Source organism: Chiloscyllium punctatum, chromosome 21 (genome assembly GCF_047496795.1).
Source record: "Chiloscyllium punctatum isolate Juve2018m chromosome 21, sChiPun1.3, whole genome shotgun sequence".
Lineage (NCBI taxonomy): Eukaryota > Metazoa > Chordata > Chondrichthyes > Orectolobiformes > Hemiscylliidae > Chiloscyllium > Chiloscyllium punctatum.
This window is the reverse complement of record NC_092759.1, coordinates 74263580-74335668: the sequence shown is the minus strand read 5'-3', so window position 1 is coordinate 74335668 and position 72089 is coordinate 74263580.

The window sequence follows — 72089 nt, the reverse complement described above, 5'->3', positions numbered from 1 at the left end:
AGCCAGACTACTACGACCACTAGGACTCATAACAGCACACAAACCAACAGCCACTCTCAGACAACAACTCACCAGGACAAAGGACCCGATACCCATCATGAACAAAACCAACGGAGTGTACAAACCCCATGCAAGGACTGCACAAGGAATGCAAGGAATGCCCTGCCAGTAGCAGTGGTGGACTCTCCCTCTTTATGGGCATTTAAGCGGGCATTGGATAGGTATATGGAGGATAGTGGGTTAGTGTAGGTTAGGTGGGCTTTGATCGGCGCAACATCGAGGGCCGAAGAGCCTGTACTGCGCTGTATACTTCTATGTTCTATGTTCTATGTAATACACTGCATAGAACAAACAGGAAGACAGCTAACAATCCATATCCATGAGCACCATCTAGCCACGAAACGACACGACCAGCTAACCTTAGTAGCCACACACACAGATGACTAAGAACATGAGTTCGACTGGGACAACACTGTTATAGGACAAGCCAAACAGACAACAGCCAGGGAATTCCTAGAGGCATGGCATTCATCCAAAGATTCTATCAACAAACACATCAACCTTGACCCTGCAGCGGACAGCTGGAACTGACAACCGGAAGTGGCAGAGACAAACTGCTATAAATGCAGGAGGAAACATCACAGAAGCGCTTCACAGGAGGCTCCCAAGCACTGAGGATGTCACCTAGACAGGGGACAAAACGTTTGCAACACAAATTCCCAGCTCGGTCATCAGAACCACAACTACCTCATTTATTTCTTGGATTGAAAGCAGTATAACTATCTTTGTTGTAGAATAATCTCCTTTCTGTGAATATTCTCAGCGGAAGCAAAGGCAACGAATGAAGTACATCATCTTGTCAATCAAATTGGCCCTTGACCACCTTCTGTAATAAACACTGAGTTGACAACTTTAGGTTATCTACTCTACATCCATCTTGTTCGCTGATTTGGTTGGTTTTGTTTAGTTATTTGTTTGCACTTTAATGCCTGAGATAAAAACACTTTCGCTAACGAAAGGTCCTGACAGATGTGAGCCACAGGCAGGTATATCGAATCAGGCAATAAATTGGCTACAAACTCCTGAAACTGTGAAACAGGCACAAGGAGTTCATCGACCTCGTCCTGTCCTGATGGGGTTGTGTTCCATATTGCAATGGCACGGTGACAATGCAGTCAATTCCAAACTCATTTCAACAGATAATTGTTTAATTAAATTACATGTATGTAAAAAAAGAGTCGTATTGCCAAACCACATATCTAGAACAGCTATGCTGACCATGCATATGGAAATGCACACTTGCAGTCCAGCTTGATTGCTATCACCTCACATCCATAAAATTCACTGAATCCACCATCAACTCTCAATGGAAGCAGTATGTTCGAGTTACAAAATACATTGTAGAAATTTACCAAACTTTCTTCGACAACATCTTCCAAGCCATGATCGTCTGGAATAGCAAGTTCAACATATCTATGGAAACACTATCCACTGAAAGTTACATATAAAGCTACTGACCATACCTGACTGCAAAATATACCTCTGTTCCACGGGAGGCACTTAATGAAAACCTTGTCTTTCATTCCCTAACATTATTGTGGGTGTCCCTGCACCAAACTGACTGCAACAGTTCAGGTAGGCAACAAACCACCCACCTTATAGAGAACAACAGTGTATGGGCAATAAATGTTGGCGCAGTCAGCAATATCTGGCATCTATCAATAAATAATGTTCCATTGTGTGGTGTCTGGGTTACTCTAGTTGAGTTTGTGATTTTTTTTTCTTGAGGTTCAGGAAATGAAGAAGTGATTTGATTGAAATGCAAAAGATTCTGAATGGCAAGAGCTGGATCGGCACGTGCTGATAAATTGTTTTTGTGGGTCAGGGAGTCCAAAACACGACGGCAGAATCTGAGCATAAGGGGCAACTTAGTTGGGACAGTGATGATGCGAAAACATTTCACTCAAAGAGTATGAGAGTGTTTAGTATTCGCCATCCCAAGGATTGTGGACGCACCATTAATGAATACAGTGAAAAGTTCACAGAGATATGGAGGAGCTTAGGGTTGGAGGAGGTTACAGTTGCAGGGAGGTATCGATTCAGGAGGATGTTCCAGATATGGGGAAGCTGAAATTGATACTGAGGATTACTTTGTTATGGACAGATGTATGGGCTGGAAGACTTTACGAAGTTACTGAAAGGTATCGGAGCTGGAAAGAATGTATAAAGATAAGGAGGTATGGAGGAGCTTGACGAGTTTGTAGCGATAGGGAGCTAAGTAATGCGAGTGAGAATTCCAGAGATTTGAAGGGATGTCGTGCTGGAGGAAGCAACAGTGATATGGAGCGGTGAAGTTATTGGTAGATTTGACAGAAATCGGTATGTTAGGAGGAATGGAACATGTTAAGATAGGTAGCAAATCAAGGTCTGGAAATTTTACAGCGATTAGACGTGTATAAGGGCTAAAGAAGGTTACAGAGATAGAGAGGGATGTAGGAATTGGCGAAGGTTGCAGAGATGGGAGGTGTAGGAGCTGTAGGGGGTTGCAGGGTTAGGGAGGGATGTTGGGGATGGAGGGGATTACAGAGAAACGAAGGGGTTTGCTGGTTAAAGAGATAGGCGTGAACGATGGACTAGAGGAGTTTACAGAGGTAAGGAGGGTGTGTAGGAGATAGAGAATGTTACAGAGATAGGGAGGAGTGCAGGGACTGGAGGATGTTGTAGAGATTAGCAGGATTGGACAAGATGGTGGAGGTTGCAGAGGAAAGGAGGTGCGTAGATGGTGGAAAAGAACACAGAAATAGGAAGGAGTTTATGGACTGGACGAGGTTACGACTCGACGGAGAAGTGTAGGTGCTGGAAGAGGTGTCAGAGAGAGAAATGAGTTATGTTACAGGAAGTTACAGAAATAGAGTCGGGTGTGGAGGGAATTACATCAACAACGAGGGCTGAATGACTGGTAGAGTTTATAGAAATAAGAAGGATTATTGGTGCTGGAAGAAGTTGTGGAGTTATAGACCTTAGAACAGCACAGTACAGGGCATTTGGTCCTTAATAATGCGCAGTCCTTTCATCTTAATCTCAGATCAAAACCGACATTTTACTGTCATCCACATGCATATGGAAGAGTCACGTTAATTTTCTTCATGTATCTGACTCAACGACGACTGCTGGCAGTGTATTCTACACACCCAGCACTCTGTGTGTAAATAAATTACCTCTGGTATCTCTCGTAAACCTTCCTCCAACCAGTTTAAAATTATACCACCATGTGATAACCTTTCCTGCCCTGGGAAGAAGTCTTTGACGATTCACTCTATCTTCGCTTCTCATTATCTTGTAAACCTCTATCAATACAACTCTCACCAATCTTTGCGTCACTGACAAAACACTCTAAATCCCTCAATCTATCTTTCAGGTGACATTCTTTTACATCTCCTCTGCACCCTCTGTAAGGCTTCCACATCTTTCTTGTAATGAAGCGAACAGAAGTGAACACAATATTGCAAGTGTCGCCTAACCAGGACCCGATAGAGCTGCAACATCACCTCGCATTTCTAAAAATCCATCCCCCGCTAATGAAAGCCAACATAACATATACCTTATTAAATACTCGAACTACTTTGAGGGATCTATGAACGTATACCCCAAGATTCCCCTGTTCCTTCACAATGCTCGGACACCTGCCTTTAACCCTGTAATCTGCATTCAAATTGAACATTCAAAATAAATTACTTCATGTTTTTTTTTCAGTTTGTAATCCATCTGCATCCTGTGAATGCCCCATTGCAACTTACAACAGCCTTCCACACTATCCACAACACCATTAAACTTCGTGTCATCAGCAAAATTAGTAACCCACTCTTTCACTTCCTCATCCAAGTCATCTATAAAAATGACAAAGAACAGAGATCCCAAAACTGATCCCCGTGGAACACCACACGTCACTGAGCTCCAGGCTGAATATTTTCCATCTCCTACCACTGTCTGCCTTCTATGGGCTAGCCAATTCTGTATCCAGACAGCCAGTTTTCACCGTATCCATGCTCCTTTACCTTCTGAATGAGCCTATCATAGCAAAACTTGTCAAACGCCTTGCTAAAATACATGCACAACGCATCGACAGCCCCACCTTCTTCAATGTGTTTTGTCACATCCTCAAAGAATTCACTAAGTTTTGTGAGGCATAACCTGTCCCTTACAAAGTCATGCTGGCTATCTCTAATCAAGCTATGGTTTTCCAAATAATCATAAATCCTGTCTCTCAGAATCCTCTCCAACAATTTTGCCCGTCATCTGCCGTAAGTCTGACTGCTCTATAGTTCCCAGAATTATCCCTACTCCCTGTGTTGAACAAGGGAATAACATTTACCACCCTTTAGTCATCTGGTACTACTCCAGTGTATAGTGAGCACAGAAAGTTCATCGCCAAAGGCACAGTAATCTCATCCCCTACTTTCCGTAGTCACCTTTGTTACATCCCCTCTGGCCCAGAAGAATTTTTATCCACGTGTGCTTCAAGATTTCCAGCACATTCTCCTTCCTAATATCAACCAGTTCGAGCATATCAGTCTGTTTTATGCAGTCCTCACAAACGTCAAAGTCTCTCTCAGTAGTGAATACTGAAGCAAAGTATCAATTAAGGACCTTCCCTATCTCCTCTGACTCCAGACAGATGTTCCATCTACTCTTCCTGATCGGCCCTAATCTTATTCTGGTCAGCCTCTTGTTCCGTACACAAGTGTAGAACATCTTACGGTTTTCTTTAATCCGACCCGTCGATGCTTTTCTTTCTTTCCCCCTTCTAAATCTCCTGAATCCATTCTTCAGTTCCTTCTTGGTTAACTGGTAACCCACTAAAGCCCTGTTTGATCCTTGCCTCCTCAAATATAAGTACGATTCTTTCTTCTTCTTGACTAGACGTTCAATATCTCATCATCCAAGGTCCTTCACTCTACCGTACTTCCTTGCCTCACTGGGACAAACCTATCGAGCGCTATCAGCATGTGATTCCTCAACAATCTTCACATTTCTGTTGTACATTTAACTGAGTATAGCTGTGCCAAATGCATGCTACATAGTTCATGCCTAATAGCATTGTATTTCCCCCTTCCCCAATTAAGTATGTTCCCACAAATTGTGCTCCTGTCCGTCTCCGTGACGATAGTAAAGGTCAGGGAGTTGTGATCACTGTCACTGAAATCTCCAACCAAGAGATCTGACACCTGACCTGGTTTGTTTCCAAGCACCAAATCTAATATGGACTTCCCTCTGGTTGGTCTAATTACATACTGAGTCAGGAAGCCTTACTGGATAAACCCGACAAAAACCGTTCCATCCAAACTATTTTCACGAAGGAAGTTCCAATCAATATTAGGGAAGATGAAGTCACACATGAAAACAATCTTAAAGCTTCAGCACCTTTCCAAGTCTGCCTTCAATTTGCTCCTCCGTGTCTCTGTTGCTATTGGGGGCGAGGGGGACGGTGATCTTTAGAAAACTCCCAAGAAAGTGATTGCTCCTATCCTTCTTCTGACTTGCAGACATACTGACTTTGTGCACAAACCTACCTCGATAACTTCCCCTTCTGCAGCGGTGATACTATATTTGATTAGCAATGCCAGTCACCCACCTATTTTACCTTCCTTCTATTCCTTTTCAAACATCCACACCCTGGAACATCCAACAGCTATTCCTGTCCCTGTGATATTCAAGTCTCCATAATGGCCACAACATCTTCATTGCAAATACTGATCCATGCTCTAGGTTCATCCCATTTACTCTTGAGATGTCTTGCGTTAAAATAGACACAGTGCATATCATCGCACTGATTGAAAATTTACCTATCAACTGTCTAACCTTTCTCACACACACTCTGCACGCCGTATTTGCCTGTCCACCAGATACCCCATCCTCTGATCCGTAGCCCTGGTTCCGATTGTCCTACTAATAGTGTTCAAACACTCCCGAAGAGCTTTAGCAAAGCTCTCTCCCAATATATTGGTACCCCTCCAGTTCAGGTGTAACCAGTCCTCCTTGTGCAGTTCTCACCTTGCCCAGAATCTGTGCCAACGATCCACATATATGAAGCCCTCCCGAATACACCAGACCTGTAGCCATGTGTTCAGCTGCACTCGATCTCTGCTCCTAGCCACTGTAACATATGACACCAGTAGTAATCCTGATATTACTACTCTGCTTATCCTGTCCTTTAGCTTCCAACCGAACTCCCTATATTCTCATTTCAGGTACTTATTAATTTCTGGGAAGGCGGGAACTATACAAGGAGGACGGGTTGCACCTGTACTGGAGGGGTTGCAATATCCTGGGAGGGTGATTGGTTAAAGCTCTTCGGGAGTGTTTAAATAGTGTTGCTAGGACCTGGAGTTGGTTAGAGAGATATGGAGGGGTGTCGGGTTTGGAGGAGGTTTCAGTTGTTAGGGTGGCTGTCGTGTTTGGAGAAGGTTAGGGAGACGGGGATTTGGGCTTGGATAAGGTTAAAAAGATATGGAGGGCTGTAACGTATCGACGAGTTGAGTGAGATAGGGCGGGGTGTCGGGTTTGAGGATGTTAGAGAGATAAGGAGGGGTCTAGGGTTTGGAGGATTTTAGGGATATAGGGATGTGAGTTGTGTTTGGACGAGTTTAGCGAGCTAGGGATGGGTGTAGGGTTTAGAGATGGTGAGAAGGATAGGGACGGGGTGTAGGGATTGGAGGAGTTGAGAGAGTTAGGCAGGGGTTTAGGATTTTATATAGTTTATTAAGATATGGAAAAATGTAGAAGCTGTAAGAAGTCACAGCGATGGGGATCTGTAGGCTTCGGAGGTGGTCACAGAGATTGGGAGGAGGTGGAGGGGCTGGAGGATGTCACAGATAGGGATGGTGTGCAATACCTGGAGAAGGTTATAGAGATAGGGAGTGGTATAGATTTTGCTGGAATGTAGGTAGGTTTAGGTAGGTTGTTGAAGGTTTTGGAGATATGGTGGGTAACTGAGATAGAAATGGGTGTTGTAGCTGGAGGAGATGATCGAAAGATGCAGAGGAACAGGTGGACAGTTTCAAACCAGAATTGTAGAACAACTTGTTGGAGAAAAGAGTGTAGATAATTTGGAATAGGCAAGTGACAGCGACAAACTGCAGGAGTGAGATCTTGTAGGACCCATAGAGTCAGTGCTAGACAGCTCAGGAGAGGCCCTTTGGTCAACACTGGCAAAAATGAAGATCCGTATAGACCCTGCAAACTCCTCGTTTCCAAGGTTTCGTGGCTAGAGCCAGAACTGGAAGAGCTGTCCCACAGACTGCTCAAAGCAACAGTGTGACGGAATGAAACTTCATGGTATGAGATCAAACCCTGACATGGAAAACGCCTGCTGACTCCCTGCCCTCAGCCTCATGGTGTAAGATCAAACACTGACTCGGAAACATCCTGCTGACTCTTCTTTCTCACCCTAACGGTGTCAGATCAAACAATGACACGGAAACCTCCTGCTGACTTCCCTCCCTCAGCCTCACGGTGTTCGCACAAACACTGACACGGAAACCTCCTGCTGACTCCCCTCCCTCAGCCTCACGGTGTTCGCTCAAACACTGACATGGAGACCTCCTGCTGACTCCCCTCCCTCAGCCTCACGGTGTCAGATCAAACATTGACACGGAAACCTCCTTCTGACTCTCCTCCCTCAGCCTCACGGTGTCAGATCAAACACTGACACGGAAACCTCCGGCTGACTTCCCTCCCTCAGCCTCATGGTGTCAGATCAAACACTGACACGGAAACCTCCTTCTGACTCTCCTCCCTCAGCCTCACGGTGTCAGATCAAACACTGACACGGAAACCTCCTACTGACTTCCCTCCCTCAGCCTCACGGTGTTCGCTCAAACACTGACATGGAAACCTCCTGCTGACTCCCTTCCCTCAGCCTCACGGTGTCAGATCAAACACTGACACAGAAACCTCCTACTGACTCTCCTCCCTCAGCCTCACGGTGTTCGCTCAAACACTGACACGGAAACATCCTGCTGACTCCCCTTCTAAACTAAAACTCCAGAAGATTCAATTGTAACACATCCTTTGTTTTTCCATTGTTTATATCTACGTGAGATATCTTTAAGCAAATAGTTTGTAAATTATAACTTCCCTTACTTAAATGCAGAAATATCCCCTTGAAGCTTTCTGTTTTTTTTTGTAAATGCCCAAAACCACATGCGTTATAATTGATTCTAACATTTTCCTAAATGTGGATGACAAGTTGAGTGGTCTGTTATTCACGACTCTTCATTTTCGTCCCAACTTGAATCATTGGAATTCATTGAAAAACTTTCCAAATTGAGTTTGAATAAAACCGCGATCTCCAATTCAATCAATGAGTGTATTGATGTTTCCTCTGAAATTTCAGGATGATGTCCATCTGCTCTGTCAGGCTTATCAACCCTCATGAAAGGCATTTGCCCGAAACGTCGATTTTCTTGCTCCTCGGATTCTGCCTGACCTACTGTGCTTTACCGGCAACACTCTAATGTAGACTCTGATCTTTAGCATCTGCAGCCCTCACTTTTCGAACACTTCCACTTGACTGATATGAACATTTTTCGACTTTAATTCCAAAAGTCCCTCGGTCACTTCCTATTTCTGGGAGGCGTTCAACACCTTCCTTCAGGAAGACAGACACAATATAACTGGTTTGTTTCCCTGTAATTTCTCCGTTCTGTGCAATAAATTAGCCTGTCCACATATTCGCGGTTCTACATTTGACCTTGCTTTCATTTCAATTTCAAATATTCATAGATATTTGTCGTCATTATTTATGTTTCTTGTAAGTTTGCCTTCTTGATTTCTTTTTGATTTCCTTCTCGATTTCTTAGTCATCCTTTGTTCCAATGAATCCGCAATATCTGGCATTTTCCTGAGCCACAATCCTTTATCTGATACAATTTTGAATTTGTTTTGTTAACCATGGTTGAATCACTTTTCCCTTTTGGTCTTTGCACTTTGGAGGATATAGGCATACTTTACAACTTATAATGTTCTATAAATAACAGATATTGGCTGTATTCCATTAAATCTTTTTATGTACATTTCAAATTCACTAAAGACACCTTGTTCCTCATACCTTCACGACTTGCATGACTAATTTTTAAAAAATGGTTCGTATTCAGACGTCATGTAAAATTCAATGTATTAAGGTCACTATTCCCAAAAGCTAATTTACCGCAAGGTTTTCTCTTAGCTCTTCTGATCACACAACACCAATTCCAAAACAGCGTCATCTCTAACTCCGTGTTCAACATATGATTGAAGGAAACCAGCTCATTCAAGCTGGTGAAATTCTTTTCCCCAGCATTAACATTAAATTGGATTAACACCGTTTAGATGCAAATTGCGTTTCTCCATCATTACTGTGGTAACAACAAACTTGCATTTCTAGTTTCCTGTTTTGTAGCATACCCAACATTTTTATCACAATTTTGACTTAGATGTTTACTCCCATAAATGTTTGGTTCCCCTTGCTGTTGCTAAGCTCCACCTTACCAGTTGCAGTGGAATCTGGGTTACTTGGGCTCAGGGGCGATTATTTGTACATTCAGGCGAGCTGTTTGTGGAGGCAAATTGACATTATTTCACCACAAATTATCCATTCATCTCAAGCGACATTGTGACATTTTCAGCAGATCTCCCGTTATGCTGGTAGAGTATAGAAGGACAATCAGCTTTCAACAATGCTGTGTTTTCACCCAGACAGCTGAGACTGCTCTAATCCTGGTGGAAACCCTACAGCAGGCTGAAGTGTTGCTGCTGCTTATAGGATCTTAGCGGGATCACACGTGCAGTAGTGTGTACAGATTTAATCTCCTTCCTGAGGAAAGGATATTGGAATTAACGAAGAGATTATTCTCTCAACTGATTTCTGCAACGAAGGTGTTAATAATAGAATCACTTCAACATGCAGGCTATTTGATCCATCGACTCCACACCAATCCTCCGAAGAATATCCCAAACAAGCAAACCTCTCTCCCCAACTTTGTAACCCTGCATGTTCCATGTCTAATGCACTCAGACTACAAATCTCCGAACAATATGGGTAGTTTAACATGACCACTTCATCTAAAAAGAAGTATTTAGAATACCTTAGCGACTGGAAAACAGTACCGAATAATAGTACCTTCTACTAATGAACTGTTCCAATATACTAACATCCCATAAACACAATCATTAACAAAAAGGCATATTCAACCACCCAATCTTGCACACAGTTCCCCAATCCGGGAGGAAACCACATCAAGAGAGATTTCAGAGAGAATAGCAGCGAGTATCACTTACTGAAGCATCCAACCCATCTCCGACCCCCTGCATCTGATGACTATTACAGCTCAGAAGAAAAGTGGAAAGCCTGGTCTGTGAGAGTTTGCCATTGTTACCACTATTTATATTTAGAAAAACCCAAAAGCCTCCGAAGTTATTTTCTTCTGCCATTTGCAGTAGATAGTTCGGCCTTTAAGATCCTTCTTTTTTTTAAGAAAAAGCACAAATAACCTGTTTTAATGTCATGATTCTGAGATGCCGGTGTTGGACTGGGGTTAAAAAGTTTTTAAAAAATCATACAACACCAGGTTATAGTCCAACAGGTTTACTCGGAAGCACACTAGCTTTCGGAGCGGTGCACCTTCATCATGTGATAGTGGAGGGCTCAATTCAACAAGGACTGAGCCCTCCCCTATCAACTGATGAAGGACCGACACTCCGAAAGCTAGTGTGCTTCCAATTAAACCTGTTGGACTATAACCTGGTGTTTTGTGATTCTTAACACTGCTTTAAAGTGACAGCAATGTCAGAGATGTTAGATGCCTGATCCTTTACAATAATACTTAAGAGGCTTCCTCGTGCAACTGACTGCATGCTCAGCTGAAATGGGCACACACAGGTGTTCAGTGGACAGACACCGACCAAGTTTCAAAGACACATGTCAACATGGACCATCATGCTCCTGTCCAACATGGACCATCAAATAGGACACGCCGGGAAGTGAACAACAGCCCAATACACAACATTTCATTCTTTCTGAGCTCCACAGTGCGAGCACTGCGAGACATTAGGGAGCCAAAAACCAAAGCCGTGGGAAGATCCAGAGGGACAGAAATATTCACAGTAAAGACAGCAACAGACAGTTAATTAACTGTGAACATATTGTGGAAATTTGAAGAAAAAGACTGGGTAGTGGGACTAACTGGAGGATTGAACTCTTAGAGAACAAAATTACATAAACGGGAACATTGAATAAAGGCACTGTCAGATCAGCGGAAATGGTTTGTTTCATCAAGTTCTAAACCTGCTTCACAGGACACCACAAACAACATAAACTGGGACAAGATGACAGACAGACATGGAAAGCTGTGCAGATTATGCTCGTGTATTGCTCGGTAAACTACACTATCTGCCCTCATGAGGAGTATTGCAAACATTTAATATCATTTGGGGACGGTACTCACATCAGATTACTGAAAATTTGCACGTCTTGCTGTAAGTAACACTAACTGGAGGTCCCAAAAATTTATGTCTCAATATCTCCATTTTACCAGTACAAGGGAAGGTGTGTGTGCGTGCACGTGCGTGTGTGTGCTTGCATGCGCGTGCGGGTGTGTGTGCCCCGCGTGCACGTGCATGTGTGTGTGTGGGGGGGTCGTGTGATTGGGGTGGTTCAGTGCAAAAATCATTGAGGGAGAAAATGCATAGAGGAAACAAATTCAAATATGATAAACTGGCAAGGTTTTTCGGAATAGACAGAAAGAACTGTGTTACGTTTCATGGACAGATGAGATAAGTGCTTGACAATATTAACATAAAGGCATTGTCTAACCCAATGACAATGCAGATAAGTGTGCACACAGGACGGACAGATGGATGGGATTTAGGTGTGAGTTCACTTCAGATTTGCTCCTGCTGCATTTAACCCAGGAGTGCCAGCAGCAGATTGTTGTTATAAATAAAACTGCATTTCATCGCTTGACGTTCAAATAGCAGATGCGATAAGCCAGTGAAGCATATTCTAGAGGAGGGAACAGTTAACGTTAATAATGGTCAGGACATGCTGTCAGGAATAATTTCATATCCAAAGCCATCACCAAGATAATGATTCGTCTGTTTCAACCCGCACCTGCAAGTTCCCCTCCAAGCCACTCACTACCCTGACTTGGAAATATATCCCTGTTCCTTCACAGTCATTGAATTAAAATCCTGGAATTCCCTCCCTCCGGGAATTGTGGACTAAACTACAGCAAGTGAACTGCAGCGATTCCAGAAGGCAGCTCACCACCATCTTCTCAATGGTAAATAGGGATGAGTTAACAATGCTGGCCTGCCAGCGATGACCAAGACGCAAAGATATTTCCCAGAAATGGGATGTAATCTGTGTAAGGAACAAAAGTTTGTAACCATAACAGAAAACAGTGACCTCCATGCTCCCATTATTTAAATAACAAGGGCAGTGAGATAATGGTGCACAGCTGAAACTGTGTTGTTCAACGTAGAGACCCATGAGTAACGCTGCCAGAGCAAGGAAGGAGACAGTACTCGATCAAGTTTCCCGATGCAGTTAATAGTTCTCTCTGAATCTGGATTCAGAGTCTCAAGAGGAACACTGTTGGTGGCAAGAATTGGAGACTATAGGAAAGAACACTAATGCAATCATAGCAGGTTTATATAAATAATATCTCGACACTAAGACTTACCAGGGACACCAACGATAGACAGGAGAGGATAATAGAAGTATTGAATAATATCAATAGCAAAAGAGATCCGCGCATATAATGGCAATCTGTCATAATATGTAGAAAGAATCCAAACATAAAGGGATAAACTCCTGTCTGTTATAACATTCCAGTCTAATGTTAACAGATTCTGATCCATTATTTGACCATTCCAGTCTAATACTCTCACTTTCTGATCCATTATTGGAATTTTCCAGTCTGATGTTCTCCGATTCTGATCCATATATGGAATATTCCAGTCTAATGTTCTCAGATTCGGATCTGTCCTCCCCTCTCTCTGGAGCTGCTGATCCCTGTTAGTGTTGTCGGTGATACTCCTTCTCATACTATGGGATAACACATTGAATGGAGCCCATTTATCATTAAAAGATTGGAACCCTCCACTGGGATAATTACAATCCATGGAGACTGACATTACTCACAATCACCGAACAAACAGGTTCAGTTAACCCCTTTCTTACATCTCTGTTCATATCACAATACAAGCAAACTTTTACAAGGTCTGGATGGAATCGATGAAGTTACTTACAGATGGACAGTATACCTTTCAATCTTTTGAATAACCTTCCCTTGTAATTGGGAGTATTGTTAGAACCCTGCAAGAATGTACATGTTCCGCCTGTTATAAAAATGTCAGGATAAAATAACAGACCAGCTGCAGAGAATGTGTGGTGGTGAAATGTCTAGATTCCTTAACCCAAGGGAGAAAGTGAGGATTGCAGATGCTGGAGGTCAGAGTTGAGAATGTGGTGCTGGAAAAGCACAGCAGGTCAGGTAGCATCTGAATAGGTTTCGAGCATAAGCCCTTCATCAGGAATGCAGCTTTTGGTCCAAAGGCGGAGAAAGATAAATGGGATGGGGTGAGCTATTGGGAAGGTAGCAGAGAATGCGATAGGTAGGTGAAGACGGGGGTGAAGGTAATAGGTCGGAGAGGAGGGTGGAGCAGATAGGTGAGAAGGAAGATGGACGGCTAGGGCACGTTAAGAGGGCGGTGCTAGGATTGAAGGTTGCATCCAAATAGGGTGATGGGAGGGGAAATGAGGAAACTGGTGAAATCCATTGATCCCGTTTGGTTGAAAGATCCCAAGACAGAAGGTGAGACACATGTTCTTACTCAATGTGTCGGGTGGTTAGGATTTAGTGGTGGAGGAGGCCCAGGACCTGTATGTACTCGGTGGAGTGGGTGTGGGAGTTAAAGATTCAGCCACAGGCTGGTGGGGTTGTTTCATGCATGTGTCCCGGACATGTTGTCTGAAGTATTCTGCGAGCAGCCGTCCTGTCTCCCGAATGGAGCGGATACCACATCAGGAGCAATAGATACAGTACATGACATGATTGGAAGTGCAGTTACATCTCTGACGGATGTGGAAGGATCCTTTTGCGTCTTGGATGGTGGTGAGGGGACGGTGTGGGTGCAGGTTATATATCTCTTACAGTGGCAGGTGAAGGTGTGGGAGTGGAGAATGAGTTGTTGGGCGGCATGGACCAGACAAAGAAGCTGAAGAGGAAATGTTCTTTACAGAACACAGGTTGGAATTGGGAGGTCAATATATCTCTGTTGGTAAGGTTTGTTTGTGGATGGTGGAAATGGCACAGGCTGATATGATATATCCAGAGGTTGGTGAGATGGAAGGTGAGGAACAGCGGGGTTAATTCATTGTTGGGGTTGGAGGGGTGGATTTCGAAGGCGGAGGAGCAGGAAGTGGATGACAGGCGCTGGAGAGCATTGTCGTCCACGTGGGAGGGGAAATAGAACATGGAACATAGACCATTACAGCGCAGTAGAGGCCCTTCGGCCCTCGATGTTGCGCCGTCCTGTCATACCAATCTGAAACCCATCTAACGTACACTATTCCATGTACGTCCATATGCTTGTCCAGTGACGACTTAAAAGTACTTAAAGTTGGCGAATCTTCTACCGTTACAGGCAAAGCATTCCATACCCTGACTTCAGTCTGAGTAAAGAAATTACCTCTGACATCTATCCTACATCCATCACCTCTCAATTTTAAACAAAGCCCCCTCGTGGTCGGCGTCAGCATACTTGAAAAAGGCTCTCCCTGTCTGTCCTATCTCACACTCTGATTATCTTATATGTATCTATTATGTCACCTCTCAACCTCTCAACCTTCTTCTCTCTAACGAAAACAGCCTCAATTCCCTCAGCCTTTCCTCCTAAGACCTTCCCTCCATACCAGGCAACATCCTAGTAAATGTCCTCTGCACCTTTTCTGAAGCTTCCAAATCCTTCTAATAATGTGGTAACCCGAACTGTACGCAGTACTCCAAGTGCGGCCACACCAGGGTTTTGTACAGCTGCAGCTTAAACTCATAGTTCTGGAACTCCATCGCTCTGCTGATAAAAGCTAAAACAATGTATGTCTTCTGAACAACACTGACAACCTGGGTGCAACTTTCAAGGATCCGTATACACGGACACCAAAACCTCTCTGCTCATCTACACTACCAAGAGTCTTACCATTAGCCCAGTACTTTGCATTATGGTGACTCCGACCAAAATGAATCACCTCAGACTTGTCCGCATTAATCCCCATTTGCCACCTCTCACCCCAGCTCTGCAGCTTATCTATGTCTCTCTGTAAGCTCCAACATCATTCGGCACTGTCCACAACTCCACCGACCTTAGTGTCCCTGACAGCAGCATTAAATTCTGGATGAACAACCCCGAGTGAGAGTAACAAGAGGCCTTTGCCTGGCCCACTGATTGCTCACCCATCCCTGATTACTGATACCAGTGCACCATGATTACAACCCCTTCTTCTTGACTATTGTTTGATCCTGATACCTTTCTGCACTCTGGTGATATCATTCAGCTTCTGTCCATGTGGTATCTGTCACTGTGAGGGTTTAATTGATGCCGGTGACTACACCATTTGCAGCCACTCCAAATCCTGAGCCAACAGAATTCTCCACTCCAGGGAGACGAGGCAACACAGGCCAGGGATGGAGACTGGGATTTTCCAGATCTCTGTGGGACTCAGTGCCATTTCCCATGTGTAACCCTCACTGCATCAGTCTCATTTCCCATTCTGTCTATTCCTCTGTCTCCTGCAGGTACTCAGAATGCTCCTGGCTCAGCGGAATTCCCGATTCCTGTTTCGTTCATCAGCTCATTGAAGACAGTTGGTCAGCCAGAGAGTTGGAGAGTGAGATCTGGAGCCTTCAGTAAATCCTGCAGATAGTTAAGATCGCTCACGGTGAACACAGAAGAGCGCATTTAAAGGAATCGAAATTTGGCCCAGAAGAAATGACATAGATACAGTGTTGAAGAACGAACACAGTGCATGATGGTTCCAGGCACAAACCCCACCCTCTTGTTTACTTTCATCTCTGCTTACTGAGCCTTCCTCTGACAATACAAGAAGTTGACAGTTATCAATCCAGTCTGTGCTGGCTTAGTGGGAATCAGTACAACAGAGGGGAAAGCAGGCCTTGCTCAAGGAGATAGCATTGTAGTCTGGGATCTTGTAGTGCTATATTTCCCCCTCACACTCTCCCTTGTCATGTGATAGAGTCATACAGCAAGGACACATGCCTTTTGGTCCAACTCATTTGCGCCATTGTCTTGAATGCTTGTAATTTCCAGAGCATTTCCTATTCCACACCTTCCATATTTCGCCTCTATATTTGAAACCTACTCAAATGCTGAGGGTTCTCCCGATTTGTAAATTTCTCCAGTGACGATTGCATTCCCAATCTCAATAATCTCATCCTGCACTCAGTACAATAATCCATATTTTTGTAGGCTTGCACATAACTGCTGTCCACTCTCTCTGTAAAATCCTCCAGCTTGGACCAAAATGCCCACCTGTGTACCTTCCTCAAGCACCAAGATATCACTGTAACTTTCTGCAGTTCCTATAACACTCTTGCTTCCTGGCCAATTGCACCATACGACCTCAAAAACCTTCTCCCATCCCTACCGACCTCCTTATCTATAAAAACACCTCCAGACCCTTTTCAAGCCACAAAAGCACTCCACATCGATGTTTGCTCCTCCACTCCCAACAGCCCTCCCAGCACCTCAAACACTGTCTCTTTGGGTAATTCTGCAGTGGCTCAGTGCTGAGCAATGGTGCCTCACAGCACCAGGGACCCAGGTTGGATTACACCGATGGGCGACTGTCTGTGTGGAGTTTGTGCATTCTCTTTGTGTCTGCGTGGGTTTCCTCCGGGTTCTCCGGTTTCCTCGCATGGTCCAAAAATGTGCAGGTCAGGTGAATTGGCAATTCTAAATGGTCCAAACTGTTAGGTGCATTATCAGAGAGAAGCAGTTCTGGTTGGGTTATTCTTTGGAGAGTTGTTGTGGGCTTGTTGGGCCGAAGTAACTGTTCCCATGATGTAGGAAATCTAATCTAAACTCTCCCTCCACGTTCCATATTATTGTCCCTAAATATATCCCACTATCCATGAACAGCCCCCAAATCCTTCAAACCTCCCAGTCCCTGTGAATTTCCACATGTGAGAGATGAACCCAGTTAATTAATAATTTTCGGTCCGAGTCAAAGAGTTCCGAAGCAGTACATTTATTTGAACATCTTTAAAGATAGGTAACTCTACGAGGAGTGGCACACCCGACAGTAAAATACAGAGTTTTTAAAATACTTTTCTGAGGGGTCTCTCGACACCCCTACACTAAGCAATAAACCTATCTATCGTAAGAGCCTATTTCGTTCTATCCCCTTATTTGGTTATTACTTGCGCCCTTTATTCCCTCATTTGGTAATTCCCAGCGTCTTCTTAGTCTAGCTTTGTCCTTTACAACACTTACGTTAAAATCAAATGAATTATGATCACTATTCCCTAAATACTATCCTTTTCTTTCCAGATGGCTCCAGATTTTGGAGCGTTGGTAGGTGAGTTACTCACTGCAGAATTCCTAACCTCTGATCTGCTCTTAATGGCAGTGTTATTTATATGGTTAGTCCAGGGCAATTCCTGGTCAATGATAGTACCCAGGATGCTGATAAACACCGTGTTGGGGACTTAGTGATGGGAACTCAGTAATGGGAATGCGATTGAAAATCAAAGTACGATGGTTTGATTCGTTGTTGTTACATTTGTCTGATAGAGAGTCGCGAACATTACTTGATGTTTGTCAGACAAAACCGGGATGTTTTCCAGGTCTTGTTGCATTTCAAATGGCCTATTTCAGGAATGGTACAATCAGTGACCATTCCCCTGTCTGACCTTATGATGGAGAGAGGGCATTGCAGCAGCTGGAAATGGTTGAGCTTCAGACACCCTCTTTCCAGAGGAATGGCTGCAAAGCTGTTCTGGAGTTCCAGTTACTCACACTGACAACAGGCATTATTGTTTTTGGGGACAATTGTTTGGGGTGCCATGGTGGCACAGTGGTTAGCACTGCTGCTTCACAGCACCAGTAGACCCAAGTTCAATTCCCACCTCAGGCGACTCTCCGTGTGGAGTTTGCACATTCTCCCGGTGTCTGCGTGGGTTTCATCCGGCTGCTCCGATTTCCTCCCACAATCCAAAAAATGTGCAGGTTAAGTGAATTGGCCACGCTAAATTGCCCGTTGTATTAGATGTAGGGGAGTGGGTTGCGGGTCGGTGTGGACTTGTTGGGCCGAAGGGCCTGTTTCCACACTGTAAGTAACCTACTCTAATGGATAATTGCTGCCAGCAGGCATCATTTTTGCAGGCGATAATTACTCACACTGACAACAGGCATTATTGTTACTGGGGATAATTACTCACACTGACAACAGGTATTATTTTTGCTGGGGATAATTACTCACACTGACAACAGGTATTATTTTTGCTGGTGAAAATTACTCACACTGACAAAAGGCATTATTGTTGCTGGGGATAATTACTCACACTGACAACAGGCATTATTGTTGCTGGGGATAATTCCAACCCGGAGAGTTCTTCACTCAGATTCCGATTAACTGTAGTTTTACTCGGGCTCCTATTGTCACACCCTGTTGAATATGGTACCTTGATGTGAAGAGTAATTACTCACACTGCCTCTTTGGAGTTCCCCTCTTTTGAATTGAGCTTGCAATGTATTCAGGATCTGAGTGACCCTGACAGGACACTAACTGAATGACACTGAGCAGGTTACTGCTGATTGAACCCATTATTGCTGACACCTTCCTTCACATTTTTATGGTAGACCCTACAACGATGGGTCAGTGACTGGCTGCAATGTAACGGCCCTGTGTATTGTCCACAGGACACACTCGGGCAGTTTATCACGTTGTTGGTAGGTGTCAGTGTTTTTGCTGGAATGGAACACCTTGGTTAGAGATGTGTCAATCTTTGGAGTTAACTCACAGTTTCCAGTATCTCCAGCCATTTCTTGACATTGTGTGGAGAAAATTGAATTGTCTGAAGATTGGGGTCTGTGATGCTGGGGCCTACTGAAGGGGGCTGAAATGGATCATCTGCTCAGCCCGCCTGGCTGAAAGTTGTTACAAATGCAGCAGCTTTATTTTATTCCTGATGTGCTGGGCTCCCCAATAATTGGGGATTTCATTGTTGGAGAGCAGCAGACTCCTCCCCCAGTAGTCTCTTTCATTGTCCACTATCTTTCATAAATATATGTAGCAGGACTGCAGGGATAGATCTGAACCATTGATAGTGGGATCACTGAGCTCTGTCCATCACTTGCTGCTTGTGCTGTCGGAATACAAGTCGTCCCGTTTTGCACCTGCAGGCAGTAAGAGTTTCTCCAGGTTGTCCCTCATCTCTAAGTCTGGCAGGTGCTGCTCCCAGCATGGTCTTCTGTACTCATCACTAACCCAGGGTTATTCACTGGCTTGATGGTTAGTGTACTGTGGGAGGTATGTTGGGCCGTGATGGTTATTGTACAGTGGGAGGCATGTTGGGGTGTGATGGTTACTGTACAATGTGATGTATGTTGGGGTGTGATGGTTACTGTACAGTGGGAGGTATGTCGTGCCGTGATGGTTACAGTATAGTGGGAGGTATGTCGGGCCGTAATGGTTACTGTACAGTGGGAGGTATGTCAGGCCGTGATGGTTACTGTACAGTGGGAGGTATGTCAGGCCGTGATGGTTACTGTACAGTGGTAGGTGTGTCGAGCCGTGATGGTTACTGTATAGAGGGTGGGATGTCGTGCCGTGATGGTTACTGTACAGTGGGAGGTATGTCGGGTCGTGATGGTTACTGTACAGTGGGAGGTATGTCGGGTCGTGATGGTTACTGTACAGTGGGAGGTATGTCGGGGTGTGATGGTTACTGTACAGTGGGAGGTATGTCAGGCCGTGATGGTTACTGTACAGTGGGAGGTATGTCGGGCCGTGATGGTTACTGTGCAGTGAGAGGTATGTCAGGCCGTGATGGTTACTGTGCAGTGGGAGGTACGTTGTGCCGTGATAGTTATTGTACAGTGGGAGGTATGTGAGGCCGTGATGGTTACTGTACAGTGGGAGGTATGTCAGGCCGTGATGGTTACTGTGCAGTGGGAGGTACGTTGTGCCGTGATGGTTATTGTACAGTGGGAGGTATGTCAGGCCGTGATGGTTACTGTACAGTCGGAGGTATGTCGTGCTGTGATGGTTACTCTACATTGGGAGGTATGTCGGTCCATGATGGTTACTGTACAGTGGGAGGTATGTCAGGTCGTGATGATTATTGTACAGTGGGCGGTATGTCGGGCCGTGATCGTTACTGTACAATGGGAGGTATGTCGGGCCGTGATGATTACTGTGCAGTGTGATGTATGTTGGGGTGTGACGGTTACTGTACAGTGGGGGTTATGTCGTGCCGTGATGGTTACTGTACAGTGGGAGGTATATCGGGCTGTACTGGTTACTGTACAGTGGGAGGTATGTCTAGCTGTGAGGTTGCAGACTGTATGAGTTGTCCAGAGTATAATTCTGCTCCTGCCGATGGCCCATTGCACCTTATGGATGCATCATTATTAGTTTCTCAATCTGTTTAAAATCTGTACCATTCACTGTCCAGGGGGCCACATATCATGGTGATGGGAGTCTGGAAAATGTGAGGGATCCCTTGTTCCCCGTAAGGACTGTGCAGTGACCATTCTTACCGTTGTATGAAATGGACAGGTCTCCCTGCAGTAGGCAGATCGGTGATAATGCGGTCAATTATATGTTTCCCTTTTATTGATTCCCTCATAACCTGCCGCAGAGCAGTCCAGCAGCCACAGGATCCAGCATCAATGCTGACCACGATACTGACTATATACCGCGTAGTTGTCCCCCTCTGCCTGGCTTGTCCTGTCAGTTGGACAGACCCTAATAGAGAGGGTGGTGATGTTGCCTGGTATTCGTCCTGTTCACAGAATCCTGCTTTACAGATAATATCTGACTTTGCTTGATTAGTCTGTGAGATATATACTACAGGTCACTTTTACATTTTGTATAATGAAGAGTTAATATCACTTTGTTTCTGCATATTTTAAAATAAACCAAGACATCATTATTTTTCAGTTGAAAACAATTGAAATGAACAATAATTCAATTACCAGAGCGCACAGCTAACTATTATACAATTCAGTGACTGTAGTAAACAGCTGATCCATGTTCAGATCAGTGAACATACCAACTTGCAGGCAGCATAGCTGTTGAAAATGACTTTGAGGAAAAGCCTGAATTCAGGCACAGTGCTTCTGAGCCTCACCATGACCTCCAAAACACTGGCCATCTCCAGAATCTGTCCAGTGAGTTTCCAAACTGGAGCTGGGCAGTTACTGATATAATTTCTCGCAATAGACTGGTTAGAGACATACCTGAACAACGGGGAGATGTGAGTGGGGAACACTGGTCAATGGATTAGCGCATGGTGCTGATCCAGACGCAGTTCAACATTTGTAACATTGAGCTGTAAACAACCATGTCTTGCAAGTATATCTCTTCTGGTATCGCACCTAAACTCTAATTCTGCACCTTGGATCCGATCCTGAATGAATTTGTTATTTAGGTGATGGGTTCATGCAGCACATGGCATTTTACATTGAATCCCTCATAAACCATATCCAGTATATGTTAGCCCCACAATATCAGTATCCAAACAGAATTGTACAGCTCCATTGATGGCCGGCATCATCCCAGCCCAACAACCTTGTGTGTGACTTGAGCTGGATATTTCTGTGTAAATGTTTGCAGCGATGTTCTAACCATGAACAGCAAAGTCTCTTTACTGAAGTTCCGATAGCCTATCATAATACCAACTTTTAGTTTGTCCAATAAGCATTGTATCCCCGCTTTATTCCGTTCACTTTTATAACAACATTATTATGAAAACAGTGCACAACTCACAGTAAGGAGAATTGAGATGATAAATCTCATTCCCACACCTAAGACCAAATTATTATTAAGTACAAGGACTTTGAAAATATACAATTATTTTCCCTTGTATTCATGTTGTGAACTAATAGTCGACTCTCTTGCTCCTCAGGTGATGCCTGAATGGCTGTGCTTTTTGCGAAACACACTTTTTGACTCTGATCTCCAGCATCTGCAGTCCTCACTTTCCCCCTGCTAATATCCACTCATAATCATTTTCGTGGCAAAAATATCACTGTGTGTTTAAACATGTTAGTCAGGTATGAGTATATTTTCAATTGCCTCTGTCTGTCTCAGAGCTCAGTAATGTGTGATGTGAATGCCAGTGTCTGTGTGATGTTTGGTATGCAGGCCATGCCTCTAAGAGACTGTCCGATTGTTTCAAACAGCATATTCCTTCAGCTGTTTGCAACAAATAGGTTACTGCCTGGACCCAACCAACCAGCGCTCACAAAACCCAAAGTACAGTGTCCAGAATTGGGCAGTTCTGGACAATATTTTTCATGCTAATTTATTCATGGAATATGATAAGGTCAGTATTTATTGACTGTCCCTTGTTGACCTTGAGAAGGTGGGGGTGAGCTGTCACATTGACCCGCAGCAGCCCATGTGCTGTAGGAAGACACATAATGCCGTTAGGGAGGGAACTTGAAACAGTGACAGTGTAGAACGGCAATATACTTCCCAATCAGCGCGGTAGATGGCTTGGATTGGAATTAGAACATGGTGGTCCCATGTATCTGCTTCCCTTGTCCTTATTGATGGTCGAGGGTTCAGAGGTACGTTGTAAGGAGCCTTGGCAAATTTCTGCAGAATACCGTGTAGATGGCAGACATTGCTGCTGCTCAGTGGCAGTGGAAGAGGGGTGAAGCTGCACTTACACAGGCAAATTGAGGCATTTCGTCACACACACACTCAACATGAGTCTTTTTGATGGGAGACAGGCTTTCCAAAATTTTGAGGTGAGTCATTCTTGAAGGATTTCTTGCCCCTGACATATTCTTTTAGCCAATGAATTAATATGTGTCAAAGTGTGGCGCTGGAATAGCACAACAGGTCAGGCAGCACCTAAGGTACAGGAGAATCAATGTTTTAGCATAAGCCCTTCACAGGACTGGGTCATGAAATCAAATGGTCAGTCCAGTTCTGGTTAACGGTAATCCCTGGGATATTGCTAGGTGGGTGTTCAGTGATGGTGGTGGCATTCAAAATTAAAGTATATGGTACACTTTTAAATTTTTAGAGGTAATTGTTGTCTGCCACGTGTGTAATGGGAATGGTACTTGTCACTGTTAAGCGCACACCGGCATAGTTCCAGGACCTGTTGCATTTGGATAAGGATTAGTTCAGTATCTGAATAACTCACGAGTGGTGTTGAACATTGTCCAATCATTGGCAAACATACTCACTTGTGACTTTACAGTGTCGGGATGGTGATTTATGAAGCAGCTGAAAATTATTGTGCCTAGGGCAGAGAGAACTCTTACAGCTCACTGATGCTGTCCCTCTCTCTGAGCGAGGAAGCTTGCTCCTAGTTCCACCTGCTCCAGAGATGTCTAACACCATATCTGAACAGAATAATTTGACAGTATCTTCCCCAAGGAGCTGAGCGTATACTTGGTTAGCTCAATAGGTTGGATGGCTAGTTTGTAATGCAGATTAATGCCAACAGTGTGGGTTTAGTTCCTACACTGAATGAGGTGTCTGAAAGTTGATGTCTTACTCAACCTCTTCCTTGCTTGAGGCATGATGACTGTCCAGTTAAAGTGCCACTAGTCGCATCTATCTTACAAGAAAATAAGCCTATCACCCTGTTGGCGTATGGCTCCCTGCCTTTCCATTTCTGGTCTACAGGTTTACTCAGAAACCCCTCCCCTGGGGAACTGCTGCGGAGATGGCTGCTCCCCACCAACCCCAGCCACCTTCCTTTGTACCAGGTATAACTTCAGCCAGTGCAGAAGATTCCTATTTGCTCCATTTTTGCTGTTGCTGTTATGACATTTGGTCAAATGCAGTAATGATGATGTTAAGTGAAGTCACTGTCATCTCACCTCTAGAATTCACCATGTTTTATATCGTTAAACGAAGGCTTCAATGTGCATAAAGGATGAGAGCTCAAACTGAACATCATTGAGCAGGTTGGAGCTGAGGCAGTGCTGCTTGACCCTACTGTAGATGACATCTTTCATCACTTCATTAATGTTGAGAATCAGAGCAATGTGGCAGTCATTGAGTGTCTGATGTTTTGTCTGTGTGTGTTCAGGACACACCCTGATAGTTTCCCACATTGTCAGGTAGGTGCCAGTGCTGTATCCCAACAGGAACAGCTTGAATGGAATGTTATCAGGGCCCACTTCCTTTGCATTCCACATCCCTCCAGCCGTTTGAGTTACCATACACCGTGAATCGAATTAGCTGATGACTGCCATCTGGAGAAAACTAAAATAGATCATCCCATCGACACTTTGGTCTGAACATTGTTTTTCTTAGCTTTTCTATTCTTGTGCTGGGCCCTTTCATCGTTGAGGAATACGATCTTTGTGGATTCTACTTCTCCAGTGAGTGGTTTAATTGACCACACAATTCATGCTGATTGCATGTGACAGGATTGCGGAGATTAGGTCCGATTTGTTAGTTAGATCTGTCTGTCACTGGCTGTTTACGCTGTTTGGTAAGTAAGTGGTCCTGTTTGGTAACGTCACCTCATTGTGAGGTCTCCCTTGTGCTGGTCTTGGCCAGCCCTCCTATGTTCCTCATTGAACAAGGGTTTATCCCCTGGCCTGATGGTCAGGATAAAGTGGAGCATATGCCAGGGGGTGACAGTGAAAATTGTGCTGGAATACAATTCTGATGCTGTTGATAATGACCCGAATCATCTCACACAGACCAGTGCTGAGCTCACGACCTCTTTGAAATTTGTTCCGTTGAGCATGGTGATAGAATCTCTCACATGTGTGCTTATGCGTATACTCACACTCTCACTCTATCACTTTCTCACTCTCCCTCATGCACTCACGTACTCACACAATTCACAGTGTAAAAGTGGGACTTTATCTATAGAAATACTTTGTGTGGTTGTCACCTTTCCCAATACGATCATCAATCAATGTGCCTGCAGTCGGTAGGTTGGTGAAGATAAGGTTAAGAATGTTTCTCCCTCTCGGTCGTTCCCTTCCCACTCACTGCAGACCCAATATTGCAGTTATGTCCTTTAGGACCCGATCATCTCGATGAGCAATGCTGCTGCTGAGCCCCTCTGGGTGGTGGTTTTGAAATGGCCCACCCAGAATACCTTCGCCAGCTTTGTAACTCTCTCAGGGCTTCCATCAGAGGGACACTGATCCATTAACTGAGGGAAGGGAGTCAGCAGGAGGTTTCCGTGTCAGTGTTTGATCTGACACAATGAGGTTTCGTTATGACACGTTGTTGCTTGAGGTGTCTGTTGGTGCCTCTCCCACATCTAACCCGAGCCCCCAGATGTTAAGAAAGAAGGATTTCCAGGGTCTGCAGGGCTTTTAATTTTTTTGTCACTATCAATCAAATGACCTCTTCTGTGCTGTATGACACTCACTCTATGACTCTTGTGATTGGACAGTCCAGGTCTCACTCCTTCAGTTCCTCCAAGTGCCTTGTCTATTCCACAGATTTCTACAATATTTTCTCCATTAAGACATTGCATAATTCCGTTTTTAAACTCTCTGCGTAAACTTCTGTATCTTTCCTTGTCATCTGCTCCAGCCGCAACATTCATTTGTATCTCAGTAACCCTCCGTATCACTACAATCTTTATCTAATACTCCAGTCACATCTAACGCTGTAAATTCGGCCAGCCCCTACACCCCTTCCTATCTCTCTAATCTTCAGCTGCTTCATCTTTCCCCATATTCTATAAATTAATTTAAAAATATCTCGCTAACCTATTAGACCATGGACAGGCCACACTATCTCTGTAACATCTCCAAACTTGCTTTCCTATCTCTGTAACATCTCCAGCCTTGCTTTCCTATCTCTGTAATATCTCCAGCCTTGCTTTCATCTCTAACTGTAACATCTCCAGCCTTACTTTCCTCTCTATCTGTAACATCTCTAGCCTTGCTTTCATCTCTAACTGTAACATCTCTAGCCTTGCTTTCCTCTCTCTGTAACATCTCCAACCTTGCTTTCATCTCTCACTGAAACATCTCCAGCCTTACTTTCCTCTCTATCTGTAACATCTCTAGCCTTGCTTTCATCTCTAACTGTAACATCTCTAGCCTTGCTTTCCTCTCTATCTGTAACATCTCCAGCCTTGCTTTCCTCTCTCTCTGTAGCATCTCCAGCCTTGCTTTCCTCTCTATCGGTAACATCTCCAGCCTTGCTTTCCTCTCTCTCTGTAACATCTCCAGCTTTGCTTTCCTATCTCTGTAACATCTCCAGCCTTGCTTTCCTCTCTCTGTCACATCTCCAGCCTTGCTCTCCTATCTCTGTAACATCTCCAACCTTGCTTTCCTCTCTCTGTAACATCTCCAGCCTTGCTTTCCTCTCTCGCTGTAACATCTCCAGCCTTGCTTTCCTATCTGTGTAACATCTCCAGCCTTGCTTTTCTCTCTCTCTAACATCTCCAGTCTTGCTTTCCTCTCTCTGTCACATCTCCAGCCTTGCTTTCCTGTCGCTCCATAACATCTCCAGCCTTGCTTTCCAATGTCTGTAACACATCCATCCTTGCTTTTCTATCTCTGTAACACCTCCAGCCTTGCTTTCCTCTCTCTCTGTAACATCTCCAACCTTGTTTTCCTCTCTGTGTGACATCTCCAGCCCTGCTTTCCTCTCTCTCTCACTAACATTTCCAGTCTTGCTTTTCTCTCTCTCTCTCTCTCTCTCTAACATCTCCAGCCTAGCTTTCCTCTCTATCTGTAACATCTCCAACCTTTCTTTCCTCTCTCTCTGTAACATCTCCCGCCTTGCTTTCCTACCTCTGTTACAGCTCCAGCCTTGCTTTCCTATCTCTGTAACATCTCCAGCCTTGCTTTCCTCTCTCTCTGTAACATCCACAGCCTTGCTTTCCTATCTCAGTAACATCTCCAGCCTGGCTTTCATATCTCTCTGTAACATCCCTAGCCTTGCTTTCCCATTTCTGTAATATCTCCAGCCTTCCCTTCTATCCCTGCTTTCCTTCACACCTCACTGAATTGGTTTATACGCTACTGGTTATATATCTGCTCCTTAATTTTCATCTTCCTGTATAAAATATCCCCAGCAGTGTGTCTGTCATCATTTGGACACTAACCTCGACCCATAATGCCTATTTGAAGACACGTCCAAGATATCGTCCCTCCTTACTGCAGTAACTGTTCCTTTATTAATAATGCAACAACACCTCCTCTTCAACACCCTCTCCTGTCCTGCCTGTAGTTCCACTACAACAGAATATTGAGTTGTTAGCCCTGACCCCTCTCAAACACGTCTCTGTCCTGTCAAAAACTTTTCACCTACACATGTCAAATCATGCCATTATCACAACAGTCTGTCTGATAATGCTCCCAGTATTTTTACGTAAGCTGGAATATAACACCTGGAATACTCTGTACCTTGGAGTTCCTCAATAATTCACTATATGTTATCAGGCCGCCCAAACCATGAACCAAAATTGTAACTCTGGGACTGAATGAATATTTGTGAATTGTAATTTCTTTTTAAAAATGTATTTATCAAGTGCAACTTTCCAGAACTGAGCAGTCAGCTCCACATACAATGAGTCCTGATGGTTAATTTCCCGCTCAGTGTGCAGAAGGGACAGCCCTCAGTAATGGAGAAAGTGAGGACTGCAGTTGATAGAGATCAGAGTCGAACAGTATGGTTCTGGAAAAGCACAACAGGTCAGGCAGCATCCCAGGAGCAGGAGAGTCGATGTTTCGGTCATAAGCTCTTTTTCAGGAAGGTATTGGTGCATTCCTTTTTTAAAATTCTCTGATCCACAGGACGTTGTGAACCATACTTGCTCAGGAAGGCAGCACTGTGTATTGCACTGAAATGGAAAGCAGTCAATCAGTTGGTTGAAGAGGGTGTAGACACGTTGAGCGGAAGTACAGACTGATTGAAGTACAACCATAAGGATAGATAAATCCCCTGGGCCAAATGGTGTATAAACGAGGTTTTCCAGGAAGTGATGGAAGAGATTGGTGTTCCTGTGGTGATGATCGTTGTGTCTTCACTGGCCACTAGAGTGGTGCCAGATGATTGGAGTGTGGCAAATGTTATTCCCTTGTTCAGGGAAGGGAATAGGGATAACCCTGGGAATGACTGAACAGACAGTGTTACATCAGTGGTGGGCAAAGTTTTGGAGACAATTCTGAGAGACAGGATTTACAATTACTTAGAAAACAATAATTTGATTAGAGGGAGTCAGCATGGTTTTGTCAGGAACAGGTCATGCCTCACAAACCTTACTGAATTATTTGAAGATGTGAAAATAACATATCGATGAAGGTAGACCGGTAGATGTGGTGAACACGAATCTTAGCAAGGCGTTTGACAAGGCTCCCCAATGTAGGCTCATTCAGAAGGTGAGTAGGCATGGGACGCAGGGAAATATGGCTGTCCGGATGCAGGTGTGGCTGGCCCATAGAAGACAGAAGATGGTAGCAGATGGAAAGTATTCAGCCTGGAGCTCAGTGAGCAGTGGTGTTCCCACAGGGATCGGCTCTGGGACCTGTGCTGTTTGTAATTTTTATAAACGACTTTGATGAGGAAGTGGCATGGTGAGTTAGTAAGTTTACCGAAGACGAGCAGGTTGATGGAGTTGTGGAAAGTGTGGAGGGCTGTTGTAGCTTGCAACAGAACATTGACAGGATGCAGAGCTGGGCTAATAATTGGCACATAAAGTTCAACTTAAAAAGCATGAAGCGATTTGTTTTGGAAGGTTGCATTTGAGGACAGAATACAGAGTTAAAGGCAGGATTTTTGGCAATGGGAAGGAACAGAGGGATCTTGGGGTCCATGTCCATAGATCCCACAAAATTGTCATCCAAGTTGATAAGTTTGTTAAGAAGGTGTATGGTGTGTTGGCTTTCATTATGGGGGATTCAGTTTAAGAGCGACGAGGTTAATACTAAGCTCAATAAAGTTGTGTTTCAACCACACTTGGAATATTGTGTTCAGATCTGGCTGCCTCAGTATAGGAAACATATGGAAGCCGCAGAGAGTATGCAAAGGATATTTACCAGGATGCTGCCTAGACTGGAGGGCATGTCTTAGGAAGAAAGTTTGAGGGAGCTAGGGCTTTTCTCCCTGGAGCAAAGAAGAATGACAGCTCACTTGATAGAGGTTTACAAAGGTTGAGAGACAAAGACTGGATATCCAGAGTCTTTTCCAATGGCAGAAATGGCAATGTACAAGGAGCGTAATTTTAAGGTGATTTGATGAAGATTTAGGGGTGATGTGAGAGGTAGATGCTTTATACAGAGTATGGTGGAGTTGGAATGCACCGCCAGTGACAGAAGTAGAGTCAGATACATTAGGGATAATTAAGAACAGTCTTGAATAGGCTCATGGAAGCCAGTGCATTGAAGGTTATGTAGGTTAATCTCATCTTAGAGTAGGATAAAATGTCGGCAAAGCATTGAGGGCTGAAGGGCTCTTATTGTGCTGTACTGTTCCATGTTCCACGTTTCTCTCAGCTGGTGGATTCTCATCAGTTGGTGAATGTGTGAGGGAGTGTGGTGTGTGAGGTCAGGTAGCTGGAAGGGGCGTGAGGCCAAGACTTCCAGTTATGTTGTGCATGGTTACACTCAGCTGAGTGCCAGCACAATATGTGTGGTTACCTAGACGAGACAAAATCCACCAAGTTTAGCTATTAAACTGATTTTTGGTTTGTTATTAGATCCTGGTTTCTTCAGATACATTCTGTTTGGTGACCAATGTATCAATATCTGATCATCCACAGGCAGGTACAATTTAATTTTGATACCAGTGAATTTGAAGGTGCATTTATTGGATATAATTTCAGAGGATTCACTGTGAGACACAAGATGTTGCAGAAAGCTGTCAATTGTGAACACTTTCACACAGCGTCTGGACCAGGGAGCCGATGTAGGAAGTATGGGGAACATACCAGATGTCAGCACCATAAGCAATACCATGTGATTCTGACACTCCATGTCCACACAATGTTCTCTGGGTCATGCTCTGACTGAAGATGAATTTGTAAGATCTGGTTCCTCATCAAACATTGCTATCTAATTTAGACAGTGTTTGTGACTATACTGAGAACATTGATAGGTAAAAACAAGGACTGCAGCTGCTGGAAGCCAGAGTCTAGATAAGAGCGGTACTGGAAGAGCAGAGCAGGTCAGGCAGTATTCGAGGTGCAGGAAATTCGACGTTTCGGGCAAAAACCTTTCATCAGGAATGACGACTGATCGCCTGTTGGCTAGTTTCCTCCTGCCCAAGGTGGAATCCAAATGATTTACTTTGAAGGAATGTTTGAATGATTGTCCTGAGGAGAAAGTGAGGACTGCAGCTGCTGGAGATCAGACCTGAAAAATGTGTTGCTGGAAAAGCGCAGCAGGTCAGGCAGCATCCAAGGAACAGGAGAATCAACGTTTCATGTGTCTCCTCCTCCACGCCGACCTCCTGATTGTCCTGACCCAGGTTGGAATTTTTCTGGTAAGATTCTGGAGCAGGCCAGTATCTCACTCAGTGTCACAGGCAGCTGTGGGGTCCAGTAGCACGTGCCTGAATTCAGGCCGTTTGGAATCCATTTTTAATGTCAGCCATGATTGCAACGTGGTGGGTTTACTGACCTGAACAATGATCAGGAGTTAGCCATATTTGTGAATTCAGCAATGATGAGATACGAACTACAGTTATTCAACTGAACAATAATTGCATCATCTCTGAAAACAATTAGGTTGGTTCTATATTGATGAAACTAAAATGTAAACAGGTAACAAACTTTTATGATACAAAAGTAAAGAGTGTGCGTTTTGTTTTATACCAAAAAGAAAATGTTATCTGATTATTCTGGTGATCACAATTACACACTAAATGCCAGTATTCAAATGCATACATTGTGGCTATATCATTTGCTTAGTGGTTGACCTCTGACTGATTGCATATTCAGAGTGAGCAGACGATTGAACAATCAGATAGAATTATCTTTCTGACACATTTAAATGTAATCAATCGATTTAATTCTGACTGAAGTGTGTGAGCTTCAGCTATCTGCCAACAATTCTATTAGTTTTAAAATAGTGATGGAAAATGATAGACCAGATGTAAAAGTTGAAGTTCTAAATTGGAGTAAGGCTAATTTTGATGAAATTAGGCAAGAACATTCAAAAGCTGACTGGAAGCAGACGTTCGCAGATAAAGGGGCAGCTGGAAAGTAAGAAGCATTCAGAAATCAGGTAACGGAGTCCACAGGCAGTATATTCCTGTTATGGTGAAAGGAAGGGATAATAGATATAGGTAATGCTGTTGACGAAAGAAATTGGGGGTCTGGTTAAGAAAAAGAAGGAAGCCAATGACAGGCACAGATAAGGTAGATCGAGTAAACCCTTAGAAGAGTACAAAAGACAATATGAATATACATAAGAGGTAAATCAGGAGGGCAAAAAAGGTGCCAGATGATTGGAGTGTGGCAAATGTTATTCCCTTGTTCAGGGAAGGGAATAGGGATAACCCTGGGAATGACCGAACAGACAGTGTTACATCAGTGGTGGGCAAATTTGGAGACAATTCTGAGAGACAGGATTTACAATTACTTAGAAAACAATAATTTGATTAGAGGGAGTCAGCATGGTTTTGTCAGGAGCAGGTCATGCCTCACAAACCTTACTGAATTATTTGAAGATGTGAAAATAACATATCGATGAAGGTAGACTGGTAGATGTGGTGAACACGAGTTTTAGCAAGGCGTTTGACAAGGCTCCCCAATGTAGGCTCTGACACCTGGCCAATGACTACCAGGTCCCCAGTGGAGGTCTCTGCTTGGCCTTGGAGGGTGTCTTTCTGAAGTCTGTCTTCTGGTACTGGTGGTTGTCAATGCAAATCCTCACCCCAACAGGCAATCGGTGTTGTCGCAGTCCTCTCGTACTTTCTGTCTATTAGCATTGCGTTTATGAATTCATTGAATCCTTCGATTGCATTCCAAACTATGTCTCACTCCATAGCGAGAGAGGTGATGTTCTTGTGAATACAGGGCTTTTGGAAAAGAAAACCATTAGACATAGGGACAACAATTTGTCTATCCTCTAACTGAGTGTGCTTCTCCTTCAATTAGGTTATTTTTATTTTGTTAATCTCCCATTCCACTTTTCTGCAATTTCCCATTACACTTGTATAAAAATCTGTCTGTCTCAGCATTGAAGGTATTTTAAGATCCAGCCTCAATAGCCCACCGAATTTTCTACAATTGTTTCCCTCTCACTGATGTGAGACTTGGTGGTCCTTAATCTGGTGATTTGCCCACTCTATTTTGCATAAACTTCCAATTCTTTCTCAGCTCCTGTGTCAATTTGCTCAAGGGTCAACGGTCACTCTCCCTGAATCCAGAAACTGCTTCTTCAAACTGAAGACCGATTCGTAGAATGTATTTAACATATTCTCTAGCTGTGTAAACAGGCTGTCCCCTTAGTCCCTAACACTCCCATTCTTTCCCGCGTTATCGTCTTCCCCTTAATACACAAAAAATATGACTATAGATTCCTGCTAATCTTATCCGCTAATGTTTTATCAACCCTCCTTCTGCTCTTCCACTGACTTTTTACGTTCAGCCCTCCACTTTCAATATTCTTTTAGGACCTTCGTTAACCTGCTCACTTGGTACCTGCTTTCAGCTTCTCTTACCTTTTTCATCCTGTTCGGGATTTGTGTCGAAATCTGAAGTTTTCAGGGCTTGTTTTCCTAAATCTTATCTTCGGTGTAACATGCTGGGCTGACACTGTCATCAATTCGATTTTAATCAAATGATCCCTAAACCCCGCCCCACCTTGTTCTGCTACGGTTTCACCCAGAAGCAACTGCACTTTGCCCAGATTCTGTCATTTTTTTTTCATAAAATCTATCTACCCATTCCAAAAAGCTTTTATGTTTCAGACATTTTTGGGGCCTTTTCCTTAGCAAAGTCAAAATGTGTGATATCACAGTCATTGGTCCTATAATGTTCTCGCACTTCTGTCTGGAATAGCGGACTGGCTTCGTTCCCGACAGTGAGGCCCAGCACTGCACTGCCCATTGTTGTATCTGCTCTATGTTGATATAAGAAGCTCACGGAAATAAATTTCAAAGCACCTGCCCCCCTTAAGAAGTAATCACTGCCATGATGAACTTTTGGAATTGAAATGCCTGAATATAATGTTCCTATTATTGATTTTACACATATCAATAACTTGGTTATATACCTGCTCCCGTACTTTCCTTTGTCTGGGATTCTACAATATATCCCAAGCAGTGTTTCTGTCATGGTTTTGAGACTGAGCTTTAACCACCAAACCTCATTAGAAGATCCTTTCAAGATATCGTCCCTTCTTAAGCCAGTAACTGACTCCATAATTTATAAGACAGCACTACCTCCTCTTTTACCCTATCGCCTGTCCTGACTATCGTTCTGGTACCATAGAATACTGAGTTGTCAGCCATGACCTCCCTCAAACACATCTCAATGGTAAAAATGACACACGTTCACATATCATCTCGTTTCCTTGTCATATCTGTCTGTCTGATAATATTCCCAGCATTAAGGTAAAGCACATCCAACCTGGAATATATCACCTGGAATACTCTGTACCTCGGAGTTCTTCAGTCATTCACTGCTCGTTATAAAGCTGTCCAATTCATAAACCAAAACTGTAACTCTGGGACTGAATGAACATTTGTTGAATTGCAATTTCGTTTTTAGTAAAAGTGTTCATCAAATGCAGTTTTCCAGAACTGAACAGTCAGCTCTAACTACAACGGGTTTCTGCTGATTAACCGCCTGCTCAGTGTGCGGAGGGGACAGCCCTCAGTAATGGGCAACGTGAGGACTGTATATCCTGGTGATCGGAGTCGAAAAGTGTGATACTGGCAAAGCACAACTATTCAGTCACCATCTAAGGAACAGCAGTGTCAAAGTTTTGGCATCTGCCCTTCATGAGAAAGGCATCCATGCCTTCCCATGTTTTCCATTGCATAATACACAGGATATTGGAACCATACTTGCTCAGGAAGGCAGCACTGTACAGAGCCCTGATATGGAAAGCAGTCAATCAGTACGTTGGACAGGGAGTAAACAAGTTGAGGTCAAATACAGACTGATTGAAGTACAAACATAAGGATATATAAATCCCTCAGCCAGACGGGAAACACCGTAGTTTACTACAGGAAGAGAGGAAAGAGATTTTTGTGCATTTGGCGATGGTCTTTGTTTCTTCACTCTCTATTTGAGAAGCATCGGTTGATTGGAGGGTGGCAAATGTTACTCCCTTGTTCAGGCAAGGGAACAGGGATTGTCCTGAGAACGACAGACCAGTTAGTCTTGCATCAGTACTGGCCAAAGTATTGGAGAGGATTCTGAAAAATCATAGTTTGATTAGAAATAGTAAGCATGGCTTTGTGAGGTGCAGGTCATACCTCACAACTCTTAATGGATTCTTTGAGGATGGGATTAAATACACTGAAGAAGGTAGAGCAGTGAATGTGGAATGCATGGATTCTAACAAGGTGTTTGATAAGCTTCCCCATGGTAGTTGCATTCAGAAAGCAAGGAGGCATGGAATACAGGGAGTCCTGTCTGTCTGCATACAGAATAGGATAGCCCAAAGAAGACAGAGGGTGGTGGTAAATGGGACGTATTCAGTGTGGAACGAGGTGAGCAGTGGTGTTCCGTAAGGATCGGTTCTGTGACCTCTGCTGTTTGTGATTTTGATAAATAACTTGGATGACGAAGTGGAAGGGTAGGTTCCTAAGTGTGATGATGTAACACTGGTGGTGGAATTATGGATAGTGTGAAGAGTTGTAGTAGTTTGCAACAGGATAATGACAAGATGCAGGACTCTGCTGCTTATTGGCATATGGTGTTCAATATGGAAAAGTGGGATGCGATTCATTTTGGAAGGTCGAAGTTGAATGCAGAATACAGGGTTAGAAGCAGGATTCTTACATTGTGGAGGAACGGGGATCATATGGGCCATGGAATAGCTCCCACAATGTTTCTACGGTTTATAAGGTTGTTAAGAAGGTGTTTAATGTGTTCATTAGCCGATGGATTGAGATTAAAAGCTGCGAGGTTATGCTGCTACTCTATCGAGCCCTAGTGAGACCACACTTAGAATATTGTGATCAGTTCTGGTTGCCTCGTTTTAGAAAAGATGTGGAAGTTTTGGTGAGGTTGCTGAGGAAATTTATCAAGATGTTGCCTGGACTGGAGGGCATGTCCTGCAAAGAAAATTTGAGGGAGCTCGGTTGTTTTCCTCATTGTAACGAAGAAGAATGGAACGTGACATGACAGCGGTGTTCAAGATGATGAGAGGCATAGATAGAATGGATAGCCAGAGACTTTGTCCCAGGGTGGAAATGGCTATCTCGAGGGGGTATGATTTTGAAAGAAATTGGAGGAAGGTTTAGTGGAGATGTCAGAGGTAAGTTCTTTTCACAGAGAGTGGTGGGTGTGTGCAATCAACAGCAAACAGTTGTAGTAAAATCAGCGATATTAGGTATATTTAATTGGATAGGCACATGAATGATAGTATAATGAAATATATGTAAGTTAGTCTGATCTTAGAGTAGGATAAAAAGTCAACAGAACGTCAAGGGCCAAAGGGCCTGCACAGTGCTGCACTGTTCTATCTTTCCAGTTTCACCCAGCTTGTGGATTCCCCTTAAATTTTTGAATGTGTGCGGGAGTGATGTGTGTGAGATCAGGAAGCTTTGGAGGGGTGTAAGGACAAAACCTCCAGTTATGGTGTGCAGTGTTACAGTCACCTGAAAACCAGTATAATCTGTGTGGTTACTTAGACCAGACAAATTCCACCAAGTTCAGTTAATAATGTGATTTTTGGATTGCCGTTTGCTGCTGGTTACTTCACATACATTCTACTGTGTGATCCATGTAGTAATCTCTAAACATTCATAGAGAGGTACAATTTTATTTTGATACTGGAGAATGTGAAGGTGACATTTATTGGATATGGCTTTAGAGGTTTCTTTGTGAGACACAAGGCACTGCAATAGATTGTCAACCTGTTAACGTCTTCACTCATGTCTGGTCCAGGGTGCAGATATATGGAGTCTGGGAGACAGGTCAGATTTCATCACTGTAACTAACTTGCATGATGAGATTCTGGCTCTCCATGTCAACACATCTGCTTTCTGCGCCGAGCTCTGATTAAGATGAATTTCAAAACCTGGTTGCTGGTCAGCCATTAGTATTTAACCTGGACAATATTTGTACCTACACTGAGACCAGTGATAGTCTGTTGGCGGGTTATCCCTCTGCCCAAAGACGATTCCAACTTATTTGTTTTGAAGTAATGTTTGACTGACTGCCCTGAACCATGTTAGAAGCTCCATGCACAGATTTTGGAACAGGCCACCGAGTCTCTCTGCATCACAGGCAGCTGTGAGGTGCAATAGCACTGTAAATGATTTCAGATAAATGGGAAGCAATTTTCAGCGTAGCTTATTGCAAGGTGTTGAGTTTACTGACCGGAACAATAATCGGATGTTTGCTATATTTCATGAATTGGACAACAATAAGATGAGAACGATAATCATTCAACTGAACTATAATATCTTAAACCAATTCTGTTAATTCTACATTTATGGAACTAAAACATAAATTCCTGTCAACATTTCCTAACACAGAAATAAAGCATGTACATTTTATTTTATCGAAGAAAGAACATAACTCTTGTGGTGAAGAGAATTTGATATTCAATGTCAAGATTAAAAGCAATGTTTTGCCACACCAATATTTTTAAAGTGGTTGGCTTCTGAATGATTGCATATTCAGAGTGAGCAGAAGATTGAACATACAAATAGAATTAGCGTTCTTATACATTTATATATAATCAATCAGTTTAATTTCGCACTCTTCTGCTATTTGCCAGCAATTTTAAAATGGCAATAATTCAACATGAACTGTAAATATTAAACTAAATAAATTATTTGTGTTATCAAATTTCAGTGAACAATAATTTGAAAACTTCCAATTTTTAGAATGAATGACATTTAATATGAAATGTAGAGAGTGAAAAAGACAACGAAGATAATATCGTGTCAGAGAAATGTCAAAGCTTTCCAAAGGGGTTTGTGCCAAAGCAATGATATATTTGTTTTAGCAATTAGAACAACACATGTAAAATATTAATGTTCTGAGTATTAATTAGACTTCATAATGAAGCTGACCTTGCAATACTTGCATTTTAAATGCTTATGCTGCACCAAATGATCAGATATTTGTGAGCATTTACAATGTGAAATAATTGGATACTGACTTTTATTCACAGCTGACACTTGATAGAGTACAAAACTTTAAGCTACAGGAGGAAGTCATTGGCATTATGTATGAATCAGTTCCAAAAATGTCTCCAAGCACCTCCAATACGCCAGCCCTCTCTCTGTTGCCCGTTAAATTAATAATTTCCAAATAGATATCCAGTTCTGTTTTGAATCTTCTTTCACAATTTTCCCAGTCAGTCAATTCCAATTCTTAACAACTCCCGAAATAAAGACACTTTTCCTTATTTTACTCCTCGCTCTTCTGCTTACAACCATGAAAGTATAATTCTTTGATGATAATAGAGTAATATTTTTCACTCTGACAGTTTATTCATACTTTTGAGCACCGCAATAAATTCATATCTTTGTCTGTTCTGTTCCAGGAACAATAAGCCTTGCAAGAACTGTAACAAACACTACAACGGAAAAACAAGCAGAAATCTATTCACCAGGATATATGAACATCAACTAGCCACAAAATACATGACCTCAACACTAATTTCTTGCATACTGAAAAGGAAGTACGCCACTCTGACTAATCTGCATATCCATCCTAGGACAGGCCAAACAGAGACAAGCCCAAGTATTCCTAGAAACATGGCATTCCAACCGGAACTCCATCAATAAACAAATCAATTTCGATGCCATCTCCCACCCTCTGACGAAAAGGTCCGGAAATGATATCATTGATAGAGGAATTTACATGACCAACGCAAGGAAGCCGAAACACTTAAATAGAAAGTGGGAGATAATGCCAGCACTTCACTGGAGGCTCACTTACTGAGACAGTCAATGGAACAAACCAGGAACTGCCATTAGCTATTCCTTCAGAATATATCAATGTTCATGGCTGCCACCACGTAGAATCATTGAATGAAAATGCGAGCCTGCACCACCAAGTGCATATCCAAAGGCTTTTTTGAAAGTTTGTGAGATTATCTGCTCAATCGCCCGCCGAGAGAATGCACTCCAACCACATGTCACCAGGGGCAGAACGGTGGTTCATTGGTTAGAACTCCTGCCTTCGAACGCGGGGACACAGGAGTGATTCCACCCTCGGGTGACAGCCTGTATGGATTTTGCACATTCTTCCCGTGTCTGCGTGGTTTCCTCCAGGTACTTCGGTTTCCTCCCACAATCCAAAGATATGCAGGTTAGGTGAATTGGCCATGCTTCATTGCCCATTGTGTTCAGGGATGTGTAGGTCACGGGTAAACATAGGAGGAACGTGTTTGTGTGGGGTTTTTTTTGGAGGGTCAGTGTGGATTTGTTGGTCCGAAGAGCCTATTTTCACAATGTAAAAATTTTATATTCTATGTCTGTGCCACCCTCTCAGTTCAAAACAGACTCACAAATCCTCTCTCAATCCCCTGCCTTTCACTTCAAGCATGTATACCTTTGTTTTTGACCCTTCGAGTAAGGGAAACAGCTGCTGCCAGTTCATCTTCTCCATTCCCATTATGCTTTTGTAGACCTATACCAGGTTTCCGCCTCAACCTTCACTGCTGCAATAAAAAAGGAGCAAATTTAGCTCTCGCAATTCACAGTTTGAGCAACACACTTGTCTTGTTAATTAGGATGTGCATGATCTCACATTTATCAGTGTTAAACTTCATCGGCCAACAATCTGGATATAGAAATCATCTGTTTATATCGTCCTGTAGCCTAACCCTTTCCTCCTCACTGTGAACCACTCATCTAATCTTTGTGTCATCCCCAACATTAGTTACCATTCCACTGCCGTCCATCTTCCACATTCTCACCATCATCAAACAAACCTTGATTTCCTTCCTGTTCTCCAGATGTTATTCACAGAAGAGGAATTAAGAATTCCAGTCTCTTGCTGTTCTTATTTTAGGGTATTTACAAAGTGATGTAGTTAACACCTATTATGAGGGAGCTGCTAATACCATTTTCGACACAGAGTTGAAATCACCTTTTACACTTTACCCCTCATCATGTCTTATTCATAAATTTTGTACCTAATTTAAGATGAACTAGGGTTTGGCACCTTGCACTGGAACATTAGCCATTTGTGTGGCGCTGTTCTTTTTATCAATAGCAGGGGCTGAAATTTTTCATCTGCAGTATGGACACTGACTCATTGCTTGAATCAGTGAATGTGATGAGGATAAATATTCAATTAAATTCTACGTTATGGACAAACTGCAGGAGATCAAATCATGTTCTCATGTCTACCTTGAATTGGAAGCAAATACATAATGTTAAAAAAAATCAAAAATGTTGAGACACCATACCAGGGGAAAAAAAACATGTCATCTGCATTTGATGGAGATGCTGAAATACAGAGTGAATGTGCAAACTGAACAAGAATCAAGTGATTGAAAAAGAAATACATCAAATTATAATTTTCAATGGAACCAGATCCCAATTTTCCTGAACAGAGATGTTTTTCAACCAACCTCACATTTGCTAAAGCAAGTTTTTCCCAGTCACTAAAACTTCATTAGCCATTCTTCCTCCATCTTCTTACTCTTTTTTGCACTCCTACTTCCCTTGCAATACCCCTTCTGCTGCTACATACTCTTGCATTGATGATATCTCTTCACATCTTCTTGTCCCACTCCCACTGTAAGTTACAACAGTTCCCTAGTTACTCCCACTTCCACTGGCCATTACTTTCCGTTTTTGCTTTCCAACTGGGGTGATGGGAACTGCTGCCTTCTGTGCTGCTATTGGTCTTTAGTGGATGATGAGATGGAGGTGATCAATGTCCAATTGGAGCAGATGTGTGTCTGTAACTGTCCAATGCACCGTGAACATGGTGATTCTGTTCCCCATAGAGAGTGGAATTTATTTCTGACTCTTTGTCACAACGCTTAACCAAACAGCCTCATCACAAATAGGACAAACCTCTCCTCAGAATTAGACGACCATGCATCAGTTTTTCCTTAAGCGTTGTGAGGATAGTGACCATGATGCTCAAATAAGCCGTGTTCTATCATTTTGGTCTTTACCAATTTAACTGATTTTCCAATGTCAGAAGAGGTGAGATCAGAGTAACTTGCCTCGCATCAAACTAATATTTGACTCATGTAGGATCATTAACCCTCAGAAAACTGTGGTTAACGGGAATCAGAGGAAATTCTGTGCTGATAATTTCCTCAATGAACAATGACACCTTCCCTAGACCTATTGGGAATGACAAATAAACTCTGCCTTTGCTACTGCCTTCCAAAACCATGGATGGATTTGTCTTATTAATATCATCATTTGTTTTCACGGTTTGGTCTAAAATCTCAGAAAACTAACACCTTGCTGGTTGAGTGTCACCCCAATGAAATCAGAGCATTACAATAAAATAACAATTTCGATTATTTTCAATCAGTTACTTTATGAGGACTGATCGTGCGATGTCACTGCCACTGAGATCAACATTTTCTCTGTCCACCAGAATCTCATCACATTGGCTCAAGGCTGCACCATTACCCAATTCTACTTCATTCTCCAGCTCATTCGCTGTGCTCGCCAGCTATATGAGGACTGCAATAACTTAGACGTTCCTACGAGGGTCTAGAACCTGCCATCCCACCCATGCCCTGCGCTCTGAGTCCATCCCTTCCCCTACCCCAAGGCCACCCACCTCCTGTCGTATATTCACCATCCCTCCTAAACTGCCACACTGTAATGCTGAATGTTCTGTACTCAGCAAAGGTCTCAACTTTATACCTCTGTACCACCACTTTAATGAATTTCAGGAATGACATAATATTGAACTTCTCTTCCACCGTCTTCTCCTCGGTGTCCATTTCTTTGGACAAGAGTGCACTCACCACTCCACAGACCCTTCGCCCAGCTCCAACACTCTCCCTCCACCTGGACCCATTCCTCTGGCATTTACTTTGATTCATCTGTACTTTGAGAACTTTCAATGTGACACTGGTTGTTTTAATTTCTCTGCATCCTCCTCATTCTATCCCACCTATCACTCTCTGAACAGACTGTACTCTGCATGCTTCGATCCCACCCTGACTGTGTTATTCAGTTTGTGCCGATAAGGGTGGTACTGCTGTAGTCTGGTGGACTCAACTCTCCATTTCAGACGCTGAGTGGCAGCTCTCAGATATCTCCACATATCACCTGCTGTTCCATAACCCTGCCATGGCACATCAGGCCATTTTATTAACTAAATCTGACAACATTTCATATGGAGATTCCCACCCACTGACCCCCACCTAACAGTCCCGAAGCTGATGGTCCTCTGATAGCAGAGCTTGCTTTTTGGTCCTCCTGAAAATCCACAAACAGAACTGCCTGGGTAGACCCATTGCTTCAGCCTGCTCCTGCCATACAGAGGGGGTGCATGGATACACACGTGGGCCCAAGTTATACCTGTTCCTTCATGGGGTACGTAGACCATTCCTTGTTCCAGTTCTTTCTAGCCTCCACCCAAACTGTTTCTCCAATACGTAGATGATATCTTAGCTGTTGCGCCTCTTTCTTGGCCAGAATTGGACAAGTCCTTCGTTTCCAATTTGCACTCCTCCCTCATTTTCACCTGGTCTACCTCTGATTCCTCCCTTCCTTTCCTCGGCATCTCTGCTTCTATTTCTGGGGATAGGCAGGTCACTGATATCCAGTATTAAGCCACCACCTCCCACAGCTACCTGGAGGAGACACCCTCACACCCTGTTTTCTGCAAAGACTCCATTACATTCCCCCAGTTCCTCCGTCTCCACCACATTGCTTCTGATGATGTCAACTTCAACAATGTGGCCTCTGAAACGTCCATCTTGGTCCTCAACCGAGAATTCCCCTGCACTGCTGTCGACAGGGCTCTCAACCTGTTCTGACCCACCTCCTGCACTTCTACCCTCACCCTCTCTCCTCCCTTCTGCAACAGCGTTAAAAGTTCCCCTTGTCCTTACCTACCACCCACCAGCATTCACATGCCGAAGATCATCAGTCTGCATTCCCCCACCTCCAGCGAGATGCCACCACCAGACACATATTTGCCTCCTCTCCCTTTTCCGCCTTCTGAAGTGACCATTTCCTCTAGGACACCCTGGTCCGCTCGTTATTCACTGCCAACACCTCCCCCCACCTCCCCCACCCCCCCCACCACAGGTCCACCTCACTTTCCCCTGCAGGAGGTGTTACACTTGCCCATTTACCTCCTCCCTCCTCACTAACCAAGGGCCAAACATACCTTCCAAGTGAAGCAGCATCCTACCAACATTTCCCACAATCCGGTCTACTACATTCGCTGCTCACATTGTGATCTGCTCCAAATTGGGGAAACTAAAGGTAGACTGGGTGAACACTTCACAGTATATCCAAGCTGTACCTATGCAAAAGACCCTGACTTTCCAGTTGCCTGCCAGTTTAATATCCCATCCTGTTCCTTGGCCAATATCTCCGCGTGAGGCTTGCTGCAGTGTTCCAGGACATTTCAACACAAGCTGGAAGAACAACACCTCATTTTCCGCGGGTGGACACTGCAGCCCTTCAGACTCAAAATAATGTTCAATAATTTTAGGGACTGAACTCCTCAATGCCTCCGACCCATACCACCAGGCCTAGTAATCACTTAGCCTTCCATTACTCACCGCCTATTTTAAGCTACTAACAGTCTCCAAAAACAGCTATTCAGTCTCTTCTGTATATAAATCAACACTTTCAGGGCTACCATCCGTTCTGAGGAAGGGCCACTGAACTATAAACTTTAATTTTGATTTCTCTGCACAGAGGCAGCTCGACTCGAAACGTCAGCTCTTTTCTCTCCTTTCAGATGCTGCCAGACCTGCTGAGATTTTCCAGCATTTTCTCTTTTGGTTACAAATTACTCGAGATTCAACTGAGTAGCAGCTTTGCTTATATCTTTCAGATCAGTCAATTTGTCACAGTTCAGAAAGAAAAAAAATGGATAGAGGTAAACTCAGCAGGTTTGGCATTCTCTGAGCAGAGATACACAAAATTAACCTTTGATTCCAATGTGACTTTTTCAGAACAGTGTCACATCATATTCAATATGTTAACTTTGTTTCTGTCTGCAGATGCTTCCTCATCTGTTGCGCTTTTCCATCATTTTTTATTTGTAGTTCATGTTTCCGTATCACGATATTTCATGTTTCTTGTCAGGGTTACATGCTGAATTTGGTGATATATGGACAATGTAGTCCTTTCCTGTTCCTATTATCGTTGGTGTGTCTGTGACACCTGTGTTACGGCCGAAATCTGTTTCTTCGTTCAGATTCAAAGAAAAAAATATTTTTCTGAATATCCTGTAAATCTCAGGAACGCCACTTTGTTTGGAAAGACATTTCAGAGGCAGCTGAAATTCCATGAGATAACAGGAATAAATTATTGATGGTGGAACACTCTGTGTCCTTTGATGCACTGGCTTGTCTACCCCCTCTCCAAAGGCTTTGATTACATAACACAGAATTATTTACAGCAAAAGTGTGGGAAAATCTGCCCATTGTCTCGTCCAGCATGGAACGACTATATCTCTCCTTTTTGTCTCCTGTACTGTCCCCATAGCCCTCCACATTTTGTTATTTGTGTCTGCTTTTAATTTTAAGTATCCTGCCAGATATGGACAATACGATCAAACTGAAACAAAAAAAAACAGAAGTTAGAGGGCAAGCTCAGCAGGTCTGGCAGTATCTGTGAAGAGAAATCAAAGTTAATGTTCTGGTCCAGTGATCCTAATCACTCTGTATTCCCAATGATTAAATGGTGTGTACATAAAATATAGTTCACTTTATCACATTTAAAATGATCCTGTTCAGTTCACTTTGTCATTCAGCATTGCATCTCTCAAATGTTGGCTGTTTCCTTGTTGTGCATTAGATTTAATTCCGTCTGACAGAAAGAGGGATGATGACTGGGGAATATCATTGTACCCCCTACACCTCCCCCCCCCCCCCGCCAGCAGTCTCCACAGCCATTATCCCCATTCTGTCCTGTCTCCCAGCCAATGTCATGTTCTTTCGAAGTTGACTCATTAATTCATAAGTCTAAATGAATAAGTTCATTGTAATTATCACTTTTGGTTTTGGACTGAGGCCAAAATGGTTAAAAAAATACTGTTTTACAGCAAATAAAACTGCATTTAGAAGTTTGTCAATTTGTATAAATAAATTATTGAAGCATATTCCCGAAAGAAGTTCCAAAGTTGCCTTATTAGAGCAGTGAGAGGAACATTCAGAGTGGTCCATATTTCCTGTCAATATTCAGGGCAAATGTGCCCAGTGACTGTGTGTTGGCTGGCGGTTGTTCCCGTGGAGAAGAGATCAGCACAGTAACAACATCCTGATTGTGATTCTTTTGGGGAGTGGAGGGATTTGGGGAGACATGGTACAGCATAGTAAACGGACAACAACGCAGAATCATCTAGCCTACGAAAAGAAAACATCCATCATTCTCCCGCACAACTGACTTCACTAGAGCAATTTGTGATGGGAGATTTGACCAATAGCCAGCAATTTCAACATGTCGTCCAGTCCAGTTATATTGTGAACTGAATGCGCTGGATTGAAAGCTGGGACTGGTTGCTCAGTGACTATGATTAATGTCAGTCTCTATTCAATGTAACTGTGTCACTGGAGGGTTTCCCTCTCCTATTGGTGAGGGGCTTCATTCACTGTGCTATCCTCTGTAGTAGCAAATGCATCAATTCCAACAGTAGCAAAGATCAACAGTTTCGTAGACAGAGAGAGGACAGATCTGAATCTGAGAATAGCGGACTGGAACATTACAACAATGGAGAGGACGTTTTTCTTGAGTTTTTTCAAGATTTCTCCCTGTTGGGAATTTCTACCATATCGGATATCAGCAGTGCTGATGATTATTCTGGGTGGGGTGGAGGGTGTGCTACTAACCTATTCTCGCCATTGTTGGTATTCTCTACCTCTGTCCATTCATTAATCCCATAAACAAGTTTGAACCTCGTTGCAATTTCTGTGATCTATATTTGTCAGAGAAAGAAACTACTGTCTACAGTTTCAATTGCAGTCTCCATTCATTACCCATGAATTGCAGACCACTCCCTCACAAACATCTGAGAACAAAACTGTGCACAACCTCGAGATCCCTTTTTGCCCTGGACTGATTTATGTCTCCTGTTCTCTCTGTCACCAAACCTGTCCACTACCAGCTCCTAATATCCCCAATCTTCATTTCTGTGTCAGTGCTGTTGCTGAACAAACCATTGCCTACACGTTGGTAAAATTCAGACTTAATGTTTCAAAGTCTCTTCTGACCACTTTTCCGATTACAAATATTTCAATCATAAATTTGTTCTTGTCTTGGACGTTACTTCATGATTAGGACAATATATGGATGTAGGAATGTCGCTGGATGTAATTCAGGAGCAAAGCTTATTAAACGAAAGTTTTTGTTTCAAGTGATTTGTTCCAATTCCACAACAGCTGACGACAGAACTTCAATAAAACTGATAAAAATTGGAATAAAAGTGAATTTCACAAAATCAACCATAAAAGCAACATTTTGTCTGAAAACCTTCCTGTTTCACTGATCACCTTCGGTAAAGAAAACTAATGTTATTACCCGGTCTGGGTTAAGTGAGACTTTACACCCATGACAATGTGCTTTACTTTATATTGGCTTGTGGAATGGCCTCAGAGTCAGGGCAATTAGTGATGGTCACGAAATGCTGCCCTTGGCAGAGATGCCAACGTCCCACGAAATAACAAAATTGAAGGTGAAATCAAATAAAGGAAGATACTGAAAATCTGAAATTATAGAAGGCAATGCAAAGAAACGAACAGAAAGTGCTGGGGAACTTTCCTTGTATGAAAACAGCTGGAAAAGAGTGTGAGTAATACGGTTGACAGGGAAGTCTGCTTTGAAGGGACGGAGGAATCAAGAGAGAAAGACGGATATAGAAGCAAAAGCGCAAACAAAGACAATCATGGTCAGCTGGGCTGGAAATAAAATGTGTGATTCACCTCATTTATTTTTCGCCATTCCCATTTTCCTTAATATCATGCCCATGTACATACAGGTATTCCCCGCTTTTCAAAAGTTCACTTTTCACCACTTCCCTTTCCGAATGACCTACATTAGGGCCTTGTTCCGCTAACCAAAAGAAATCCGTGGAGGTTTTTCACTTTTACGGAGAAAGGCGAAATTTTACCCATAGAAATTAGTGCTACTGCACTTTACATCATACCAGCTTGAGAACGGTTTCTTTCAGATAGCGAGGGAAACTTGTATTTGTCTAAGACCATGTTTAAAGCGATTTGATTTCCCCAGTCAGTATTCCTTGAGTGTGGTCATCTTCTTACATTTGTTAACGGGATATGGGGAACTCTGACTGGGACAGCATTAGTTCATTTTCACATGCCCTTGAGAAGACCTTGAGCCACTGCAGTCCATGTGATTGATTTGATTTTATTTATTTCCGTCAAATGTACAATGGAAAGGTTTGCAGACACATGATAGAGTAATGCAGACACATGATAGTAAACAGAAAATAGAGATCGCGGGTGACTTACACAGAGTGAGGCAGACAGCTTCACAGGAGGTGAGCAAAGCAAAATCGACATTAGCAAGATTAATATTATTTGAAAAGTTAGAGATATCAATTCGTCAGTCTAAATAAAGTCGGGAAGGATGTGTTCCTGAGTATGCTGGTGCATGCTTCCAAGCCTCTGTATCTCCTCCCTGTTGGAAGAGGTTGTGGGATATCATGACTGGTTTGGGAGAAATCTTGCCAGCCTTTCTGCGACAATGACAAGTATAAATGACGGAAGGTGGTCTTCCGTGATGGGCTGGGCTGTGCACACAACCGTCTGTAGTTTCTTATGATCCTGAGCAGAGCAGTTACCATGTCAAACTATTATGCACGTGAATAGAATGTTTTCAGTTGCCAGTGTACCAAAAGTTGTGAGATGGGTTCTTCCAAAATAGGTAGATGTAACAATTGGCTGTCAAATGGATACCCATGTTTTAGTTGCTGTTTTGACAACAATTGAAATTTAACCAATAATTTTAATTTATGTCTTTGATACCAAAACCCAGTTGAGTTAATTGTATTGCCAACATCGAACCAATGTGTCATCACCTGCTTCAAACGAATAGAGAAGCCATCACCATCACAACGAGGGAGATAGAGACAGACACGAAGGGAAGGAGAGAGAGAACACAGCGAGGGAAACAGGTGGACAGTCAGTCAAAGAGAGAACGGAAACAAAACAAGGAAACAAACAGTCACATGTTTTGGGGAGCTGGGAATATAATAAGTTCAGGGAAAGAAACAGAAGACAGGGAAAAGGAAAATACAGGGAAACAAACATTGTGAGAGGAACAGTGAGAGACAAAGGTCACGGGGAGCTGGGGATGGGGTCACAAGGGAACTGGGGGGGAATGGGTGAAGCTGGGGGTGAGGACCAGAGAGGCTTGGGAGTGAGCACTGGAGGGAGCTTGGAGGAGGGAGGTGAGGATTTGTTTTGACCTGTAACAAGATGTCCAGGCAGATCGTAGTAAGCAAGAATGTACAGAACGATGGGTGTAAAACATATCTGAGAGGCATATAGGTTACGCTGCACAGGGCATGTGCTAGGCGAGATCAACATGAACAAGATTAACATTACCTAAGATTAGAGAGTCCATTCATCAGTCTAACAACAGTCAGGAAGAAGCTGTTACTGAACCAGCTGCTCTGTGTTTTCAAGTTTCTGTATCTTTTAGCCTGATTGAAGAGGTTGTGGGAGATCCTTACAGGCATGTGATGCGTCATTGGTAATGTTCGAACAAATAGCATTCGAGTACAGGAACAGGCCATTCGGCAGTCAAAGCATGCGCCGATCCAGATCCTCTGTCTAATTCCATCGCCTATTTTCTCTGGGTCTTTATCCTTTTGCTCCCTTCCCATTCATGTATCGTTCTGGAACCAACTTAAATGAAGTACTAATGGTCACAGTTCTCCATTTTGAGAAACTGCCTTCCACTACCACACTCTGGACCTTGTTGCCCAGCCAGTTCTTTATCCATGTCGCTATCACACCCTGGGCACCATGTGACTTCACTTTCTACATAAGCCGACCATGGGAAAACATATTAAATGCCTTCCTGAATTCCATATACATGACATCTACAGCCCATCCCTCATCAATCAACTTTGTCACTTCCTCAAAGAATTATATTAAGTTGGTAAGACATGACCTTCCCTGCACGTAACCATCTTGCCGATCACTGATAAGGCCTTTTTCATCCAAATGAGAATAGACCCTATCCCTCAGTATCTTCTCTAGCAGCTCCCAAACCCTGATGACAGACTCACTGGTCTATAATTAACTGGATTATTCATGCTACCCTATTTAAATAACAACTTTCCAGTCCTCCAGGACCTCAGTTGTGTTCAAGGGTTCTACAAAGATATCTGTTAATGCCCCAACTATTTGCTCTCCCCCTTCACTCAGTAATCTGGGATAGCGGTGGAGCTTGTCGTCAAAAGGAAGAAGGCAGCTTACATAAGGTGGAGCAAGCTAGGGTCAAGCTCAGCTCTAGATGATTACAGGCAGGCGAGGAATGAGCTCAAAAATGGTCTCAGGAGAGCCAGGAGGGGGCACGAGAAAGGCTTGGCAGAACGGATTAGGGAGAACACAAAGGCATTTTATACTCATGTGAGAAATAAGAAAATGGTCAATGAAAGAATAGGGCCGATCAGGGAAACATGAGGGAGCTTGTGTGTGGAGTCTGAGGAGATAGGGGAAGCCCTAAATGAGTTCTTTGCTTCTGTCATTACGAAAGAAACGAACTTTGTAGTGAATGAAACCATTGAAGAACAGGTGTGCATGCTGGAATGGATAGAGATAGAGGAAGCTGATGTGCTGAAAACTTTGTCAAACATTAGGATTGACAAGTTGCCAGGTCTGGACCAGATTTGTTTTCGGCTGCTTTGGGAAACGAGAAATGCCATTACTTCGCCGCTTGTGAAGATCTTTGCATCCTAGCTCTCCACTGGAGTCGTACCTGAGGACTAGAGAGAGGCAAATGTAATTCCTCTCTTCAAGAAAGGAAATAGGGAAATCCCCAGCAATAACAGACGAGTAAGTCTCACGTCTGTCTTCTGCAAGGTGTTAGAAAGGATTCTGATTTATGACCATCTGGAAGAACCTGGCTTCATTAAATGCAGTTAACATGGCTTTGTGAGGGGCAGGTTATGCCTCATAAAACTTATCGAGTTCTTTGAGGATGTGACAAGAAAAGTTGATGAGAGTCGAGCCGTGGATGTGTGTACATGGACTTCAGCAAGGCATTTGATAAGGTTCCCCATGGTAGGCTCATTCAGAAGGTCAGGAGGAATGGGATTCGGGGGAACATAGCTGTCTGGATACAGAATTGGCTGGCCAACAGAAGACAGCGAGAGGAAGTAGAAGGGAAATGTTCTGCCTGGAAGTCAGTGGAGAGTGCCCTCTCTTCTTGGGCCTCTACTGTTTGCAATTTTTATTAATGACTTGGATGAGGGAATTGAAGGATGGGTCAGCAATTTTGCAGACGACACAAAGATTGGAGGTGTCATTGACAGTATAGAGGGCTGGTTTAGGCTAGCAGGACATTTACAGGATGCAGAGATGGGCTGAGAGATGGCAGGTGGAGTTCAACCTGGATAAATGCGAGGTGATGCATTTTGGAAGGTCGATTTTGAAAACTGAGTACCGGATTAAGGATAGGATTCTTGGCAGTGTGGAGGAACAGAGGGATCTTGGTGTGCAGGTACATAGATCCGTTAAAATGGCCACTCAAGTGGATAGGTTTGTTCAGAAAGCATATGTTTTTTTCGCTTTCATTAACAGGGGGATTGAGTTGAAGAGTCGTGAGATCTTGTTGCAGCTCTATACAACTTTGGTTACAGCGCACTTGGAATACTGTGTCTAGTTCTGGTCGCCCTGTTAGAGGAAAGATGTGGATGCTTTGGAGAGAGTTCAGAGGAGGTTTACCAGGTTGCTGCCTGGAACTGGAGGGCTTATCTTATGAAGAGAGGTTGACTGAGCTCTTACTTATTTCATTGGAGAAAAGGAGGAGAAGAGGGGACCTAATTGAGGTATACAAGATAATGAGAGGCATAGATAGAGTCGATAGCCAGAGACTATTTCCCAGGGCAGAAATGACTAACACGAGGGGTCAGAGTTTTAAGCTGGTTGGAGGAAAGTATAGAGGGGATGTCAGAGGCGGGTTCTTTACACAGAGAGTTGTGAGAGCATGGAACGCGTTGCCAGCAGCAGTTGAGCCTACCATGGGGAACTTTATCAAATGCCTTGCTGAAGCAAGGTCATTGGGGACATTTAAGACACTGCTGGACATGCATATGGTCACAGAAATTTAAGGGTGCGTACATGAGGATCAATTGCCGGCGCAAAATCGTGGTCTGAAGGGCCTGTTCCGTGCTGTACTGTTCTATGTTCAATGTTCTATGTTCTAGATGTTGGCAGCCTTTCTGCGGCAACGGGCCGTGTATATAGAGTTGGGAGATTGTCTGTGCACCCAACCTATTGTAGTCTCTTATGGTCCTGGGCAGAGCATTGCCGTATGAAGCCGTGACGCACCCAGACAGTATGCTCTCAATGGTGTATCTGTCGAAGTAGTGAATGCTGAATTTCCTGAGCCACCTGAGGAAGAAGAGGCGTTGTTAAACTTTATTGACTGTCACACGTATGCGAGAAAACCAGGGTATGTTGTCAGTTATGGTCACTCTGAGGGAGTTGATGCTCTGCACTGCCTCAACCATTGATGTAGATGATGGTGTGTTCCTCTCCTTTCTTTCTGAAGTCAATGATCAATTCCTTACTATTGCCGAATTTGTGAGAGAGGTTATTACCATTACACCATGCCACTCAGCCCTCGATCTCTTTTCTCTATGCTGACTCATCGTTGCTTGATATCCCTCCTGATTTGGTGATGTCATCAACGAACTTGTAGCTGGCGTTGTTTGGAATGTGACAACACAGCCGCGTGTGTACAGGGCATACAGTAGGGGGCTGAAGACACAGCCGTGTGTGTACAGGGCGTACAGTAGGGGGGTGAAGACACAGCCGTGTGTGTACAGGGTGTACAGTAGGGGGCTGGGGACACAGCCATGGGAGTACAGAGAGTACAGTAGTGGGCTGAGGGCAGAGCCGTGGGTGTACAGGGAGTAGAGTAGGGGGCTGATGGCAGAGCCATGGATATACAGGGAGTACAGAAGAGGGCTGAGGACACTGCTGTGGGTGCACGGGGAGTACAATAGGGGGCAGAGAACACATCCTCCAGGAGTTCCAGTGTTGAGTTTTATTGTGGAGAATGTGCAGATACCTATCTTCAAAGATTGTCGCCTCTGTGTCAGAAATCGGGGACCCTTTCGCAGAGGGTGGAGCCGTGATCACGGTCACGGAGTATTGAGATCAGTCTGGAGGGGATAATGATGTTGAAGGTAGAGCTGTAGTCAATGACCAGGAGTCTGGTGTAGACATCCTTGTTGTCCCGATGTCCCAGGGATGAGTGCAGAGCAGGTATATGGCATCCATTGTGGGCCCATTACATCAGTCCGCACATTATAGGACAGCAGATCAGGCTGGAAGAATGGAGGTGATGTGGGCCACAACCAGCGTCTCAAAGCACTTCATGTTTATTGAGGTCAGAGCCATTGGGCGGGAGTCATTAAGGAATATTGCATGTGCTTTCTCACTTACAAGGATAATGGTGGTCTTCTTGAAGTAGGTTGGGATTTCGGCTTCAGGACGGAGAGGTTGAAGGTGTTTGTAAATACCTCTGCAAGTTGGTCCTCACAGGATCTGAGTGCTCAGCCGGGAACACTGTCCAGGCCTGTCGCTTTCCTTGACTTGACCAGGAAGACTGATCAGGCCTGCAGTGATGACAGCGGGCACAGGTACATCCGAGGCTGTCAGGGGAGTTTTCATGCTGAGTCATTCATCATAGACATTCCCTCCACCACCTCCCTCCGTTATCAACAACACACAGTGACATTGGTTGTTATGAGCAGCACACAGTTAGTGTTGAGACAGAGTGACATCATTAGATTAGGATTGTGAGCCATCAAGCCCCTTGTCACCATAACGGGGTAATTCACAACAACTCGGGGGCAGGGTGTGCTCCTACTGTGTGTCAGTGGTGCAGGGAGTGAAGATGTTGCAGGTATAATTCAAGTCAACTCACTGTTTGAAACTGAATGGAGTCAACTACCTTGCGTGCTGTGCCTTTTCAATGGTGGACAGTTCTGAGGGAGTCAGGAAGTTCCATTTACATAAACCACCTGATCAAAGGACCTGAGGGCATTTTTGCTAAGTTTGGAGATGATACAGTGATGGTTGGATGGGCTGGCGATATTCATAAAGTGAGGAGGCTGCAGAAAACCTTGCACAGTTTAGGACTGTGGGCAAACACGTGGTTGATGGAATACAATATGGGATCGTGTGAGATTATGCACTTTGGTAGGCGGACGAGAGGCAGACACTATGTTCTAATAGGATCCATTAAATCTGCAGTACAAAAAGAATTTTGAAGCACTCGTCCTCTGTTATGGTTATTGTGCAAGTTCAGTTGGCAGTTAGGAAAGCAAATGCAATGTTAGCATTCATTTCAAGAGACCTAGAATACAAGAGAGGAGACATGCCGCTGAGAATGTAATTGGCAATGGTCAGACAGCATTTGGAATATTGGGAGCTATTTTGTGCACTATCTCTGGGGCAAGATCAGCTGGTGTTGGAGATGATCCATCCTGGGGATGGTGGCTTATCATGAGCAGCAGTTTGTGTACTCTATGGAATTTAGAAGAATGGGAGGCGAGGCATCTGATAGAAACTGATTGATTACGGCAAAGATTGATACAGTCAGTGTGTAGAAGTTATGTCCACTAGTCATAGAGACGATGACAAAATGGTACAGTTTCACAGAGAAGGACTGGGCTGAATGGCCTCAATCTATAGCAATATCTCATGCTCTTCTGATCATGTGGTCTATTATTCAGTGCAGCATTGTAAGTATCTGAGCAGCTCTTGTAACACTTGTAGTTGTATGTTGATTTGACTTCACGTTCTTGTGATATGGACGATGGGAGGATTCAGTGTCGGCCAGTAGTCTATTAAACGTTGAATATACACAGCTATCTGTGAGTCTCATGTCGTGGGAGTACACTGTCTCTCAAATGATTGCCATTTTCAGACTGGTATTTTCGAAGGATCGATCCTGTTACGCCAGTATTGTTGAATATAACAAAACAGATGCAATTTATCACAGCACACAGCAACAATATATCATCGAACACTGAGCACCCTTCTTATAACAGAAACGTTGATAATGTTCTGTATAAGAAACACTGCTTTCCTGTTCATGCTCAAATCAGATAACCTGTCCCATCGAGAAGCTCAACTTAGAACTATTTTAAAAAACACTTTTTTTGGATGTGGGCATCTCTGGATGGGCCCACCATTTCTTGTCCGCCCCTCATTGCCCCCTTGAGAAAGTGGTGTTGAGCTGCCTTCTTGAACCGCTGCAGTCCACCTGCTGTGTGCAGACTCACAATGCTATGAAGGAGGGAATTCCAGGGTTTTTACCAGTAACAGTGAAGGAACGGCAATGTATTTCCACATAAGGATGCGGATTGTTTTGGAAGGGAATTTATAGGTGGTGGCATTCCCAAAATGTATGCTAGCCTTGTCATTCCAATGTAAGTGTTCCTGGGATCGGAAGATGCTGTCTGAGGATCTTTGGGGAATTTCTGCATTGTGTCTTGTGGATAGTACACACTTCTGCTACTGAGCGACGGTGGTGAAGGGAGTGAATGCTTGTGGATGTGATGCCAATCAAATGGACTGTTTTGTCCTGGATGGTGTCAAGCTTCTTTAGTCTTGTTGGGTCTGCACTCATTGAGGCAATGGGAGAATTCCATCTCATTCCTGACTTGTGCCTTTCAGATGATCGACAGGCTTTAGGAAGTCAGGAGGTGAGTTACTCGTGCAGGGTATTCCGAGCCTCTGATCTGCTTTTACATTTATGTGGTGAGTCGAGTTGAGTTTCTAATCAACTATAACCCCCAGGATATTGATAGTGGGGAACTGAGTGATAATAATGCTGCAAATACTATGTTGTTAGATTGCTTCTTATTGGTGATGGTCATTGTCTGGCATCTGTGTGATGCAAGTGTTTCTTGCCACTTGACAGCCCAAGCATGGAGAGGGACAATTCTTGTTGCATTTTGGCATTGACTGCTTCCGTATCTGAGAATTTGTAATGGTGCTGAACATTGTGCAGTCATTGTCGACTATCCCCACGTCTGACACTATGATGGAGGGAAGGTAATTGATGAAGCAGCCGAAGATGCTGTGATCTAAGATTCATCCGGATAGTCACTGAAGGTGTTGTCTTGTGTGGTGATGAAATATTGATTAATGAAACTTCCAGTTCAGCGAGCTAACCTACATCCATATTATCCTGAGGGATTACTGCAGAGATGTTCTGGAGCTGAGATGACTGACTTCCAACAACAATGACCATCTTCCTATCTATCAGGTATGACTCCATTAATGGAGTATTTTCCCGCAATACCGTTTTAACTCGGGTTTCGTGAAGCCACGTTTGAAAGAATGTAGCCTTGATGTCAAGGGCGGGAATTCAGCTCTTTCTTCTATGTTTGAACCAAGGCTGTAATGAGGTCAGGAGTTGAGTGTCACTGGTGGAACCCAAACTGGGTGTCACTGAGCAGGGTATTGCTGAACAGGTGCTGGCTTGATAGCACTGTTGATGTCCCCTTCCATCACTTTACTGACAATGGGGAGTAGACTGATGAGGTGGTATTTGGCCGGGTTGATTTTGTCCTGCTTTTTATGTAGAGAACACACTTGAGCAGATTTTTTCCCCATTGTTGGTTTGTAACCATACTAGAACAGCTCGGCTAAGGGAGCGGGAAGTTCTGGAGCACAAGCTCAGACTTCAGGACAAGCTTCAGGACTATTGTCAGCATGTTATCAGGGCCCATAGCCTTTGCAGTGTCCAGTGCCTTCAACCGTTTCTTGATATCAGTCAATCGAATTTGCTGAAGACTGCTATCTGTAAAGATGGGGACCACGGGAGGAGACCGATGTGGATCATCCACTCGAAACTTCTGAGTGAAGAATTCTGTGAAATCTTCAGTCTTATCTTTTGCACTGATGTGCTGAGGTCCTCCATCATTGAGGTTGGGGATATTTGTGGAGCCTGCTGGTCCAGTGAGTTGTTGAATCGTCCACCATCATCCACGATCAGTTTCGCTGGACTGCAGAGCTTAGATCTGATGTGTTAGTTCTGGGTTCGCTTAGCTCTGTCTGTCCCTTGCATTTTATGCTATTGGCCATGCAAATAGTTCTGTTTGGAAGTTTCAGCAGATTAACATTTTATCTTTATGTATGCCTGGTTCTGCTCCTGGCTTGCCCTCCTGCACTCTCCTATGAACCAGGTTGGATCTTCTTGCTTGATGGGAATTGTTGAGTGGGGAATGTGAGGTTACAGGTCACAGGGACTCCCAGAGCATCGCCGCCCGAATCTATCGCACTGAGCTGGCTCCTGTGCCGGATCGGTCCTGCCTTTGGGATAGGACATAGCCAGGGATGGTGATGGTGCTGTCTGGGTTATATCTGTAACGTAAAATTCCGTAAGTATGCCTATGTCAGACTGTTGCTTGATTGATCTGTAAAACAGTTGTCCCCATTTCGGCACGAGCCCTCATTGTTAGTATGGAGGACTTTGCAGCTTCGACAATGATGTTTCTAACATTCACTTTTCCGGTATCCAGGTTAATACATCAGTTTCATTTCTTTGAGATTTTGTGGCACATCTGACTGACTCGCTAAACCATTTCAGAGGGCGATTGAGAGTCAATCACATTGCTTTGGGTCTGGAGTCAACTGTCAGCCAGTCCAGATGAGGAATGGAAGATTCCTTCATTGAAGGATATCAGTGAACCAGATGGATTTTTCTGACAATCGGCAACGATTTCATTGTATTAGGTAGATTCTTAATTCCAGGGATATTTTAAAATTATTGAATTGAATTTCCAACATCTGCAGTGGCGGGATTCGAACCTCGGTCCACAGAACAGGAGCTGATTTTCTGGATTGATAATCTCGCGGTAATACCATGAAGCCTACTTGGAACCACTTGTTGTACTCAATTGTTATTCATTGTGTTGTCCAGTTTTTCTATCATTGTTATGTTATTGTGGAACCTCATCCTTCATTAAATCCTGATTGAAATTCACGGTGATGAAAGTCATCCTGACTGCTCGAATTCCATTCAGTCTGTTTTGTTTGAATAGACATGTCAAGGCAGCTGCACTTCAGAGAAGAACATTAAGAGATAATGGTAATTGTGCACTGTACCTGTCACCAGACCAGTGTGTCTGTCCAGACACTGAAACTACTTATTGTGGGTCAGAGAACCGCGGAATTATTATAGCACAAATGGGAGTCAGTCAGCCCATCGTGGGGTCACAAGCTCGAAAACGGCACAATTGGAGCTAGAGAGAGTATGTGGAAATAAAATGTGTGAGAGAGAAATAAGCAGAGAGATAGAAAGTGAAGAGAGATAAACTAGGAGAGAATAGAAAGGGAAGCGACTAACTGAGTGGGAGATGAAGAGGTTTTAGATGAGGGTGAAGTTAAATAGATCAAAAGACAGCATGAAGGTGGATAGATATGGACAGACAGAAGTTAGAAGTTATATTTAGAAATACCTCTGGACTGCAAGCCCTTTGTCTCGGTATCATACACTGTGAGCATTGTGCTGATACTGGCTGTCAGCCCAGATCACTTGTTCCCAATAATATTACAGAGCTAGCTTACTAACAGCTAAACAAAATCCATTTGGCTAATAAATTAGTATCATAGAGAAGGTGGATATTTAAAAATAGACTATTGCAAGACCAGCAGAAAATTATGACAGCCCCCACTGGTCCAGAGACTGGTCCAGAGAATCTCAGTCAGGTGGAAATTAAACTGACTGTCGTGGAAATTAAACTGACTGGACGCAGATGCTAAAAAGAGCAAAGAAAAAGCTTTATTTTTACCTACTGGAGTGGGCCAATACACTTGGCGAAAATGCCTTGTGTAAGGGCACTGAACATAATTAAAGTATTCCTTTTATGCGCTTCTTATCACACGCTCAAGGACAAGGGCTGGGAAACATTCGAGTTCTTATTTTCTCATCCCCTTGCCATGGACATAACTGTCTTTATGTTTTCCTTAGCTTTTTCTGCTGAATTCGACTGCTCGCCAGGCCAGGTTGAATGTTTAAAAAGTTCAGCAAAGACAAGCTGTCTCTTCGAATGCAGAAATCAGTAAACTGTTTGCAATGTTCGGAAAAGTTTCAAATTTAGCATAACATTGGCTTTCAGATTTCACAGTAAATGTAAACTTTGTTAATTTCCCCTTACATTTCCCTTTTTTGTCATTTTATGGCAACAAGGACAAAGAAAACAGAGCCAGAATTTAAAAAAAATTGTAATAACAACATTTAAAAAAATGCAGAGCCAGATATCTCTACATCGGCGATCTAAACAGCTGCCCATGTTGTAAGGAGCACTTGAAACGGTCCCAGTCACCTGTTCGCCTTCTAGCTTTTCCTCCTGAGGTTTTTCACCACTATCCAATCTCCAGATTGTGCAACTTCCCCTCTGCTGATGGGGGTAGTGTTGCTTTCACTTGATTCAATGCTTGACACAATAGTGTAGAGAGTTTTATACAGTAACACAACATCACATCCTCACAGTGATCTGTTATCTGTCTTACCTTAGGTCAGGGGCCCATTCCTGTAATTGGTGGTCGACCACACAAAATCTCAAACCGGCTAAGATTAGCTTTTCCTCTCCTCCTAGATCTCATATACGTTAGCAAAACATTGTCCATGTCAACCCTAGTTCCTCACAACATTTCGTCAATTTATATGTTTTAGGGTAGCATTTTCTCTTTCCACTGCCCCACCGCTCGCTGGGTGGGAGGCACAGTGTTGTCTCATGTTTATTCCCAAATAATCACGGATCTGCTGCAAGGCATTATTGACAACTGGTGTCGCATTGTCACTACAAAGGCTTTCAGTGATGGCCCAACTTGGAATGATTTCAGTTAGAAAAGCCTAGGCACTGGCATCCTATTTTGACGTGGGGAACGCTTCCAACCATTTGGGAAACATATCAACTATAATCAGACAATACATGTTCCCTCTGTTGGGAGTTAGTTCAAGGAAATCCATCTGTAAATGCTGAAAGTGTCTTTGGGATTTGGGGTGTGCTGCCTGTCTCCTCTGTAATCCCCTCCCCACATTATTAGTGGCACAGATAATACATTGTTCACAATATTTCTGGGATTAATACTCAAATCTCTTAGTGTATCAGTGTGCTGAAATATAGTCGCACATCCCTCATTTTGACACATGGTCCTTACTGTGTGTCAGTTTGGCATAGAATGGAAATAAGGATTGTGGTAGACAGGCTTTACCATTAGAGCCACAACACATCCTTCATTCATGCTGCACACTGCACTTGTCCACTCACGCTTCTCCTCCAGCGTTGCCTGTGACGTTAATTCCCGTATGTCTGCTCTTGGGGTGCAAATCTTTGTCATACACATGTCAAACTGATCACTTCGCGGCTGTTGGGATGCCGACCTTGCTGCTGTGCCTGCCTTCGTATTGCCCTAAGAAATAGAATCATTATATTTTTTGTGGGGGCTTCACATTTACATACAGAAATTCATTTGGGCAGTAGGACCACTTCCAGGAGGTCAGAAATCAGACCACGGTGTGTGATGTGCTTTCCGGTGGAGAAGCCCCTGTGATTCCGTAGGGTTCCAAAGTCATGTACAACCCCGAATGCATATCTGCTGTCGGTGTAAATATTCACTGGCCTTCCCTCAGCCAATTTACATGCCTCAGTCAAGGCAAATGATGGGAAAGAAATGATCCCACTTTGACTACCTCTTGGGTAGTCTTTACAGCATATTCAACACATTTCTGGCCTGTCTCCTTGACCCATCCACAAAAGCCTCCATATCCGGTTTCTGAAGTGGGTAATCCTGCAAGTCTGGTCTCAGGCTGCAAATTTCATTAGTTACAGCAACACAATCATGTGGGTTTCCGCCTCCTTCTGTGGGGAGAAGGCTAGCAGGGTAAAGGGCATTGCATCACTTTATTGTAATGTCAGGCGTCTCCAATAATACAGTGTTATATCTGAGCCAACGTGCTGTCTTTTTCTCGGAAAGCAGTAAGGATACTGCATGTGGGACCAGTAGGGTTAATTCACCATCGCTGACTATATCCCTGGATGCTACAACAGCCTTTTCAGATGCGGCCATGGTCTGCAAGCATTTAGGCAATCTTGCCGCTATGGGGTCTAGTTTAACTGAAAAATAAGCTACTGGCCTCAATCGTTCCCCTATAAGCCTGCAACAGGGCAGCTGTCATGCAGCCACACTTCTCATCTACCGTTTGTCAAAAAGGCTTGTTTGGATTCGGAATCCCTAATGTAGGTGTAGTTTATGCTGCTATCAAGCAATCATCTACCCACTGCAGAAGCGCCGAAAACCAGGGTTAAAATAAAAGGCTCCAGACTCCTGCATAGATACTCATTGTATATGGTGGGGGGCTCACAGTAACCTTGACAAAGACATGTGAAGTTATAGGATTTCTCTTTGAATAAAAAAAGCAAATCAGAATTGACTATCTGGGTGTACCAGTGCACTTAAAAGGTATTTGCTAAACCACAACAGAGAATCATTTACTGTCCGGTGGAATTTGATCTAATATAAAACAGGGGTTAGGAGCATTTGAGGCGCACGGAACAAGAGTTATTGCCTGAAAATGGGGATTCAAAGTCTAGAGTAATTCCTGCTCTTGCCTCAGGTTTTAACGGGTATTCTGTTCTGCAGCAGTGCTGTAAATCTCTCTCGTAGCACAACTCCTGATTCACCCATTGAGTTCAGGAACCTTCCACTGAACTTTATTGGCGTTGACATTCTGAACTGGCTTGATTTAATGACTGAATATGCTGCCCCTGTGCCTACTGAAAAAAGTAACTGATGTATCTTCCACGTGTAATATAGAGGTAGGCATCAACTTAAAGGCATTGTTGTTATAATGAACGTATTGTCCACACTTCTCAATCGCAGTGCTCCATATCGAGGTGGGACAGGTCTCAGGGCCAATAAGGCTAGTAGAAGATATTAGCATAAGCGAGTCTTCGTTGCCAAGCATGAAGGAGAGAGGCTTACATGGACTTTGTGGGCTGCCGACCTCTAACTCAGTCTTCCCCTGCCAGTCACACTGCTGCCTAGCCTCCAGGGCCGAGTGAGTCTCTCTGTGTGCGGGCACTGTCACGACCAGTGGTCCATTGTTCCACAAACTAAGCACCCGCCAGATCTACCTCTGCCAGCACATCTTCTGCAACTCATTCCTCTTCCACTTCCACAACCTTCCCCTCTGCCTCTCTCTTTTCCTGTAGCACATCCCTCCAATGGCTGGATGACCATTTGCATCAAAGTAAGCTGAGCGTTATGCACTTGCTGTCCATCTTCAGTTTCCAACTATCCTTCTACTGAGTAAGCAATTTTTCAGCATGTATCGCATGTTGTTCTATCAAATTCGCCTTTCCCGTGTCCCAGGTAATATATGTGCCCTTTACCTTTTTCACTATTTCGTCCTTCATTCCATTGATGAAGCTGTTCCTCAGATGTTCCTCATATGCCGTGATTTATGCCATTATGTTGTCGGGTGGTCTCAGTCCACTCTGAATGTTATGGACTTCACTGAGGCGCGTAAGGTACTGGGACACTGTCTCACCTTCTCCATGTTTACACATTGCACTTGTGGTCATGTCCATTCGCACTGGGAATGCCTCGCTACAGGCAATTGCCAGCGTTGCAACAAAAGCATTAAAGTCACCATTTTCTTCCGCTTGTGGGCCGGTTGATCTGGCATGGACATTTGCGGCTAGCCAGTTATACTTGATTTTGGTGACATCAGCACAAAGCTTTCGTCCCAACAGGTGTCTCATCGCATGCAATGTGGGACGGAACTCGATACAGAACTTCGTCACTGCTTCGGTGAACTTATTCCCTCCAATCTTACGTGGATTAGGGAACTGTCCAGAGGCACGTCCGAAATCTTTAATTTTCCATGTCGGAGGACCAATACTGGGCACCCTTCTGGGCCTGCAACTTTAGTCATTGGTGCTTGCAGACCTACCTGGTAAGATGATCATACGCCAATACTCTCACCGCCTGATTCATCATCCGTCATGGGGAGATCGCGGACAGACTCTGGATGCCTTCCTGTCGTGGAGTAGGCATTCTTCTTTTGGCCTTCTTCCTTCAGTTGGTTGGGGTTATGGCATGCCATCAGTGAATCAGCAGACCCTGAGGCGGCGGTCGCGAACTTGGGATCTTCACCCGGCAGATCTTGGAGGGCTATTGGTCTCGGAGGGTAGCAATCAATGTCAGGATCTGAAACAGACTTAAGGCACTGTTCGGCTTCGTTAGGTTGTTTTCTGCACACGTCTGCATGTGCTCTAGTGTTTGTAGCGTATTTGACATGTCTTTTACTTGAGATTTCCTTTCACTGATATCCGCCTCAGCCGTCCACATATTGTAAACACTCCAATTCGTAGGTTCTATTTTCCACTTCCGTTTCTCCTACTCTCTCTCCTCCAACCGTGACCTCAGTATTTCCAATTGCCTTTTACTAAAAGCGCATTCCTTGATCCACAATTCTTACTGCTTTACAGACTCTGGGCCGTAATTATTTAACTTATACTGTATTGTTGGTTGGCCATTCCAAGTCCTCTGTTAACCCTCTTTTTGTTTGGTCTTGCTGAAGCCCAATTTTCAGCGTTACTGGAAAAGTGTTCAGCTCTCTCACGGTCCCATTATTTTTTCCATTTGAATTGCCTTTACCTCTGGAGGACACCTCTCGCATTGGGCGCGTCTGCCACAATGTATTGTTTTTTTGTACACCAAGAAACCACGTACACGGTATGTCTTTGGCGAGTAAAACTCAAACTGTGGTGGTTCCAAGTCTAAAACCACCCTTTGCCTGCTGTCTCTTAACGACTCTAGAGACGGCAATCCTTTCCCTTGAGTTTTGCTCGAATACCGTGCGAGAGTTTACTGAACCCTCTTCCTGAACCCATTCTCTTAGAATGAGCCTCTACATAGGATTATTAAAGCGATGGCTCTTACCCCAACACTATTCGATTCAAACCCCCCGCTCTGGCGCAATCCACAGATTCCCAGTCCTCTCACGCAAAGGGGACACTTCAGTGCTCAAGATGATGTGAAGGACCGTCAAGGCGCTGCCACCTGCGCCTCCTAGGAATCTTCAGAATCTTACCTAAACGCGGGATACTGGACGAGCCCCTACGTTTACTGTCATGGAAATTAAACTGACGGAACTCAGAAGCTATCAAGAGCAACGAAAAAGCTTTATTTTTAACCACTGCAGGGAACCAATACACTTGGCAAAAAACGCTTTGTGTGAGGACCTTGAACAAAATTCATGTATTCCTGTAACCTATTCTTATCACACGCTCAAGAATAAGGGCTGGGAAACATTTCAGTTCTTATTTTCTCATTCCTTTGCCATGGAAATAACTGTCTCTATGTTTTTCTTTTCTGCTGAATTCGACTGCTTGGCAGACCAGGTTGAATGTTTACAATGTTCAGTAAAGACAAGCCGTCTCCTCGACTGCAGAATTCAGAAAACTATTAGCAAAGTTCAGAAAAGTTTGAAATTTAGCATAGCATTCTCTTTCAGGTTTCACAGAAAATGTTAATTTTGTTAATTTTCCATTACACTGACAGAGGGGAAATCAGGATCTCAGCTGTGGATCAAATAATGATTGATAAATATTTCACACCACTTCCATAGTTTTGTAATCCACGTTTCAATTTATATAGCTCCATATCAAGAGTGCATTTTAACAACAAATTCCTTTGTAGTGTGCATATTTCGGTCTGTATAGAAAATCATTTATTCCCTGTATTTTGTATTGCATCAATGCATTTAATTAATATTGTCTCTGTTAATACCTCAATGTAGATGTATCCTTGAATCTGTTCTTTGTATGAGTTATAAAGAGCAAAGTTCCAATGCCAGTGACTGGGGAACATCATTGTTCCTCCACTCAGACTGAACAGCCATGTCCCCGAATCCTCTCCACCTTCTTTCTTTTTCCCAATGTCATAATCACAATGTAAATGAAGTCCAGTAAGTGATACACCGTCACAGTTTCTATGCATCGATAACAACGACAACATGACCCACACCAGCCCTCTCTGATTCTGGAATGACAATCTGAATATTGCAATGACTGATCTGTAGTTACAGGATGTGTTTCTCCATGTAAGGGCAGAGAAGTATGTTTATGTTCTGTTCAACCTCTGGATCATTTCCATACCCAAGGCAGACAGAATGATTGCACGCAAACAATCTTCCATCTTTAACAGTCCTTCCTTCAGTCACACTCACATATCACACCCAGAATGCATTAATATTCAAAGTTATTTTGAATTTTAATGAAATGGTATTGAATGGAAAGGGATTACCTGAGCTGTTTATTCAGCAATTGTGATTCTGTCAGTCTCCATGGCTCCGATGCGTCTCTCTTCTATGCATAAGGAATGCTTTCAGTGGTTTGTCCCATCGTATGAGCGTGAGCATCACCCACACCAGTAACAGGGATCCGCTGCTTCAGAGAGAGGGTGAGGAGAGATCAGTAACTGATAGCATTGGACTGGAATGTTCCAACACTGGATCAGAATCTGTGAACATTAGACTGAAATTCAAACTTTGTGGGAAGGTTTGTAGCTCGGGTGCTCGTTGTTGTGGTTCTGTTCGTCGAGCTGGGAATTTGTGTTGCAGACGTTTCGTCCCCTGTCTAGATGACATCCTCAGTGCTTGGGAGCCTCCTGTGAAGCGCTTCTGTGATCTTTCCTTCAGAATTTGTAGTGTTTGGCCCCTTCACTTCCAGTTGTCAGTTCCAGCTTTCCGTTGCAGTGGCCGGTATATTGGGCCCAGGTCAATGAGCTTATTGATTGAATCTGTGGATGAGTGCCATGCCTCTAGGAATTCCCTGGCTGTTCTCTGTTTGGCTTGTCCTATATTAGTAGTGTTGTCCCAGTCGAATTCATGTTGCTTGTCATCTGTGTGTGTGGCTACTAAGGATAGCTGGTCGTGTCGTTTCGTGGCTAGTTGGTGTTCATGGATGCGGATCGTTAGTTGTCTTTCTGTTTGTCCTATGTAGTGTTTTGTGCAGTCCTTGCATGGGATTTTGTACACTACATTGGTTTTGCTCATGCTGGGTATCGGGTCCTTTGTCCTGGTGAGTTGTTGTCTGAGAGTGGCTGTTGGTTTGTGTGCTGTTATGATTCCTAATGGTCGCAGTAGTCTGGCTGTCACTGTTCGACTGTGACAACACTACTATTATAGGACAAGCCAAACAGAGAACAGCGAGGGAATTCCTAGATGCATGGCACTCATCCACAGATCCAATCAATAAGCAAATCGACCTGGACACAATATACCGGCCACTGCAACGGACAGCTGGGACTGACAACTGGAAGCGGCAGATAAAAATCACTATAAATGCCGGAGGAAAGATCACAGAAGCGCTTCACAGGAGGCTCACAAGCACCGAGGATGTCGCTTAGACAGGGGACGAAACGTCTGCAACACAAATTCCCTGCTCTGCGAACAGAACCACAACAATTCGACTGAAATTGTACAAGAATGGACAGAGGTTTATCCGCTGGTCTTTCCAGGCTTTCTCAGCCCTGGATATCTTTAGCATCGCGGATTGAAGATGTACTGATGGTTATTCAAGCTGGTTACTATCCTAACCTTGCTATAGTTGGTGTTTCTGGTAAGTCACTCGTGCTGTCTAGTGGAACGGTCTGAACTGAATTGATGCTCATGATATGTAAATTTTTGAAAGGTGCTAAGCAACGTTTTCATTTCCAATCAATGATTCCATTCCTTAGAAATTATAACTAGCAAATGCTCAGTACAAATTGCTCACCGATATGTGAGGATGAAGCAGACTGTTCTCAAATTCTTGATTCATTTTCTCCTGCACAGTTTACATCTCCATACCCTCCGCACTCAGCAATCCTTTCGAGTACCACCATTATGACGTCCAGGCTCCTCTTCAGCCTCAGTGCAACCCCTGAATAAACCATGATTTGTGCATTTGTTAATTCCGGATACATCTGTTTCAAGACCCTTCTTAACACGACTCCATTGTAAAGTTATTGCGCTTGAAATGTTTAACTTGTCTCTGCATAAAATCTGAAAGATGGGAAGACAGTGTATGTTGGTCACACCATTGGCTCATAATCTAGAGCCACAGAATAATAATCTGTTGATATCGTTTTGCCTCATGTCCATTCGAGAAAGCAATGGGTCATCCTTCCCTGGTCAAGTCTCTGTGTAACTGCAAACCCACAGCACTGCGTTTTACTCTTTACTGTCCTGTGGAGCAACTGAACACTCAGTTAAAGTAAGGCATAAGAAGCTGGCCTGATCGGGTCTGCACACATCCCGTGAGGGCAGATCAAAAGGAAAGATACCTCCCTTCCTCTGCCTCTCTCCTAAATTCCTACAGCTGATTTCCATTCAGGTAGGTGGCCATTCATTGTTTTAGATGGATTCTTTATGATTGAGTCTCTCGCTGAGAGTGATGTCCATCTCGAAAGGCACCTCCTGTGCTGGCTTTATTGATACTGACCTACAGATGTAAGAATGCTTTAAACTTCAAATCGGTGACAGTGCATCTTAAATTAATAGTTTCCTATTTCACATAAAAGAAACGGAGCCAGCTAAGTGAGGGAAAGGAATTATTGCGATCGAACCTGAGAGTGTTGTTGAGGAACTATTTGGGGCATTGTGGGCTGATTTTCTCTCCTTCATAAGGTGTGAGATCCTTACCTCAGGAGAATGAACAGGAGTTCCACCAGATTAATCTCTGTGATGATAGCACAACGAGGAGTGAGTGTAAGTTGATCGGGAGCGCTGTGATAGAATACGAGGTCGTTGCATTGAACACTGTGTGGGATCGACAATCACTCCTTATATTCTGAACAGACAATGAGAAGGTCGTAGTTTCCATGACTATTCTTTCACTCAGGATGCATGATGCTGGATAGTGTAAGTGCCTGGGAGGACGTTGCGCCCTCCCACCACAATCCGCACTCTCCACGGTGATTGCCAGAGACAGAGATGTCCGGGTTTTCAATAAATTCTCTCCACATTAATACAGTGCAGTGGATGTGTGATCCTGCACCGAATATCATATTATCCACCATCCTGACAGCAGCCACAGTACCTTCATTCTAAAACAGTTAACTGTTCCCTCCAGCTACTGACATTCATGAAAGACATGAATCCATCTTCTCAGACATGCAAGGTGCCTCCTTGAGGTTTAAACCATACGTCGATAAGACATAGGAGCAGACATTAGGCCAGTTCACCCATCGAGTCGGCACCACCATTCAATCATCGCTGACAGTTTTCTCTGACCCATTCTCCGACCTTCTTTTTGTAACCATTGATCCCCTGGATAATCAATACTTATCTACCTCCTTCTCAAATATTATCAATGACCTGGCCCCACTGACGTCTGTGGCAATAAATTTCAAAAATTGTCCATTCTCTGGTTAAAGACATTTCTCCTTATCACTGTTGTAAAGGGTGTTCCCTTTCATCTAAGGCTGTGCTCTCGGGTCCTCGTCCAATGGAAACATCTATCAACATCTACTCTATCCAGGTCATTCAGTATTTTGCATGCTTCCGTTACAATACTTTTCTTTCTTCTAAGCTTTATTGAGTATAGACCCAGACTCCTCAAACATGCCTCATACAATAAGCTTTTCATTCCTACCACCATTCTAGTGAGGATCCTGTGAACACACTCCAGGGCCAGTGCATTCTTCTTGAGATACGGGCTCAAAATTACGCACAATACTCCAAATGTGGTCTCACCAGAGCCGTATGCAACCGGTTTTGTAATCAATTCCTCTCGTAATAAATGTCATCAATAATAAATATTATTACCCTTCTAACTACTGCCTCAACCTGCAAGCTTACCTTGAGAGAACCCTGCACTAGAACTCCCAAGTCCCTTTGCACTTCAGATTTCTGAAACTTCTCTCAATTTAGAAAATAGACCATGCCTCTATTCTTTGTGCCAAAATTCACGACTTCACACTTTCCAACACTGGAATGCATTTGTCAATCTTCTTTACATGTTGAAATCGTTCTTCAACCTCTCCACCTCCTTGACACGACCGTCCATTTGCCTATCTTATCATCATCTGCAAACTTAGCCAGAGTGCTTTCGATTCCCTCGCCTAGATTGTTCGCATAACGAGTAAAAAGTTACCATTCCAACACTGAGCCTTGTGGAACACCACTTGTAACGGCTGCCATCGTGATAACGACCATTTCATCCCCACTCTCTGTTTTCTGCCAGACAGCCAAGCTTCGAACAATGCCACTACCTCGCCTCAAACAAACCTCGCCTCGTCTCCCAGTCAATTATACCCAGCTCCTCCCTCATGTCTCTGTAATTCTCTTTATTCAGCTGTAATACCATTGCTTCTGATTCTAACTTCTCCATCTGAAATTGCAGAGTAAATTCAATCATATTGTGACCATTGCCTCCTGTGATTTCCTTCACCTTAAGCTCCCCTCATCTACTCTGCCGACACAAGCTGCTCCAAGAAGCCATCTCACAGATATTCCACAAAGTCCTTTTCTTGCGAACCACTACCAAGTTGAATTTCAAATCCACCTGCATAATGAAATCCCACATGTTCACTGTAATTTTACCTTTCCTGCAGATCTTTCCACCTCCTGGTGTATCTTGCACCACAGCTCCCTGTACATAATTCCAACTGCATTTTTTCACCTTTTTGATTCGTCAATTCTACCGACACAGATTCTACACCTTCTGACCTTACTTTATTTCTTATTATTGATCATTGTCTCAATTCCATTCTTAACAATGAGATAACTGTATCTCTCTGCCCACCTGCCTATTCTTTCGGCAATGTTACTTTCGTTCTGCTGCCGTTCTGGTGAGCGGAGGTATGTGTCATAACTTTACCATTTGATTCGCCATTGTCCCTTACGGTGGGAATTTAACTTCAGATCCGCACAAATCGAGTTGAAACTTAATAACTTCTGAGCAATTAGGGATGGACAATAAATGCTGACATAGCCAGCCATATTATCATCCCATGAATGAATTTTTTAAAATCAACAATGAGAAGTTAGGGAATGGGATCCACGAGATGGAAGTGTCCTGAAACAAAACTATTGAGGCAATCAAAAGAGCATTGGGCGATTATACGGTAGAATAGTGCACAAAGTTAAGGCGAAAAATCAGGAGACATTCATGAGGTAATGGTTCGCATTTAGCAATCGTTGCCAGGCATGTTTAGGAGGAGGTTCACTGGAATGGTCCGAGGAACGAAATGTTTCACATATGAGGAGGTTATGAGGACTCTGGGGCGATACACAATGAAGGTTGGAAAGCTGAGCGGGGATCTCGTTCAAATCTAAAGAACATTGAGTGGCCAACGCAGAGTAGATGTTAGAAACATGTTTGCGTTTTGGGAGAGACTCGTACCCGAGTGCACGTCCTTAGGGCAAATGGAATACCTGTTAGAACGGAGAGAAGGATAAACTTCTTCAGCCAGCGAGTGGTGAGTCAAGGTGATTCTTTGCCACAGAAGGCGATATATTCCAGTTCGTTGAGTATATTTAAGATGGTGATAGATAGTTTAATGAGTATCAAGGGAATCAAGGATTACTGGGAGAAGGCCAGAGACAAAGTTTGAGAAACTGATCAGCCATGATTGAATGGTGGACCATTCAATGGGCTTAATTGCATAATTTCTGCACCTATGCCTTATAGCCCACAACATGTCGAATGGCATCCTCTTCCGCCATAACAATTTGGTGATTCTGTGAACTGTGTCTTCAGTTCAATCGGGTCTTTATCTCCGTCTGACTTCAGCTGCTCCAAAATATAGTTGCCTTTTGGAAGGTCACAGATAGCTTTATTTCCGCAACATTCTGTTATGATTCTTGCGATGCAGTCAATGTTATCTGAACTCTGGACTTTTTTCCACAGGGCAGCTTTGAAGCGTATGAGACATGGTCTTTATAGTTAGTGACAATTTTATTTTAAATAATTTTATCATTAGAATTTTTTTGGAAGCACCGGAAGACTCTGTACGAGAGAGAGTGTTGTGATCGGTGCAGGTTCACGCTAATGCAGTACCTTTGGAGTATATTCAAGGTAATTGGGAAAGGACAGAAGAGAATGAGAAGGCGATTTATTCTCGAAAGCCTGCTCCACTATTTAAGTTGATCACATGCGCTTGAACACATCTAAGCATTGTAAAGCCATAAACACATAAAGCTTCAGGCCGTTCTTAATTCGAAAACAAGCAAACACAACTTAAAGGCATTCAAATATCAAATAACCACAGCTCACTGTAGTGGAGAATAGCGAAATTTGTCAAGCTAAGACAAATTCAACTCGTCCTTATCGTGGTCATAAATCACAATGCTTTATTTTAAAATTGTGCTCGCATGTTTCTCGATTCACATGAGGGAACACGATTTAAATGCACCATCCTGTTTATTTTTTGAAATATTTTGCAACTTTCGATGAGATTACCTCTCATTTTTTGAAGCAATAGAAAAATTATGGCCGAACTTTCCCAATTTCAATTCACAGGACTAACGCTCATCTATGATGTCAAGGCTAATCACTATTCGTGGTACTCCTCATATGGCAATAGTCTCTTTCCTAAATTGAGAATTATAATTCCTCATACTGTACTCCAAGTGCGGTTTAACCAAGCTATCGTGGATTGTTTCTCGTGCCCGAAAGTCCTTCAGCTAGAAAGTTGGTCATTCTGCAGCTTTCACAACAGATTTCTGTGACTGCTATTAGACTTCAATGACTTTTTAAAAACGTCTGCAAGATGCATTTCTTCAAGTCTGTACATCAGGCTTTCCACCTCAATCCGATTTCAACTGTTACCTTCAGCAAATAATCTACACACATTTCCCATGTGACAAGTATGATGATTTCAAATCGTTGCTATTTATTAAATCATGAGGGACATGGATTGTGTGAGTAGACACGGTGTTTCCCCGCTGGTGAGGAAGTCCAAAAACTAGAAAGCATAGATTTAAAATGAAAGGGTAAAGATTTAAAAGGGACCTAAAGGGCAACTTTTTCAAGCGTGTCAAGAATGAGCTGCCAGAGAAAATGGTGGGGAATGGTACAAAGGCAAAATTGCATGGTATCTAGATAGGATTATGCGTAACAAGAGTTTAGAGGGGTGTGGGCCAAATGTTGGGAAATGGGACCTATTGATTTAGGATATCTGTCCGGCATCGTCAAGTTGGAAGAAAGGGCCACTTTCCGACTTGATGACTCTTGAACATCCGCAAAAAGAATGCAAATGATTCCTTAAAAACGATTTCCAGTTCCAATTCTTCGTTTAATCTTCCTCTGTTATGCTCACACGTTCTTTCCCTGCTGCCAGAAATTCAGAGGTTCATTCCTGGAACCATTCCTGTGAATCGGTTCTGGATTCTTTCCAATTTCGATATCTTTTTTACGAATGTACGCCATTGTTTAGGGACTTAGCGTCGATATTTCTGATACGATATTGCGCTGAATATTAAAACTCAACAGCATATCCATTTTGGCACCAGGTGCTGGGCAATTGAGTCATCATAGGTCAGACGCAATGAGGCATAGGTCCTCTCATCATATGGTGTAAATTCCGTGATTCTATAACTCGACAAAGACTCATTCCCACAGTTCAGCTGTCTCAGAACCCAGTCTGCGGTGAAAGCCCGTCAATCTGCAAAGGTGACCTTCGTCTGGGTCTTTACAAAGGACTTGGTGAAATCCTTGTGTCTTGACAATTTGTTCTTCTCAGAACTCATGTATTTCATTGATTCAGTTGTTTTACTATTAAAATTTGCAGAGTTGCTGCAGGTGTGCTGGTCGAGACATTACGGCGTTGGATTCAAAATTCAATGGGGGTTCCCCTGCCGGTTTGAATCCTGTTCACATCGTCGAAGCTCTTTAAAGTCATTAATTCCTTTGCAGGATTTTGGATTTCGTGGAGGCTGAGCTTTACGTTGAATTGAAAGACAACGTCCGACTATAAATAATTCGAAGTAATTTCAATACTGTCAGAGTCATCTAAAAGAATAAATGAAATTTCTAGACAGAGAAAAGCCAACATGAAATTTCCAACATTAATAAGTTTCAACACATGTGACGAGCTATCGTGAAATCTGGACGTTTGTGGTGGAATGAAGCAAAATTAGAAGCGATGTAACTTCAGGTATTGAGTGCGTCAGTTTCTAGGATCTGTTGAAAGGCAAGCTGAGATCATATTTCCAAGCAACAATTTGTGATTATTCTAGATTAATAGAGTCACAGAGTCATACAGATGTAGATTGAAGAAAACAGACTCCTCGGTCCAACTCGTCATGCAGACCA